General features: G+C 41.6%; 5 protein-coding genes across 5 annotated transcripts; 3 read left to right on the top strand and 2 right to left on the bottom strand.

Annotated features, from left to right (window-relative positions):
* The first annotated feature begins 1,441 nt into the window (after positions 1–1,441).
* On the top strand, positions 1,442–4,218 carry LOC131222467 (IRK-interacting protein-like). The gene is made up of 2 exons (XM_058217536.1): positions 1,442–1,905; positions 2,616–4,218. Exons 1-2 carry the CDS (start codon positions 1,696–1,698, stop codon positions 4,107–4,109), a joined length of 1,704 nt encoding a protein of 567 aa, XP_058073519.1. The 5' UTR covers positions 1,442–1,695; the 3' UTR covers positions 4,110–4,218.
* Positions 4,219–23,523: 19,305 nt separating this feature from the next.
* On the top strand, positions 23,524–33,526 carry LOC131222466 (uncharacterized). Its single transcript, XM_058217535.1, has 5 exons — positions 23,524–24,349; positions 30,164–30,248; positions 30,382–30,551; positions 31,534–31,805; positions 33,110–33,526. The coding sequence occupies exons 1-5, from the start codon at positions 23,974–23,976 to the stop codon at positions 33,284–33,286; spliced, it is 1,080 nt and encodes a 359-aa protein (XP_058073518.1). The 5' UTR covers positions 23,524–23,973; the 3' UTR covers positions 33,287–33,526.
* A 3,399-nt stretch (positions 33,527–36,925) lies between these two features.
* LOC131222465 (polygalacturonase inhibitor 1-like) lies at positions 36,926–38,070 on the bottom strand. The gene has a single exon (XM_058217534.1). It carries the CDS (start codon positions 38,037–38,039, stop codon positions 37,014–37,016), a length of 1,026 nt encoding a protein of 341 aa, XP_058073517.1. The 5' UTR covers positions 38,040–38,070; the 3' UTR covers positions 36,926–37,013.
* A 3,231-nt stretch (positions 38,071–41,301) lies between these two features.
* Positions 41,302–43,631, top strand: LOC131223969 (uncharacterized). Its single transcript, XM_058219564.1, has 3 exons — positions 41,302–41,418; positions 42,237–42,342; positions 43,318–43,631. Exons 1-3 carry the CDS (start codon positions 41,302–41,304, stop codon positions 43,629–43,631), a joined length of 537 nt encoding a protein of 178 aa, XP_058075547.1.
* A 2,080-nt stretch (positions 43,632–45,711) lies between these two features.
* LOC131223968 (polygalacturonase inhibitor-like) lies at positions 45,712–50,504 on the bottom strand. Its single transcript, XM_058219563.1, has 3 exons — positions 49,444–50,504; positions 49,181–49,334; positions 45,712–46,379 (listed from the first exon to the last, which is right to left on the bottom strand). Exons 1-3 carry the CDS (start codon positions 50,464–50,466, stop codon positions 45,772–45,774), a joined length of 1,785 nt encoding a protein of 594 aa, XP_058075546.1. The 5' UTR covers positions 50,467–50,504; the 3' UTR covers positions 45,712–45,771.
* Between the last annotated feature and the right edge of the window lie 6,453 nt (positions 50,505–56,957).

The following is a 56,957-nucleotide window of genomic DNA, read 5'->3' as shown; positions in this document are numbered from 1 at the left end:
GAGAAATGATCCCGTGCTCACCGAGCACTATAACTTATTGCATTCCTAGTTGCATCGATACATGTGGACAGTCAAATCGATTGATCTGGACAGTCCACTAGGTCTGTACTCTTTTCATGGCCCACCGTGAAAAGAGCACACCTCGATTCTATGAGTCCAACCATCTGATCAATAACCAACAAAAAAAGGACGGTCAGGATCATCTTCAGAAAAAAAAAGATGCCCGTCAACAATCTTATCCATTTTCATTAGATCTCGTCACGGATTGACTATAGTTCTGGACAATCACTTTTTATCAGGCGATTCTGACCATCCATCCATGGCTTTGAAAAATTGGTGGCTATAAAAATAAAGTCAACTTATGGACGGTTGGGATCATCCAATTGTTGAAATTTTTGAGGGACATTCCATGAAACTTGTGGAGAAACCAATGGACGGTCCGGATAGATAGATCGGACTGGCCAAGTGTCTTGATGCATCTAGGAGCACTGGATCATTTCTCAATGAGTATATACACCATAACTCTCTCAGCAGTCCTGCTCGGGAAGATGCCCAATGATACAATCTGACCAATTGATGGGCCATGGCCTGAAAAACTGAACCATGTTACTGGCACACTCTACGACAGATGTGGTCCACGAAAATTCTCTGGGCATTTATAACCGTTGAACATGGAGATAATTAGGACATTGAATTATGGTATACCCATGCAAAAGGTGACTCATCAATCCAATTACCTAGCAGGTTAGTTGGTGTGATGGCCCATCAATGGTGGGTTATACCCAAACAATCTCCTTCGTTCGTTTTCTATCTGGGGAATGTTTACTCTTTATGTATCCTATTGTATCTGAAGTTGTGAAAAGTCTCACTTGTCTAGAAGATCCTAGCCGTGCAAAAGGCAGGCCACACCATAAAGGTCATTTGTGGAGAAAACCAGAAAGGTTCACTCATCTAACGGGCTACACCATCAAAATGCATGAATAGCCAATGAACTGACTCAATCAAAAGCTGTGACTCTCCTAATGATTGGATCGTTGTATTTTTGCATCTAATAATTTTAGCTTGTGGTCCACATTTTGCACGGTTCGGATGTTATAGACAAAAGACAGTTTGGCAGAAATAGAAAGGCACATGGAAAACTCACCTAGAAGAATCTACGTTAACATTTCTCTTTTGTTTTTGTTTTATTTTCTTTTTCTTGTCCGAATGTGGACCGTTGCTATATATTTTTAACCATCTGTTTTAATCCCCATTTTCACATATTGGGGATTGTGGCCCATCGGCATCAATGCTGGGGCCATCATCTGGACGGTCAAGATCACAAAACACCTATTCTGATGCTCACAGTACATGGAGGGCATTTTGGTAACTGCGTACAGGTATGAGGTTAACGGAAAAAAGCAGGACCGCCGCTCCATTCTCCCACATGAGTATCTCCTCTTACAAAGAACAAACAAAGACAAGAAAAAAGACAGCTCAAGGACCCAAACGCCATCCTTGAATTTCCCAATCCCAAACATATTCCTCTCTTTTTTTATGGTTCTCCACATTCTCGTTTGGATATGATCACAATCCCTGCAAATCACATTCCAGTATTTGGTACTCCTCAACGCTTCCTTTCAATCTCCTTCCTCTTCCAAAAATCTTGAAATTCAGCTTCTTTTCCTTTTGGGTTCTTCTACTTCTTCACCTTCCATGGCTGCTGAAATCTTTCAGCACGGGCATGAAATCAGCAGGCAAGAAATCCAAGCTGCCGTCGCTAAAGCGGTTGAGCTCAGGGCTATTCATGCTGCTTTGTTGCAAGGGAATAGCCCTGCTAATCTCAGACATCAAAGCTCTCCTTCTCCATCTATTCTGCGCTCTTCTAATCAGTTCTCTGCTCAAGACTACCCTGTTTTTATGCCGGTGAGTCCACGGTCTCCGTGGAGTTTTTCTGTTTCATGTTGGTTATTTAATGAATTTCTGCTGGTGGGTTTTCTTTCTTTTGGTGTTTTCAGCTGTTTGTGTTAGCTTAGGAGCCAATTTCTTCATGGGTTTTGCAGTAAATGAACGTTTCTCGTATGAAATTTCCAGAATCTTCTTTCATTTTCATTTACTGAGGAAAAACTATAAGCAAAAAGCATGTTTAAATCATATCAGAGTTTTTTTTTTCAGTTAATCAATCTCATTCTTCTGGTTAACAGTTGCTTCAGCATTAATTGTAGCATAAGGTTTAGAATGCATTTGACCCAATAAATGCAAGTGAGGCCCACTTTCTGGTGATCCAAATCGTTCATTCAAGGGACCTATTATGGATGGGATATATACAAAATATCTCCTACGTCGTTCATTTGAACCGTGTCGACCGTTGGTTGTATAATTGTCCATTTTCGGATGAATAAGATCAGTCACAGGGGAGATACTAGTTCCTGGCCAATCCCTTGATGTGGTCTTTTGGATCAACAGCTAAGATTACTGAAGGTCAATCGAAAAAATGAACGGCCAGATCTCATGATCAATCATCATATGTACCTGAACAGAGAAACTTCAGCAATTTAGTATAATTTGTAGTAATCACCAGATCAGTTGAAAGATTGTTGATCTAAATGCGGCTTACAGTTGGAGAAATTTCACAGAGTTATGAAGAAGAACCGTTACCTGGGTCCCATCATATTCAACCGGATGATGGAGGATTATCAGAGATGTGGGATGAGGGAGAACTAGAAAGAGGAGAATACGATGACGAAGCAAATCTCTCCGGTCGTAAAACGGCGATTCTATCTTCGAGAAGGAGGTTCTCTTCTTCACTGGTTGGCAGAGAGCAACCACATGTCCTGCCAGTGGAAGATCACAAGCTCAAAACAGGATCATGCGCGAACCATATTACAGTTCTTCAAACATCCCCTGACATGGAGATTCAGAAATCGAGTAGGAGAACAAGGTCAGGAGATTTCTACATTAGTAGCAAGAACCACAAGAATTCTAATACTGTAGTGCCGGTTACAGATTCCCATCCCTCAATCCATGCACACCAGCCAAAGAACAGAGGGCAGATTCTGTCATGGTTGTTCCCTCGGTTGAAGAAGAAGCCCAAGATTCAAACATCACTGAATGTTGTAGAATATGAAGATGCACCTCAGTTTCTTAAGGAATGGGGAATGTTGTCTCTCGAATCGTTGAAGAAAGAGCTTCTTGAGGCCAATGAGAACCGAGATGCCGCGTTGATGGAGGCGTCGGAAATGAGATCTTCACTGGGAGAACTGAAACAGAAGCTGGTTCATCTAGAGACATACTGTGATGAACTGAAGAAGGCCTTGAAGCAGGCGGTGCATGGCAAAGATGCCCAAGTTCCAGAAAGGCCTAATCTATCAAAGAGAGGGAAATCAATTGATGGTGGCAGAGACAGTGCAATGCCTGTCAGCCATGAAGTGATGGTGGAAGGCTTCTTGCAGATAGTTTCGGAAGCGAGATTATCAGTAAAACAGTTCTGCAAGACACTCATCAACCAGGTTGAAGAGACAGACGGTAATCTGTTGGAGAAATTGAATTTGATTCTCCAGCCCCACAATCTGACACTGCATTCCAAACATTCAAAATGGGGACAGTATCACTTGGAAGGTATGATAAACCAGGCTCTCCACCAGGACTTTGAGAACTGCATTTTCCAGAAGAATGGGTCACAGAAGGTTTTGGATCCCCATCAAGACCGCCAGGCGAAATTCTCGGCATTCGTTGCATTGAGAAACCTCAGCTGGAATGAGGTCTTGAGGAAGGGAACCAAATACTACAGTGAAGAATTCAGCCGGTTCTGTGATCAGAAAATGAGCTGCATCATTTCGGCGCTGGATTGGTCAAGACCATGGCCTGAGCAGCTCTTGCAGTCGTTCTTCGTCGCAGCCAAATGCATATGGCTGCTCCATCTGCTTTCATTCTCCTTCAGCCCGCCATTGGCAATCTTGAGGGTCGACGAGAACACAAGCTTCGATCCTGTCTACATGGAGGATATGCTATTCGAGAGGCAGCAGTCTCAGGCCCCAGCCCGGGTTAAGATCATGGTAATGCCGGGATTCTATGTTGAAGATAAGGTGCTGAGGTGCAAGGTTCTTTGCAGGTACAAAAATGCAGGTTAACAGATTATATTATAGTTCGCTTGTGTAATCTTGATTAGAGATGTTTGTAAGCTGTTTCTAACTTTGGTATTCGATTAATGGGCAAATGTGGGCTTTTATGTTTTTCTAATTGGATTTAGTTAGATGAAGATGGGTTGATTTCTTAGATTGGATGTGAGTGTTTTCTCCATGGTGCTCTGTGATTTGGAGCATGATCTGTTTGACTGGCAGATGATGAAGTTGAATTTTCTTCTCTGTTGAAATGTCCTCTTGTCGATCAAACATGGCCCTATTAGTTGCCATGTTTATGCCCATCAATCTTTTGCATTGCTGCTTAATTTGTGATTTGTAGTATGAACGTTAACAGCGTGTTTGGATGTGCTATTGAACTGATTCATATTACTAGTCTAATAAAATATCTAATGCAGTTGAAATAACCAAATTATAGTTTCTTTCACAAGCATATGTACTGAGCTTCTGGCTTCCAAATTACAATTATGTAACTTTCAAGTTGCAGTTTAATGGTTCATTTGGGTATGAGATCCTGCAAAATTCGAATTAAGTCCAATCCCAATTTGGGATTTTGGCAGGCCTGAAGCCCTCCACATAGATTCTCAGCACTATAGTGGTGCTTTCCTCTGCATAATGCAACTAATTGTGTTTATGCAGAGGAAAGAGCCACTTCAGTGTAGCTGTCTATTTTGAAGGATTCCCAACTCAAATGGACCCTAAAGAACTGTCACTGCAATTTGAGTCATACGGATCATTTCCTCTTGATTAAACTGAATGTTTGCAATTCAATTAGCTTGTGCATCCAAACACAGCCTAAGATTGTGTGCTATTGAATAGAGCTCTGATTATTAGTCTAGTAAACAGGAAACAGCCATATTTTCAACCGAATTGCAATTTCCTCAGCATTCGTATTGAGGGGCTGGCTCCAAACTGCAGTGACGCCTTTTTCAAGTACAACTTGTATGTAATTGCTATGAGGGCCACTTCCTCAATCATGATTGTTGATTTTCGCCTCTAGATGTTTGTGATTGAATTGATTTGTGATCCAAACATAGCCTATTAATAGCCGCAAATTGTCACCTGATATGCACAAACTCACTGATGCGAATATCGGATGAAGGCTTAAAAGAGTTGTGTACTTGGACATTCCAGTAAATGATTGCATTACATGTTCCACAGTGCGACAATGCCACCCTCATTTTGCTGGACTAGGCTGTCACAATGACATGGACATACGGACTGACATTTCTTACCAAGTTCGTTTTGCATCTGCTGCGACTTGATATCCCTGCATGAATAGCTCTGTTGGGACCCTCATGCTGAGATGGTAAGATTATTGGAGCCGTCAGTATTTTGAATGATTTACTATGCTACATGGTCCCAATGGATGATACAAACCATCTCTGTTTAGATGAATTTATAACATTGGGTTGCATTAAACTCCAAAAAATCAAAGATCAGATCATCAGTTGAGTGTTATTATTATAACATATGTAATGCTGAGAATATGGACGGTTCAAATCATTGGACTGCCTCAGCATGTAGGCCCCAACACGGAATAATAATAACACTCAGGGTTAGCATTGAGGGACTGATTTTTCAGGACTTTTGAGTGTATGTCTAGTGCCCATACACTCTCTCCCCTTTATATTTGGCCAGGTGTGGATGACCCAAATCACTAATATAGTGGGGCCCACCTTGGAAATGGACAATGAATCCATCCATTTACGTGTCATGTTGAGTATTCAGGAGGTGATGGGAAGGCCACTTTGATTTCCAAGGAGGCTCGGAAGCTTGGATTTAAGGCTCAGCGACTCGGACCGACACATTCAGGCTTCGGACAAATTGCAACTCGGTCGACACAAGTCACTCCATATTTTTTATGCTGACTCATGGTGTTGATTTGGATCGAACTTGATCGAGTCTGAGTCAGCTCAGACGAGTCATCAATCCATGATCGCTAGTCTCTCTACTGGAAGTTCATCATTGAGGTTTTGAGCAGCCAAAGTTCAGCAGACTATGATTGTTTCATGCTTTTTCTTGGTTTGCAATATTCTCAAGCAATGGGCATAAGATAAGATGGTACCATCATTAACCCCCAGTTGGTCCCCTACACATAGACCACTTGCCTCTCTCTCTCTCTCTCTCTCTTCCGGCCTTCCCTGGGATTGAGGACACTCATCAGGTGGGGCCCACCTTGAAACATGCTTATGATTCTATCTGAATCCGAATCGTTTGCTTGCAACAGACTGGTTTTTCTTGTCTCTGCATTGTGATTGCTACATGTCATCACCGACATTATCAGCACTGCTGCATTAAATGTGGTCTACGGTGGGGTGGTCCAATCATATTGCAACAAACAGGTTTCTCCTATGTGCGGCAAGCAGAGGATCTGGATTAGATCTAAAACTATAGCTAGTTTACTCACCCAGCAGCTAGCGCATGCATGTAAGTGGGTCCTATTGTTCAGGACACTTATTAGGTGGGGGACACCTTGAACATACTATAATCTAAAACTATAGCCAGATAGTTTACTGACCTGGTGTCCCATTGCTCAGTGATTCAGATTGTTGAAATTTTGGGTCCAACTCTATATGGGCCGTGCAGTACTAAAATTTAGCAGATGGAATTTTACCGTGCTCTGTGCATTTCAGTAGGCAGCCAACAAAGAAATGCTTGTGGCAGCCTTTTTGGTTCAAACAATAAAGCCCAAGTATTCTACACATGGTATCTTCTAATATGGGGTATTTTGAGCACATGGGTCTGTTGGGATTTTCGAAATGCAGTGCACACCATTTGAAACTAGTGGTTATTACTTTGTGTGTGGTCAGTGGTCACCCCCCGTGAGTCGACTACGATGGGTAAGGATGAAAGGCCTCTACCATCAAGTGTGACGACAAGTGGGCGTGCTTTAACCCTACCCCACGTTGTAGCATGAGTGTGCCATGGAAAAAGGCTCGTAGATTTGTACATATTGGGCAGTTACAATGATGGATCAAGGTGAAGTTTACACACACAAACACGTATGTGTGTGTATACAGACACACACATATATGTATGTGGAGAGAGAGATGCTCTCTTAGAACCCGTTCTCATGGAAACTTTGTGAGAACTTTTAGCACATATAGTTGTAAAATCTGGATGGTCCACTAGACAAGTCAACTAATGAAACCCGCTAGGCTAACTTTTTGGCTTGATCCAAAAATATGATGTGCCATAGCAAAGTGGAAACTCCCAAGCCCCGAATTATTAGATCAAGCCAAGATGTTATTCCAAGGGATTTCATGAGGTGACTGATTTAGTGGACCGTCTGGAATTTGTGCCCACTTGACGTCTCAAAAGTTCTCATAAAGTTCCCATGGAAACTAATTCCCAAAAGAGCATACACACACATGCAGACATATGTATATATGTATATGTATATATATGGGCTGAAGGAGAGGGATTTCATGGTATTATATGTCGACCTCATGTGAGCTTCTCATTAACTCAAGTTGTGTGGGCCCCACCATGGTCCATGTGGGACATTCGCACCGTGCATTTGGTTGGTCTCCTCTAGGTTATGGGATATCCTAAAAATCATCCATATCCAAAACTCAAGTGGATCACACCATCTGAAATTGTGTGAAATCATGCCTAAACATCTAAAAGTATTTAGTGGGGCTCATCTGAGTTTTGGATTCAGTTGAAACTTGGTGTGACCCTTCATCCCAAGTAGGATACACATGATGGATTGGATGTTTGAACCATATCTAACGGGGCCTTATAAACAATCATGAAGGTTTCAATGGAAGGGTGCATCTAATTTATAGTGTGGATGTCCAACACACATCACAAAGGGGCTCACAGAGCTCGGCCTCATGAGAAGTTCCCATAAGGTCAACCTCGTAGAACCTTTTCCACTGCACATGTGTGTATACACGTGTGTGGACGATGGATCCTGGGTGGATCGCGCTTACGTGAACCAATTAGCATTTAAATGTGATAGAAATGGTTATATTTGACTGGAGTCACCATTAGCCAGTTAATCTGATTCCACAGTTGGCTAGACCATGTAGAAACGTTAAGATAGAGAATACGGGGATTCCTTGTCCTAAAATGACTCTTTGATCTGCAATTGACAATCTTGAGTAAGGGACCATGGTTACAGAGAGGGAAGGGGTTAGACACCCACTCTGCCCGTATGAACGCGGTCTCTACTTCACAATATCTCATAAACTGTTGAAGATTAAGATTAGTTCTAACACACTAATGATGCAAAACTATGTGAAATGTTGTGTTAGATGCAACGCCTATGGCAAGTTGTAGCTTGGGTTGGATACATTCGCCTTACTCTCCTACTTACCAAAGCGATGACCAACCATCCCAAGTTTCTGATGGGCAAGATTTGTTTAACCCGGTGAGTTATAAAGCACACGTTTAAATTGATCGGGTGTTGAGTGTTATGTGTGTAAAGATGTGTGTGTGGTGATGTAGTGTTGAATACAATGCCTATGACAAGCTGTAGTTTCAGCCGGATAAATCCCCCTTGACTTTTCCACTTGCCAAAGCATAAACTAATAGATCAAGATTTCCGATGGATAGGATTTGATTATATCAGCAAGCCGCTGAGGATACGCTCATAATTGATTAGATGCACCATGTTATGTGATGCGATGCTATGGGTTTGATAAGCAGGGGGTGGAGAAGGTAATAAATATTACATGATGCTTGTGTAAGATGGCTGAAGCTAGTTAAAAGTTAGACGGTAGGATAGATGGTGGTGTTGTAAGGATTAGATCGAGTGACTTGGGTTGAGGCTTTGATTGTTCAGGCAGCTAAGGTTGGACCAGGATGACTTTTGTTGAACTCTCTCCTATTGCTCTCTCCTCTCCTTGGTGGAGGAATGGAATGGCTAAGGCTAATAGGGTTTCTCCTTGAGTTGGGAAGGCTTGGAAATGGGAAGGAGTAGGTGTGGGATTTTATGAGATGCTTAGGGTGGTTTTGAAATGAAAAGGGGAGGGGTCTACAACACACACACACACATACAAAGACACACATATATACATACACATATTTTAGATCACTGAACAATGGACTTCGGCTCCATTAATACAAACCAAAAAACTAAATATACCATACAATTTATTGGCCAGTGCATAGCATAATGCCTTTAAAGGGATGGTTGGTGATTTAACATTCAATGGATGTTGATGGCCCACCCTGCATGTTGGAGGGCACCACATGATTATTATTTCTTCATTTTATCTTGGCCACTTGTTCCACTTCAACCCTAGTAACCATTCCTTTAAATGTTAGGCTAATTGAGTTCCTCTTGCACATGTCACTTCCCAGGATCGCCACTCATGTCCCCTAGAAAGTCCATGTGCCAAGATGATCATGATTGCGATCATTGAGTTTTGGAGATTATACATACGAGCCACCCTAAGAAACTTATGTTGAACCAATGATTGAAACCATGATCACGTGTACATGAATCTACAACTATGAAAAGATAATTTTCTATCAAGCACATTTCTAAGTCTAATAACTTACGCATGAGTGCTAAAGTGTGAAATTGGACTAAGGCTCAGTCGTGCCAGTACTAAGAAGACCAATTATTCAAGTCATTGCACCATCTCAACCATAGTTCAAAAAGCCAAAAACTCAATTTAACTAGGTGTCTAGCCAAGTAAGGTAGGTTTGAATTAGACTCAATTGAGTCTACTTGGATTAGCTCAATATTATGAATAATGTTATCGCCAGAATCTGGTTGAACAAATGTGATCAATCGCAGAGGCGAGCCCACCAATAGACCTACACAGGAATATGAAGATGTAGACAATGGGGGGAGCCGATGACGACTGTAGACCCTCTGATGCCTAAATCAGGTAGGTAGACTCGGATTAAAAGGCTTGAGCTTGGGTTTTATTTTCTTACCTCTCTTCGATGCAGTGGGCATACTTATAGAGTCCTTTGGCGGTGTCGAGACTTACATTTCCTCATGGGATCTACTAGATTCGTTGGAGGGTCCTTATTTGGATGAGAATCTACCTTTGAAGGTATCGCCGAGCCTACATCGATTGGTGTGTTTATCGAGTAGGATCGTATCGAATCTTTCTTTCTTAGTTCGAGGCGGGAATTCTCTCCGGGTTTTTTGTTTCGCCTTTGGTTGTGGTCAATCTAGTCAGCTCGGGAGATGATTCCCTCCATCGAGCTATGCCCTTAAGTCGCTTAGCTTGGGGTCGACTAAGGGTCCATCTCTTCGTCGGGAGAGTCACTTATTATATCTTCCAAGCTCTGTGCCCTACTATCTCGGCAAGCTCGTCCCGGTACTCTAATCGGATCAAGTTCGAGGCAATTTTTCTTGTGGTCGTTTACGCTTCTCGTGTAGTGGATCAATTCAGTTTTACCCATAACAAATAATTAAAACTAAGTACATCTATATTAAAACTTCACAAGTAAAATAGTTATATTTTGTGTATACATTATAAGTTTATAAGAGGCCTAATAGGAAAATTGCCTATTCATGCAGAGGCCATGGTTGGTTTATCCAAGCCATTAGTTTGGTAACACCATCATGGATGAACTATACTTGAAAATTTTGGTGAACTCTTGCATTTTCATTGTTGGCAGGTAAATACATGGTTGAGAAGTAATGTACCAACATTATGCTTTCAGTGGAGATAAAGACAAAAGATTCAATGGTTGAAATATTTCGATTTGAGAGATTTTTTGGCATGGTCTATCCATGATGGAGTTTATTATTGAGTCCACTAATTTAATGGCCTATATAAAACAACCATAAGTCTTGCATATACCAACATTGACGTGAATGGCCCTGCATGAGCGGACGCCCTCACTTCCTCAACTTTTAACTTTTGGCTTTGTTTTGTTTGTGCGGCTGGAAATATTAGGTGTCAATTTAGATATAGAAACATATTTGACTTGGAGTCACCATTGGCCAAACAAAGTTTAGAATCCACAGCTAGCTAAAAATGATAGAATCGCTTAAGGATTGAAAAATCACAAGATTCCCAACTCAAGTGACTCCTACAGTTGATCTACAAGCATGGCTTCCGAGAAGGGCCTCGATGAAAGAAAATGAAGGGGTTAGACACCTCTTTCTGCTTGTACCACGTGTGGTTTCTCTTTGCCATGATTTAATGGATTTTGAAGAAGGTAAAAGGAAATAAACAATACTTATCCTTACTTCACACTGTTTAAACCCTGTGTAGGCAAATAAATAAATAAAGGAGAACATATATATGAGAGGAAGATTATAGAAATAAGTGACTGCATGTTGTGGGCATTCTTGGATTGTGTGAAGTGGAATGCCAAATGATTTGAAATGTGAGAAGAAAAATGAAAAAGTAGATACTATTTTTCTACAAAAGGGATGGTCGAATGACCCTGATTCCAACCATACTCTTGCCTTTAGTGGCTTATTTGAGAATTCTCCTAAGTCTGGTAGAGTTTCAATGTAGGTGTAGCATATGAATCCTGCACACCCAAACCATGTGAATGTCCCACTAGCGTGTCTTCTCTACCTCACAACACCTCTCTGCCTATTGCTAACTCTTGCTCACCACGCAAAAGCTTGTTGTTTTGAGGTTTATATAAACCTAGACAAACGTCATTGAAGGGCCGCCTGTAGGCTATAGGCTTACTTTTTCATAGTTTCAGCTTTGACGACCAGCTAAAGGGAGTATATAGTAAAATGGCGGCTATTTTAGATAGGTGGCCCTTGAAGGGCCTCTTGTCAATTTTATCATTTTTATGCACATTGACTGCTTTATATAATTTTTTAGGGTTTTGGGAGTAAGGATGAGTGGCCTCAATATGCTCTTTACTGTATCTAGCATTGGACGATCGATTCGATAGTTGTCTTCGGGAGGTGCCAATGATCCTTTCAACTTGACTCCCTTTGATTTTCTTACCCCTGGAGTCTGACAAATGTAGCATGACCAAAACCATGCGCGACTAAAGTTTTCGGGTATTCTAGACAATTGGCCGATATTTAATTTCATTAAGTTGCAGGCTCGCTAATTCGATCTATTAATCATTTTTGGATCATAATGAGGACCATGTTTATCCAATCTGTTTGGATTTTTAAAGCCTTTTAGATTGGTTGGGAGATGGTTTCATTAGAGTGGTGCGCGTTTTAAGTATCCAAAAGGTCTAAACAGTTTGGTCAAGATCAGATTGGTTGGTTTTCTAATATGTAAATCCAGTTTGCCAATCATTCCCATGACTTGCTGAAGATAAATTTTGCCTAACCCATATGATCTTTCAACGGTTTTTAGTCTTTTAGAGATGCTTTTAACTAAAACTTTTCTAAAGATTGAAGGGCAGTTTATTCTCATTTTGATTGGAATGCCTATATAGGGCATGTCAATAAATTCTTTATTTATTATAAATAATAAAGTCTACCTTATAGCTTAAGCTATTGAAAAAGATGTAACAAAGCATCTGGTGTGCCAGTGAAAGGTTACTTTCCTTAGATTACAGGTTCTCACTCCGTGTTTGTCAATTGAATATGCGAGTGAGTTGGATCCCCACTCACGGTTTAGTAGTAGACTGTGTGAGTTTCAACACTGAGGGCATGGGTCGAGTGCATCTACTCTCGATTGATGGATGACTAGATTGAGTCAATAACAAGAGCCAGCTATCCTCAGTTGTGACATACTTTACAACACTTCGGTCATGTGTGCCCATGTCATTTTAGGCCCGAGGACCATAAATCAACCCTAATAACTCCGCTGGGGCATACCACAGGAAATCATGAAAAGGTGACACCTTGATTTTCTGAGTGGGGCTGTAATGCCCCGTACTTTCCTGTACTTGGGTGCTACCAAGTAATCCAAGTTAGTATAAGTACAAACCTAACTTATTCGAACATCTATGATCATTCTACTCTAAATCCACCGTTTATCAGGTCTACAATGTCCGTAGGAAGATCCATCATTTGAAAACACAGATAGGATTATCTGATTTCATATCCAACTCCCAGATCACACCTAAACATTCGTTAGGACCCCAAGGGTTATTGATAATTAAATGTTAGTCAATCCAATCGTTGGATCATTTAAATGCTGAGTAAATCGTGATTTGGTAATTAGAAATTCAAGTGGTGTAGCTCGCTTTAATATAATGAAACCCTAATATTAGGGTATGTAGCTAAACGACGCACAATGAGTAGTCTCACATCTTACGTATAGGCATAATAATAATAATAATAAAATAAATAAATAAACAAAAAGATAAATAAATAACAATGTATAGGTAATAATAATAGCAATAATAGTTAAATATTTACTAATATAAAATCATGAGATGGGTAGTACTGATGAGAGTGGGACCACAACATGACAATATATATATATATATATATATATATATATATATATATATATATATATCCATGTAATAATAATCAAATTAAATTAAATTAAAATTAATGTTATTATTTAGATAGTGACAAGTCTTGAACTTGAAAATGACCCATTAGGACCTTCTGACCGTTGATGGTCAAATTGTGATCGATTCGACCGTCAGATCGATGTATTCGGCACTTAAAGACCATGATTTGGTTAGTATGTCCCGCCTAAACATTAGATCTATCGCATCTCCGGTCAAGATAGCCCAATTGAGCCCTTGAGCATTATGGATAGAGTGGATTCCTCAAAAACATCTTTGTGGGTCCGACAACCATTTTTGTGTGTGCACCAGAGGAAGTGCACTCGAGGTGCATTGGATCACGCCTTGGTCAAATTGGCTTTGACCTGTGGTTTCCCATAAAGAGGAAGGATTCCTCTCCCTTTTTCTTGTTTTTCTGCTAGCGGATGGACATATGTCCGTAGTTTTGATTATGACCCATGAATAGGGGCCCACTTTCGTGATCTGAGCAGTCCATCGCGACAGGAGGCCAAAATTGACAAAAACCACGTTGTTTTTACAAATCCATGCACACGTGCGTGCTCACAGCGACAGGTGCAAGTGGTCAATTGTGCGAGCAGGGGTGTGCTTCTAGCCTCTCCAAAACTGATCCATTGTGATCAAGGTGGGCCACCTTGAGACGATCCAAGCCGTCCATCGTGTTCGGTTGACAAAACCCACCAGAACCACGTGATCCACACTTGTTCATACACGTGTACAGACGCACAAATGGTAGCACGATCAGTGGCGTGCGCTGCCTTTCGAAGCAAGGAACCTCGCTGTTTTCATCGCCAGCTTGGCGATCGCGTGCGTTAGCTTTTGAGCCATCCCATCCCTCCATCTGGGCGTATCTCAGTGATCCTTTCGACGTCAAAAAAAGGCAGGCAACCATCTGTTAGGCGAGATGGCGTGGGAAGCCTTTCCATTTCGGGAAATCGCGCTGGCGCGATCTAAGCTCTCTGCCTGAGCTTCGTAGATGATCTCAGCCATCCACGCTGGGGCAGCAACGACCGTAGCATTTCTCCCGAGAAAATCTTCCCTCTGCGAGAGAAGAAAGCGTGGCGGAATTTCTCGCGAGTCGTTGCACTCGGGTGAAACACGATGAAGTTAGTGGGCCCCATAGTGATCAAGGGACCCATCTGGTCCATCCAGAGGGTTCGAATTGAAGTTTCAGACCGTTGATAGAAATTCACCATGAGAGGCCACTCCATCTTCCTTGTCCAATGAAAGAACCCACCAAGATGATGTGGGCCTCATTCTCCAATCTAAGACACTTGTTTGGTGGGCCATAACGTTAGGAATCCAACCCACGTGAAGGATTGTCCCCATGCAAACTGAAAACAGAGGGTATGGTCGTGCAACCAGGCGAGTTATATGAGATTAACGACGTCTAAACACCAACCCTAGAGCTATAAATGGACCACACTCGCCTCAGGATTTCAGCCGAGATTGCAACAAACATGAGAGAGAGAACGAGTGCTAGCATTGAGCTCGGTGCCGCACTACACCGAGTTGGCTAGTCCAGCTCAATTTGGGTCGAGTTAGGACAAGCACAGAGGCTTTATAGGAAGAAAAGAGAGAAAGAAGGAGAGAAATAGAGGGAAAAAAGGAGAGTGAGAAGGCGTTCGTGCATCCATCTAGCTCCGCCAAGTTTAGCAACTCATGGTGTGACTCGATCGGATTTAACCAGACCCCGTCTGGGTCCACTGGCCGATGTTAGGTTGCTTGTCCGTTCACTAGGTTGGGTTGCAGACAAGTCTCAACCTTGCTGAATACTGGATGGACGTATTTGACAGAAGGAAAGAAGATGAGGAGAAGAAGAATGAGAAGGTGAGGGAGTGAGTTCGAGTTTGGGAACTCGAATCATGACCCGAGTAAGAGGTTCGTGACTCACTGGTGTGATTGCTCGAGTTACTAGGATGAGCTGGCCGAGTTGGGGCCATGGTCAGGGCACGAGTCCGGTCCATTCCAGACCTTGTGAAAGGCCAGGGATAGAAGACGAAGAGTGAGAGTGAGAGAGAGAGAGAGCCATCTCGAGTCAACTCGACTCAGCTGAAACTTGCTGGGTCATGTTGTCCGACTTAAGCAGGTCTGGTTTAGTCTAGTAACCTTGCTGGCATGTCGGTTTGAGTGTGTGTGTGTGTGTGTGTGTGTGTGTGTGTGTGTGTGTGTGTGTATACACACAAAAGAGAGAGAGAGGAGAGAAGAAAAGAGAAAGGAAAAGAGAGGAGTGTGGAGGGGAGGTATTGCCAAGTTAGTTCAAGAGGTGAGGCTCACCTCCAAATCACATTTAATTGCATCAAGGCAAGCTGCTGAGTCAAGTAATGTAAGTTAACTTTTCTCCCCAAAATAGATTGCTTCGAGCATTAATATCATTACTATTTCTATGATAATTGCAATTATTAAGCATGATTAACTATTAGAAGATTATCCGTGCTAATATTAGTTATTATAAATAAAAAATTTATAGTTATTAAATATTAGCATTTCACTTATCATTCTTAAATATTATCATTGATAGTAGATTGTACTAATTGATATCATCATAATGATTATTATTACTACGCTAGCTAATATTAATTGTAACATTAATGTTAATAAATATTTTATAACTATTAAATTAACATTATAATTAATTAAACACCAATTAGAGTTCAACCTTAAAAATTTAGTCTAAACTTAAACTCTAGGATGAAGTCATAGACCTAAGTGACCTAAATTATAAGTCAACACTTTAAACAAAAATAGTAAGTTAAGTTTGAATCTAATGGTACAATTTTGTAATTCATGGTAGGATCCAGGTCTAAGGGCGTGTGCACTTTCTAATGACATTAGTTGACAATTCGACACATCAGGTGATGATTTCTTCCCCTTAAGCTTTTCATTTTACTATATATTAGCTTAAGTGATAGTTTTTATTTCAGTTGATAATTGATATCTTTATCTTATAATTACATGTGCTAGTTGTTGGAGTTGAATGTTAGATTACATGCTCAATATTTATTCTTCATATTTTCTCATGCTTGTAGATTACCTGTAGATTGCTTATTGAACTTAAACTGGTATATCAATCAGTGAGAAACTCCACTTATAAATGTACACCCATACTTGGATGTAACTTGATTGATTGTGTCTATAATGGGCCCTCGATCTAGTGGTTACTTTGAATGATGTGAATATTGAAGTGGGCCTACCATCCATGGGTTATTGTGTTTGTGTGGCTTTTGAGGATGGTCTTTTTATCGCATCGATTTGATATTTGCCTTATGCGGCTTCGATTTGATATTTTCCCTATATGATTTCGATTTGTTATTCGCCCTATGTGGCTTCGACTTAGTATTTGCCCTATGTAGCTTGATGATTTACTTCTACATAATCATGTGATGGTAAGTTCCATATGTTGAATAATGATTGACCACTAGTCAATGGGCTTCCATTAAACATCCTAAGGTGGTAGTATCATAAGTTGGGGATGGTGGTATGAGACCTATGCCCGAGCTGTCGGCCTACGCTACGTGATAAGCTCCCCGTAGTGACCTTTGAGCTAGATTAAACTGACTGGTTATAGATGAAATAATAAAGGATGAGCTAATCATGCATTCATATCATATGGGCGATGACGGGTGGTTAATTCTGGATGCTGTAGCACGTGCCTATAGGATTTAATTATGGTATCGTTTCGCTAGTTTCCAAACCACCGACTATCGGCCCACTTTCGGTGAGCTTGGTACTACGTGTGTTCGATATACTTTCGCTGGTGATTGGTTACATGCATGAGTTTTTCCTAAAAGCCAACTAGATGAGCATCCTCAGTTGATGTGCACTCACGCATTCATGCATTTAATAAGATTGCATCGTGTATTATTTTGAATGCTTTTTGTTTATAACTATGCTTACCTAATATGACAGTGTATAATCTTGAGGAGAATTCACACTGAGCTGGTCACTTATTTATCAAATATATAAACGTATAGGTAGCACAGGTGGCCTAAATGATATTCATGATCAAATTGATGAGGTGCAGGGTATGATTGTCAGGGATGCTAGGTTGTATTTACCAAAGGAAGCTGCGTGATTTTGCAGCTTAAGTTTATATGCATTTTATTATTTCTCATGTGCAAATGTATAATTCTTATAATTGTTAATATGGAGACATTGATTTGTATAAGTTATTTGGGCAACCGCTTGTATAATTTGAATGTATATGCAAATTCCTTTATGTTTGATTTATCCATCTTTCGCTAAACTGCTCACTTTGAAGAAGAAAATAAGAAAAGAAATATATATACGTGGACTTTGGTTATCTTTAAAGGTTAATACTAGGGTTTTTGAAAATCGAGTCATATACTCGGGTTTCAAAAACTCGGGGTGCTACAGGACTCCACCTTGTTGTTTATATATCGTAAGTGGACGAAGGGTCAACTCAAAACCAAGCCTTTCAAGACTCAAATGGTGTTGGATTTTTATGAAAACCCGGTATGGGTTATTGGGTTCAAGCAGACCAATGGTGTGGATTACTGCTTTATGAGTCGCACTTGCCAATACTGAAAACTTGCATGTGTAGATTCGGGTCTGCATTGGAAGCAGATTGTGTCCCGAGTAAACTCTGTGAGGTTCACCATGATTTTTGTATTTTATCTGCTCCGTCCATCCATTTTACTGGATAATTTTAGGGCTTCTTACAAAAATGAAATATATACCAACTTCAAATGAACCACACCACAAAAAACAGTGTGAATTGAACGTTAACTGTTGAAAAATTCTTGCCGGCCACAGAAATTTTGGATCAAGCTCATATTTGTGTTTTTCCTTAATCCATGTCCGTATGATCTTATGAACAGGTTGGATGACAAATAAACATCACTGTGGGGCCTGGAAAGGTTTCAACGGTGGAAGTCATTATTCTCACTATTTCCTGTGGTATGATCCACTTGAGCTTTGTATATGCTTCAATTTTGTGATAAAGCCCTTAAATGATATGGAAAAATGGATGGACGGCGTGGATAAACCACGTACATTCACAGTGGGCCCAACTGAGTTTACTAAGTACGATAAGAGACTGGTACGCAATTCGATTTCGTCCGCTATAATATCCACGTTGGGATGACAAGGCAGTTAGTCAGCTAGTCTATAATCTCGCGTTCCTTATCTTTTGGAAAACGCTAATGTACCTTGAGCGAGGTACCCACCGGGGTTATTTCTTTAACTTGGTATAGAGATTTAACATATGTTTAATCTACGCCGTCCATCATATACATCATTATTTTTTGTCGTCAATTCCAAAATTCAGACCGATTCAACACTCATGTGGGCCACCGCAAAAAAAAAATTTACAAAAAACCTCTAAATTTACGTGATACGGCCCACTTGGGTTTCTGAATACTGTAATATTTGGGTAATTCTTTCATCCAACGAGAAACATCAGTTGAATGGATTGGATGGCATTTATACATCATCTTGGACCTTACATAAAACCAATGGTGGGCATTCCATCTCATTTGTTTCGCATGTTGTGGCCTAACTGAAATTTGGATGATCATGGATTTTGGGTTCAATGGTTAAGATGAGACAGAATATCCAATGGACAGGGTGGATCTCATGAACTGTCACCCACGTGGCTTTCGGTTTGCAAAAGTAATCCAAATAGGGAGTAGGTACCTAGGGCGTGGTTCCCTATCGCGGTTCCTATCTTTTTCAATGCCGTGTGGCCCGTTGGCTGTTGTCAGCACCGCATGCCACATTCAAGATCGATGGGCCCAATGTGATTCCTGTATAAAATCCACTCCGTCCATCAGGTGAGCCCCTTGATTTTAGGCCTCAAGGACAAATTTCAGTGAGCTCTACAAATTATATGGGCCACACCACGTGGAAGAACTGATAGAAATGCCAACCATATGTCGCGTGTGGAGTGCACCATGCGGTGTTTATTCCATCCAATCAGTTCATCAGGTGGACCTAATGGGAATGAGCTACATTGAATGAACTTAGAAGTTTTTGTACGTGACTTTAGTTATTCACCGACAGGACGCTTAATCAGGATGGCCCACTTGAGTTTTTATTTTTTGGGCTAATTTTTGGGGTATACGGTATATCAATGAGAGAGCTCACCTAATGGACGGAATAGATGTCACTTAGAAAACACGGTGGACCCTGCGGAACTCGGGTGTTTTAACCGTTGCATACAACAGTGTTGTAAAGCATTTGAGTTTTGGATCTGCCAGATTACTCCAGTCCTAACTACCATACGTGATCTTGCGAAACTGATGGACGGAGTGGATTTATCACGAGCATCTCTGTGGGCCCCGCAGTCACAGGCAATCCGTGTTCCTTTCTTTCAGTCTTAATGGCCCAAAACGGACGCGGATTTTGTATCAAGGAGCTCACCGCGCCATACCGTGTGTGGATACTCTGTGGGGCGATCATGGTGTATGTGTTTTATCCACGCCGTCCGTTTTTCCGGATTATTTTTGGGAATGATTCCCAAGTCAGAAGTATATCCAAAGCTAAGGTAGACGGCACCCAAGGAAACAGTGTAGATTTAAACCCTACGAATGAAAATTTACTGGGGCTATATGAGTTTTGGATCTAAGCTAATAATTTTCTTTTCCTTTCATTCAGGTTTGTATGACATTATGAATTAGTTGGATGACAAATTAACGTTACTGTGGGCCCTAGAAACTTTTCAACGGTGGAGGTTACCATCCCCACTCTTTTCCCTGTTGTAGTACACTTGAACTCTTGATATAATTCTAATTTTAGGCTCATGCCCTAAAATGAGCTTGAAAGGAGGATGGGCGGCTTGGATATAAAACATATTCATTACAATCGGCCCCACGTGGTACACACACCACGCTATAGCGCGGTGAACTCCTCAACCCACAATCCGCGTCCGCCCACAACAACGGGATTTCGGTCCGACATGCTAGATCAGCAGCACGTGTATCTCCACCATTCGCTTTCGAGACTACCACGTTTGGGACGCGGATTTCCTGCGAAAGCCCTTCTCCGGAAGTTTCCGGCGCTCGAAACCCAGGTGGGGCCCTCTGTGATGTTTGTGAGAAATCCTCATCGTCCATCCATTGGGCGAGTTCATTTTAAGACATGTCAAAAATGAACATAAAGTGATAATTGAACGTCCACAGGGCCACAAAAATTATGAATCATGCTAATATTTATGTTTTCGGTTAAACATCACCATCAAACCCAATATTTTTCATTACTAGAATTTCCCTAACAACATTTCTCATTTGGTATGGTCCACTTCAACTTTGTAAATGGTTTATTTTCCAGGTAATGTCCTAAAATGCACTCATAAAATGGATTGGATCCTTACTCTTGCTTGGGTGGTAGACTCTCAGTACTTTCAACACTCAGTCAAGAGTTCGAGTATCTATAAGTGGTGAAATTCCTCTAGCATGAGTGTGTGTGTGCGTAAAAGAAATAACTCACAAAACCGATGAATGGAGAAGATTCTCACAAACATCACAGTGGACCCCACCAGGCTTGTCCCCACGTTTGCGGGTCGTGGGTTTCCTCCTCACAAGGATGATTAGAGAAATATATTCTGTCTATTCATTTCGCGAGATCATATTAGGTACGTTCGATCAAAATTTAGGTGGATCCAAATCTGAATTAGCTAATCTCAAATGAGCCACTGGACAGGAAGCCATGGGGATTCAGTGAGCACCATTGGAACATTCTAATGCCCATCAAAGTTTTCTATCAGTCTATTTATTTTATTTTATTTTTCTGTTTTCACTTCATCTCAAAAGTAATAATCTAATAAAGAGGTTGAATGACATATAAGAAAATTTCAACCTTAGGCATTTCTTTCAAAATTTCCCTCTCATGTGACTAACTTGAATTTTGTATATCATTAATTTTTGGTCACATAAGATAAGCTAGCAAAACGAATGGACGGACAGGATTTCTAACAAACTTCCCGGTGGATTCCACCTTGCGAAGGAACTTCCTGTCAACGGCTTTCGGTGGAAATACGCGTCCACCCGCTTCCACGCTTGCGGGAGCGGATTGGGTGAGACACCGGATCCACCGAGGTGGGTGAGACATTAGACTGTGGAGCTCACAGTCATGTATGTTACTTAAATCCACACCGTCCAACTATTTTGAAATATCATTTTGGCACATGATATAAAAAATGAACCTGACTCAAATGTTAGGTGGACCACACCAGAGTAAACAATAATGATTGAATATACACTATTAAAAACTTCATGGATTCCAACGGAGTGTTTATTTGCCATCCTAACCTGTTGATAAGGTCACAAACACCTGGATAAAGCGACCAATAAATATCATCTTGATCTAAAGTTTTTGTGGCCCACAACAAGTTTTTAAAGGTCCATCAGCCCTGTTTCTTGTACTATGGTCCATTTGGAATTCGGAACCGTTTCATTTTCGATCATGTTCTAAAATGAGCTATTAGATATGTATGTAATTAAATACATTACAGTGGCCCCACAGTCAGGGTCCACCCACCTCTGTGAATCCGGGGTCTCATCTAATCCCCTCCCCATGTTTGCTTGCTATCAGCGGATTCTGTGGTCCCCATTGGTTGTGTGGTGATGTGTTGAGCGCCTCGGGCCCAACGTCATGTATGTGTTTTATATCATGCCGTCCATCTTTTTTGTTCCCTCATTTCATGTGACAAACCTACTAGTTCAGAAGATCCTAAGCTGAAGTGCACCGAATCAATGGAAACAACGGGGATAGTGACACCCACTGTAATGTTTATTTGTTATCAATCTGTTGATAAGGTCACTCGGAATGGGATGAAGGGAAAACTCAAATATCAGCTTGGTTTAAAAATTAAGTGGTCCACCCAATAAGTTTTTAATGGGGGGAGTTCAATCACCACCATTTCCTACGGTGTGGTCACTTGAGCTTCTGATCTTCTTTATTTTTTGGCTCATGCCCTAAATTGAGAAGTCAAAACGGATGGACGACGTGGATATATGAATTATATATTAAGTTGGGCCCCACGGCGCCCAACACATCAACAAACCACCACTCGGGTGGTGTTGGCAATACCACCTGATCCGAGTCCGCCCCAAAGATGATCCTGACCGTTGTGGAGTGGATTGTGAGCAATATGACAATTTCTTTTTCAATGGTCAGCATTCACTCTCGCACGTCAAGCCATCATATGGGCCCCGAAGGAGGGAGCATAGTCGTGAGCCTGAATCCCACGGATACTATAAAAAAAAATGGACGGCGTCATTTGAACGTCTGTACGGTCCCATTCGATGGACGGCTAGGATCAACGATCACCCTTTACCGAAAATTAAGGTATGGCTTCGGAAGCCCATCGATCTAACTTTGGGGATCACGCCACCAGGGAGAAATAGGTGGCCCGTAAATTCTACGGTTAAGATGCGTGTTTGGTCGCGATTTAGGTTCGTCTCGTTTTCCACGAAAGTGCTCCTTATCCAGACCATGTGGCCTCTCAAATCGTTGAAAGCCTAAAAGAGCGAACCGTATGAGGTGGCAGTTGTGGGCCCACACTATGCCACCGCACCACCAACCACCAAGCGGTTTCTATTCTCTGTGGGGAAAAATATCATACGCGACCTACGTAGTTGAGTTGTATATACGATCTTTCTATTCCAACAATTGGGACCCATGATTTAGCAATCCATGCCGTTGATCTGTTGCACCCCGCATTTAGATGAAATACAGAGAAGGTTCATTCTCGATAGGAAAATCTCGTACTTTTAAATTCTGATCTAAAGATAGACAACTAGGAAGAGAAACAAAACAATGCTCCGCAGTCAAATGAAAAAGGCACCAAGATCGGTTCTGAGGCGTTGAAATCTGAGATATTTTGAGAATTTGGTCCATCTACGGTGGTAAGAAATAGACCAGTGGTTGGGATTACCAAACCATGGGCCCACTAGAAGGAATTAAAAACCCGCGGATAATGTGGTGTCGTGTGTAATTATGTAATTTCCTCTCTTTAAGTTTCAGATCGCCCATTGATTTTTACGCTTTTGTTTGGGCTTTCTCTTCTCCGTCTTCTTACCAACCTCTTTCGATTCTTTCGCATTCATCTCTCTTGATTTTTAGTCTTTTTTCTTGGCTTTTTAATCAGATTTCTGGGATTTATTGGCCGGGGTTTTCTTCTAGATCTTTTCCAATGGGTTTTGGGATTTTAAGCTTTGGATGAGATTGGTATCGGGAATTTCTGACTTGGGGCCTCTTGATTTGTGGGAATTTTTGTGAATAATAACTGTGTTTTTCTTCTGTCAGTTGAACTAAAAAAATACCCTATTCATATGATTTTCGGTGTTTGAGATTGTGAGTTTTTTCTTTATAGAGTTTCCGACTGTGAACTTTCAATATTTTTTCCGATCTCAATTGGATCGGAGCGGTATTTTTTTTTTTTTTCTAGGATTTTTTGGGCGTTTGAGTTTGCAGGCTTTCTTTTTCCCCAACAATGGTTACGGTAAATCTAGGCGTCCTGCATTACGTTTTGGATCATATCTATGGCGCGTGCATGCATCGGACGAAACTAAGTACGCCCTTTTTCTCGCGGGGATGGGGAGGTAGCAAGCTCGATATGTTGGAGAACATGATCAAGCAGCTTTTACCTGAAGCTGTCAGCGAGAACTGGCCCCCCAATTTAGTTCAGCCCGTTTGGCGGACGGTTTGGGAGACGAGGACTGCTTGCCTCCGGGAGGGTGTTTTCAGGACTCCATGTGATGAGAAGCTGATTGACGCATTGCCTCCTGAAAGCTACAATGCGAGGGTCGCTTTCCTTATGCCGAAGTCTGTTCCGCCTCAGAAGATGGCTTGCGTAGTTCACCTCGCAGGTAACTGATCTTCCTATGTTAGTTTTCAGGGACTGAATTTAAATTGCTTATCTTGGTGTTTTTTTTTTCTTGTTGAATTGAATTGGATTTTGGGTTGAATTAACTTGAATTGTAATTGCAAGTCTTCTTCATTGCTGGTATTATGGAATGGATTGCATATGTTGAGAGTAACAATCACTTAGATTTTTACTGAAATCTGATTAAAAGCAAGCAGATTGAAAGCATGTTTTTAGTCTCTATGATATTAGATGGATCTCAATCTCATGTTACATGTAAACCGAAATTCGCAAACTACTCAGTCACCTTATCAAGGGAGTTGATAGATTTGGGATATCGTGTTATCTCATCATTGATCTTTTTGTAATTCTGTCTGAAAATTACTGGTTAATGTGTTGGATTTCTAGGCAATATTGTAGCATGAGATTTCGTCGATTGAGATCTCGGGTTCCAGCCCAGCTCACCTAATATCATAGGTCCTCATATTAGCAGCCCTTGTAGGTCCAGTGCGTTTAATTTTGAGATGAAGGATCTTGAAGAAGGTGAATTTCATCCTAGCCAGACCGTTTTATGAAGTTTTCGAGAATATCATAGGCCTTGAATATTGAGAAGATCTTGGAACGATTCACAATGCATAATCCAAGCCAAGTGAGATAAGATGTGTCCCGGATTTGAGGTTGTGGGGAAAGCTGTCTTTTGTTCTTTTTGCTAGTGTAGGCATGTTTTTGTTGCGGTGTGGGCTTTTGAGTTGATATCACAGGCAACTACCCAGGTTGGACGCATTGCTGATCGGTTATGAGAATATTCCATTATCCCAGAGGAAAGGACTTCATGCGGTGCTGTCAAGGTGCACTGACCTAAGGATGCTAACATATTTTGATGCCTTGTGGAGATGATTAGGATGCCTCTAGTTTTGTATTTATATTGAATGAAAGTGCCATCACATGGTCCAACAAGAAACGATCTTGTACCATCCTCTACCATGGAACCATATATAGTGCAATGTGCTAGCATCTGAGAGAGTGTGTGGATCATGATATTTTTAGAGCCTTGGATGATTCTTTAGTTCTAAAGGTCTTCTCGTTATAAGGATTGATGTGTTGGCTAAAAATCTTGTTAAGGATATTAGACACCACAAGAAGTTAAAGCACATTGAGATATAACATCATTGTGTCAATGATCAGGTGAGAGATGGGAAGATTGTGCCCAACCACATTCCTAATAAAGAGATGCTGGTTGATCTCATGATAAAGCCGGTTGTAAGAGATTTACTTGAGGCATATGTCAGGTAGATGGGGCTCATGAGAGTGTGGTTGGTTCCTGTAAGGCTTCCGATTATGCCCCTCACCAGTTATGTTGGTAGAGGTCCCATGATGAAGTATCTGAGATTTGCTGAGAGTGGGTGCTGAAGATGACTAACATTGTGGCCTGAGGACTCACTGTTTTAGATTGTCCCTTTACTGTTTAAGTCTTCACGTTAATTTTAATATCCATGTGCAAGTTTAATGGTGCATCATAAGCTTGAGATGGTTTGATTTGGATCATAAGCTTGAGTTGGTTCCCCTTTTCTTTTCGCAGGCTGGCCGATCTTCCCCACATGCACGGGAATGGATCACCTGCGACATGTAGACAAGGGGCATGTTCAGGTTGCACATGTAGGGTGGTGTTACCACTGTCTGTAGTATTATAGGAGATAAGGAAGCACGAAGCAAGGCATGACCACCTCAAGTCATAGATGTAGATTTATTGTTTGCTTCTTGACATGAGATCCAAGAAATGTTTAGGTGAGATTTTTGCTTGTTAGCATTTATTGCCTTGTACCACTGCCACACATGGTGGACAATGTTGGTGATGGGGATATTCAACCATTTAGAGTATACCAGAGGAGGAGGAGATCGGCCCAGCTTTCATTTTGGCTTGATGACTTGTACATGGGCTTGGGTGGGCCGCACCAAGGCCTTGAAAACCCCATATGCATGATCGTGCATCTTTGAAGGCCCTACACCAGGAAGATGCATGTGGGCTGCTTAGTTGATGAGTCTTGACTGTTGGATCGCAAAGACACGGCGATCAGACTGTTGGATTGTGTTGATCCTTTGATTGGATAGTTGGATCATTGTGATCTTTGATCACTTTGATCATGAGTGTTTGGATTAGCATAATTTATGTTTTTGTTGATTGTTAATAGATTAGGATTAACATATTTATGTTTTATGGCATTATAGGACGTGTGTGACATTTTTACTTAAGTGAGGGGCATTATTATAGAAACACATTATTGAGGCTATAAAGGGGGGGACGTCCAACCCTAGCCATTTGATTTTGGAATAAAAAACTCTTTTGCTTACAAAAAAAGCATCTTCTCTCATATGAAGTGAGAATCCCTTGTGAAAAGAGGCTATTTTGGTGTGAATCCAAGGGTGTGAAGCTCATTATCTTATTCTTCTACAATCGATGTATTTTCTTCTACTTTTTCTTTCTCCATTTCTCTCAATCCTTCTTTATTTCTCTCTACCTCTTCTTTTCCTTTTTTTTTTTCTCAACCAAATCCATCCCCATCACATCCAAAACCACCTAAACCTAGCGCATTGAAGCTGTACGACCATATAGACCAAAACCCTAGACCATACGTCCGTACGGGTGTTACCGTACAACCAGTCCTCTCTCTCTTTCCCTCTTAATCCTTGCTCGTTTTTCCCTTTAAGATCCCTAGCCCTAAGCCTAAAACCCTAACCCAATACTCTAGCTCTCAAACACTTTCTCCACAAACCATAATTCTCCCTAGCCCTAATCCCAAATTCCCAAATTTCCTAACCCTAGAATTGCGCCAAATCTGCCAATTGAATTAGGACCATGCCTATGCTAATGTGAGAGTTCCAATATCTCATTGGGCCTTAGGTTTTCATGCTTACATGATTCATGCTTGTGTGGGATTGTGAATTTAATGCAAATATGAATTTTATTGTCTCTTTGGTACTCCTTTAATCATGGTCGGATAGCATGTTATCATATTTGATTTACTTTGACTAATCTGTTAATAATCTCCTGCATCCAAATAGTTAGATCACACGTCCTACATCAGTTGGATGATTGGAAATGGGACTCTAAAAGTTAAATGACATTCACTATGATAGTGGGAGTTACTGACTACTGAGATGAATTGGTTGTTGATGTGTTTTAGAGGAAACCTATGTTTCCTAATAACATAATGGCTTGGATAGAGTCGGGTTATAGAATTCATTGAGATGAGTAGTGCTCAACATGTTTTAGACTGGACCTACACACTGTAGACCCAACGGATGCCTAATAATGTTTACTTTGCTGCATAGATGAGCGACACCACTCAGAGAGTTAAGCTCTGCTTGATGACCCTTTACCTATTGGTGCTTCATTCGATTTAATCAATATATTGTGCTAGTGGCTGGTCCAGTACCCTTGTGCCTTAATGTAACACCTTCCCTTAAAGTAGGCTGAGATTAGGTGTTGCTACTTTGGCGTACAGTAGAAAGGTCATACATGATTCACTGTGGATGTATTGCTAGGAAAGCGGCTTAGTTGATTTTGAATTGTGAATTTGCATGGGGAAGATCACTTGGTAGCGACGCTAGGTTTCTAGAGCCGAGATTAAGCACTTTGAGACTAATTCGCCATGGCATTATCGAGGTTTTATGAGAAATGTTATGTTTACAAACTGTATTTCACAGATTATAAATGTTTTAATACACATTTTCAGAAGTGTCCATCAATGCTTTACAAGTATGATGTTTTTGAACTCGACGAGTGCATAAGTACATATAATAGGGCCGAGCAACTCGAGATTGAGGGTTGTCTTGTCCCGGTGTGGTCACGTGGGTCTAGGACAGGCCTTGGAGAACTTCGGAGGTTGCTAGTGTGGTGGTCATTTGGCGTATAAGCACTTGTGCACAGAGACATTGGAGTTGTAGCTGGTCCTACTCTCTGGACGTCACTAATCTTTCATGGTCTTGATGAATTTTGTTTAGATGAGCACTGAGATGGCTGTTTTCCTTCCCATGTTAAAGGGTTGAGAGACAATCCCTAGGTGGGGCCCACTGGGTATGGGAGCCCATCTGGGTCCCCACCTACCCCACTTTCTCTCTCTCTCTATGTGCTTTCTCTATTCCTCCTCTATCTTCACATGTAACTACACTTAACCCCACTCATATATCTCTCATCTTCTCCCTTTCCCAACATTGTTGATAACAATGGGAAAAGAGGGAGGAGGAGAGAAGAAGAGAAGAAAGAAAAGTGAGGCAAAGAAAAGAGAAGGAAAAAGGAGAAAGAAAAGACGAAGATAAGAGAAGAAAACAAGGAAAAGAAAAGAAAGAAAATAGAGGAGAAAAAAAGAAGGAAGAAGAAGATAGGGAAATCGAGGTGGGGCCTGTTTTGCATGGCTAGATTGTAACTAGAGATTGTTGGTTGCCATCTATAGCTATCGGATCCGGAGAGCAAAGAGGCTTATCCAACTAAATGTGTGGGTGATTTGAGTGGGCCACCGGTATTCTTCTTTCAGCTTCCCATTTTGGTCCATTTTGTAGTTGCGTCGCTCGATGCTTAAAGATGTTCATCTACCCATCCAAATGTACAATCCATGGCCCAGCATAACGGTCGCTTAGATGATTTTACCCCTCTTAACTGAAATCTGATTATAAACATGCATATTGAAAGCATGTTTCTAGTCTCATGATATTTGCATACAAGCCTAATCATATGCTTACATTGGAGACATCATTTGAATGAATATTATTTTAAAAAACATGCACCACTCATTGCCTGATGATATGGGAAACTTGGGAAGTTGCGTGAAAGTAGATTAGATTAACTGTTGTATACCCTCCTTAAATGAACCTTTAGATTTGGATTTACTTTGATCCTGTGCCACCCCACAATCTTCTACGCAATTCCCGGTAATGTGGCAATTATGAGCTACAAACCCACAACTCGTCTTACCTGTCTTGAAAATGAGACTGAAACTTGCAGTCAGTCATTTCTTGGAAAATCTTGGCGTGAAGTAAAATGATGTTGTTGCTGCGGGATCCCTCCTGGCCGCGATTTAGCAAGATGTTGTGTTGCCAAAAAAGCCACACTAAGCTTTACTGAGCACCCAGTGTAAATAGTGATGGGAAAAGTGCAGCCTACAATGACATGTTTTGTATGTTTTATAGATTCGCATCTGCAAGTCTGTATGCTTTGTGGATTTGCATGCGCATGTGAAATGTAATGCCAAATGAATCACTCCCTTAAGTCTTAATTGATGATTTGACGTCATGTAAAAACAGAAATGTATCAAGGCATGATTGTTTACAATGACTAAAAAAAGGACTTGGGTTCAATCCAAGAAGAAGAAGAAGAAAATCCAAGATCCATTTCTTCGACGGAAGTTCTTCAATGGACTTAGGTTCAGGTGGTGTAATCTGTTTTTGTCAAATACATTTCGCTTATGAACTTCTGAAACAAGATCCTCAGAGAAATCCAAGATCCATTTCTTCGATGGAAGTTCTTCAACGGACTTAGGAACATGTCATTTATTTGGTTAGGTTAACCACTAAGATCCCTGTCCAAAATAAGGTGGTGCTGTAAATTTCAATTGTTCTCCTTTTTCTATTGGCACTTATGAATCATGATTACTGTATCGAAAAACAAGATTGAAGTTAAAGAGGTGCCTCTTTTAGTGTGCCCCAAGTAACACATTTTTTTGTCTCTGCTAAAAATCTATATCCTCCTTTGGCATTTCTGTCTTGGTTATCATCTGATAATTTTTGTAGGCCCAAATGGTATGAGATGTCAGAATTTTTGTAGGCACTGGGGATCATACATTTGAGAGAAGGTTGCGTCTCGGTGGGCCGCTATTGAAGGAAAACATTGCGACCATGGTACTTGAGAGGTGAGCCATCCTTTTATTGCTGCTCTGAAACTAGGAGGAAGCTTTTCCTCCTGCGACTTTTGACATTGCCTGTTTATCAGATTTGAAAACTGTGCTGGTGACTTGATAAATTATTACGTGTTGATTCGAGCAGCCCTTTCTATGGACGGCGACGTCCTAGACTGCAGCATGGTGCAAAGCTCCTCTGTGTCAGTGACTTGCTATTGTTAGGAAGAGTCACGATTGAGGAAGCTCGAAGTCTTTTATACTGGTTGGAGGCTGAGGCTGGCTTTGGGAAGATGGGTGTCTGTGGGCTCAGCATGGGTAAGAAATTGCTGTCTTTGCAGCTTGGGTTTTTGCACTGTATCAATAGCATATGAACATGCCATCTGTAATTATTGAACATTTATTCATCTTTTGGAAGCATAGCAAGGGCCCTTTATTTTGAACCTCTTATTTCTGCAGAGATGGTAGAAAAGATCATATCAGGATCAAGATAGGAAGTTAGAAATGCATCCAAATTTTCTTGGGGCGTGCTCTGGTGTTGTCGGTACCACTGTAAGCTATGGTGGTATTGGACAGAAGTGGGGCCCACAGATGTATTCAGGACATACAACCTGCCCAAAAACCTGTTGGATCCAAAACTCAAAACTCAGGTGGGCCACCCCACAGGAAGCATCTTGAGAGTGGACGCCTACTGTTGATCTGAATAGGGTACCCTCCCTGCAGTCTATTCGCAATTGAGGCCATTCAGACCCACCATCTGGCCTGGATGAAGGGTCATGCCAAAAATCAGGCTGTTCTGTGACTCAGGAGGAGCCTGGTGAAAATCAAGGGTGGGTGTTCCCCACCCATCTTGTTCCCTGTGCTGTGGTCCTTGATTTTTGATAACTGGGGGTAACATGACCTCACACATCTGATAGACATGTTGGATGTCCTGCATACATCACGTGGATCCCCCACCGGTACCATTGGAGTGCACCTCAATTTTCTGTGGGAGCTGGTTTTGCAGTACCTAGTTTTCATAAATGCACCCTTTTTGTCTTTCAACAGAGTGCATGTCCATCTTTCTAATGTGTCTAGAAACCGGTGTTGAGTATAAAAAATAGAGGGCGTAAACGTCATTTCTCTTTATTGTTTTCCCGTGAAAAGAATGGACAACATCTGACCTAATAAAGCTTTGTGAAAGTTGAGTTAATTTCGATGTTTGGTTGCGTCTTGAATTTTCTGTATTATCTTGAGTTTTTTTTTTTTTCCATATCTTTCATTGTTCGTTTAATTATTTTGTACTACTGACGTTTTTTAGGGGGAGTGCATGCTGCAATGGTTGGATCACTGCACCCAACGCCAGTTGCCACGCTGCCATTCCTCTCTCCACACTCTGCAGTTGTGGTCTTCTGTGAAGGGATTTTGAAGCACGGGACTGCCTGGGAGGCACTGAGAGAAGATGCAGCACAGAAAGCTGCAATGACGCTTGAGCAAGTGCGAGAACGCATGCGGTCTGTACTGTCACTGACTGATGTCACTCGCTTTCCACTTCCGAAGAATCCTGAGGCTGTTATTTTCGTTGCCGCTACTGTAAGCCCCATATCCTTACCCCCCCTGGTTTCCAGCTATTAAACAACACCTATTTTGCAGCTGTTTGTAGAATACAAGTGTAGTAGCATGCCTAGGGCACTATCCCACTCTGGAATCTTGCAATCTTAGATGATTCAGGTTATAAAATAGCTTATATTCCATTTCTTTTGTTGCCAGCTTATGCCACTACTGGTACCTATGCTTGATTGTTCTCGTGTCCATCAGAATTTCCAAAATATTAAAATTGCGTTTCTTATACCTTGTTTCGAAAATATTATGTTGCTATCTCAATACTAAGATTTTCTCTAACTGTTTGGTCAATATCATCTCCATATTTCCATATATTCATTTTATTTATCCTCTCCCTGTGTGTTTTTTATTTGAAGAAACCCACCATCTCCTTTTCTATCAGTGTTTCTTTGTTTTCCTCCATTACCAAAATGATCTGCCATCACTACGTGCAAGCTGTTTAGCAATGGTGAAATTTTCCAGTCTCCAGCAAGCAAGAAAGTCTTTGGTGGGTGACCATTAATGTTGCCTAAGTCTGACAAAATGAAAGTTGGGCCTTTCAGTCATCAACATATCAGATTTTGGGTATTCGTTTTTTTTTTATGGGCCTGAAATGTCAGATTGTTAGGATTCATGAGGAAAAAAGCTATATGGCCAAAGTTCAACGCCAGCCACCAACCTGACAGTATCCTCCTTTATCCGGGCTTGGCAATGGCAATGAGATGATGTGGTTATAATTGCTATATTTCCATGGCAGAATAGGATTCGTGTAGCCGACCCCAAGTAGTTATAATGCTTAGATGCTGACGGAAAATATTTAAATGGGCGCTCCTGGTAACTAAAAGCATTAACATGTGAGTCAATGAGTAATGACCATGTGCTAGGGCTTGTTTGGAAGTTGCTATACTTTCATGGAGCAGAATGGCATTAGGAACTGCTTTGATGGGCTTTCTCCATTCTGCCCAATGCTGACCAGGGTTTCTGCACTTTCCAAACGGAAGTGAAAATTTCAATTTAGAGTGGGGCCGTTTTGAATAGGGCGTGATTGTTGTTTGTACCCTTCACTAAATAGCTCCTTACATTTCAAGGAGTACACTCAAGGAGCATGGCATCTGATTGTAGAAGTATGTTCATCACATCCACTACACACATGGGCAATTTGTGTTATTACCTGCCCTAAAGAAAGTAATGACTTGCTCTCTAGTTCCATTTTGATCACTTGAGTGAATGTTGTAACTCTTCTCATAAACTTCTGATTTGATAAGATCTTTCTATGCATCGTTTTGCAATTTCAGGATGATGGGTACATTCCTAAGCACTCAGTGATGGAGCTCCAAAGAGCTTGGCCAGGTTCAGAAGTGAGATGGGTGATGGGTGGGCATGTCTCATCTTTCCTCCTACACAATGACGAGTTCCGTAGGGCGATTGTTGACGCACTCGACAGATTACAGTGGAAGGGTTCTTCATTGTGACTGCCACGTTTCGATGATTCTTTGATGTGGGTAATGTTTTCTTATCCAATTCATTGCACCTCTAACATGTACCCGAGCTAATCCTCTCACACCCCATCCTATTGGCTTGTGTTTTTAGTAGAAACTTTCCTGATTAAAGGGGGAAAATGTATATTTTAATGGTCAGGGGCATGTGTCATTAGAAAACATAATAAAATGCTTTGTGGGATACGATTCTTGATCCCTGGTGAAATTCTCTCATCTTTTGGGGTGCATCTTGATGCTCTAGTCTCGTAAAGTGGAAACATCATTAGCTGTCGTCATTTCCTCTTGATTAAATCGAATGTTCATGATCCAATTTTCTCTTGCGCATCCAAAGGCAGCCTTATGGTGTGTTTTGATGTATTTTGTATGCCAGAGGTGGGATGGATGTTGTGGCTGAATGGATGGTTGTCTTTTTCTCCGCTTGTTGGAAAATTTTCTGCCTCCTTCCATATGGAAACAATCTGTACCTGAAAAGTAATGGGTATATGGATTTGGCGAGGAAAGCATCCCTACAAACTGGCTTTCTAGGAAGACCACCATCTTCTTTGATCGAGAACTAATTACTTATTTCTTATCCAGTGTGTGCACACAGGGCTTAATAGAGACATTGGGTCCTTAATCATGCTTCAGTGTTAGACTCACATGAGTTTCAACATGAGGTCATGGGTTGAGTACCCATTGTGGTGTGAGCGTGCGGATCTAAGGGGAAAAAAAGGGGTTAGATAGAGACATGGGCTCAGTCTCATCCAACTGTGCTTGACTTGGAACTTTTATTATTTATTGTGATTTTCTTCCATTTTTTAAAGCCATTCTTTGCTTCCAAATCCTGCATCTAGGTTATTGAAGTCTATGGATATGTTTCATGAGCCACCTCCCACAAATTTATTAATTTAAAAAGATTATTTTACTAAAAAAAAATATTACTTTATTGAAAGAAGTATTCAGCATTTCAGCACAATGGATTGATATTTATTGCATTGTTAGGTCACACGTCTCTGATGTTCAATTGCAAAACCTATGGCCATGGAAGGTTGACCCTTTCTTTTTTTTGGGTTAGCTTGTTAGTACACAAGCATGTCAGTACACACACTCCATGTTAGCCACCCCGGCTAGGGATCAATACCAAGACCTCAAGTGTTGAAACGAGGTATCTCCACTCAAGTCTGCCAATTGAGCTATGGATCTGGGTGTTGGAAGGTTGACCCTTAAACACGTACAATCTAGCCAATCGGTGGAGCCCACTTGTCCGCTCTCATTGCCATCTTCTAACACCATGGAGTGGAGATGAGAATTTACCTCATTGTGTGGTTTCACCATGGCCATTGAAATCTAGGTTCAAAATTCTCTCCGATATATAAAATCATGTGGAGGCATGGGATTGTGATTCAATAGAAAAGGTAGTTTCTATTTAAAAGTAGTTGCTGTCTGGAGCCGATATGTCATATGGGACGGATCTGTAAGAACATAATGCTGTAAAAATCATATCATCGAACATTAGGTGGGCTACACCAAAGACAACAATGGACAATCACCCCCCAAAAACTTCAATTTCATGTGAGACGTACATGATGGTTGTAACAGCCAGATCTTTAGGGTGTCCCGATTTTACGGTGGGCCAAACGAACTGGAGGATCGGTAGCCATGCACACGTCACAGTGGGCCCCCATAACTTGTAGATGAGTTTTTGCAGCTAGCTGCATGTGGGGCCACCTTGTGTTTGATGTTATCCAATCCATTCCGCAGCGTCTTCCCTCAATGAAAATAGGATGCAGGCAGAATCAGAGCGATCCAACCATTAGGTGGGCTACACCATAAAGATCAAGGGACAGCCACCAAAAACCTTTAGATCCACGTGAGACTCACTTGATGATGGGATTGGCCAGATTCTTAGGCATCCTTTGGATGCTTGTAATTTTTCCTAAGTTGTAAACACATTATACTTTAAAAGAGTTTCAGATCTATTACAGTAGGGCTTTGGTGGCCAACCTTTTAAAATCTGCAAATCACGCGAGGACTTGATTTCTTTTTACAGCTCTAAGAGAGTATTAAAGCATGCACATACGAAATGGATTGGATGACTACCACTCATTACAGTCCCCAAATGCAATTTAGAAGTTTTTAATGGTGGGCGTCCCATCCTTCTCTCATGTGGTCCATTTGATAATGGATGAGCTGTTTTTTTAGGGCCACATGAGAGCATCAAGGGAAGTACACGATGGATAGATTGGATGTACCATACACATTACGGCGGGCTCCACATCTCATAAGTATATATTAACCATCATGTTCTAACGTGTATAATGTTTTTTAATCAATAAAAAATTTACCTGTGACATGAAACATGAATTTTATTAGGTTTCAGAATTTATAGCTTTATAGTATATGCAAACACATGCATCCGAACAGCCCTTAATCAGATTACCTATAATCCTTTTACAACTTCAAGACTTTACAGGCGTCCAAACAACCCTTAGGACCCTTAGGGCGGATTGGGCACTAACCCCATCACGACCAAGACAGAGACATGGGGTCTATTGGGCCTACCGTGATGTATTTGTTTTATTGAAGTTGTTCATCCATTTTGAAAGATCATTTTAGAGAATGCGCAATAAAAAGGAAACAAATCTAAGTGGTGGATCATACCATAGGAAACAGTGGGGATTGAATTCTTACCTCTGTAAACATCTCTAGGGCAACATAAATTTAGGATAAAGCTGATATTTATGTTGTCCCTTCATGTAGGTCTAAGTGACCTTATGAACAGGTTCAATGGCAACTAAACATAGGTTTCAATGGTGGAGGTCATTGTCATTACTGCTTCCTGTGGTGTGATCCACTCCAGGCTTCCATCTGCTTCCTTTTTGGGCTCATGCCCTAAAATGATCTTTCAAAATGAATGTATAGCTAATAAAACACAAATATGACGGTGGGGGCCACACAGAGCTCCTACCAGCACCGTCCGTCTCTAGGTCCTAGTGAAGGCAGTACCCAATCCACGCCCAATTATTAGGGAGTCCGATTTTCATCGTGGAACAAGGCTGCTGGAGGATGGAATGTCGTACATACAACACGGTGGGTCCATAGCGTGTGAGACGTTCTCTTTCCACCTGATTCGGCTAATAAATTGCAATCGAGTTCCATAGTGTATCCAAACACATCCTGATCTCGGAAATTGCTATGGAAACGAGCCTTAAGAGAGGCAACTGGCTGTGTCCTGGAGTACCTGTACAATGCTAATCAATCGGGTCTTGCTGGGCCTGGGTCTCGTCTTTATTTCCCCCACCCAGACACGATCGGGTTTGAGCAGCCTTCGGATCTTTGCATCTAGGCATGAGTAACGACCCATTGTTAACATAGTTTGGCTCATCTAATGGATGAATTAGATCACACAAACATGCCATTTTGAGTCATGCATATCACATAAATGGGCAGGCACCTGTGTCTGGAGCTCATTTGGTGATCCTCAAATATTAGAGGGTTGGATGCTACATGAGTTGCTAGGTGGACCCTAACTCGCGGTGGAACACCAAAGTCTGTGGGGTTCACCATGTTTTAAGTGTAAAATTCACTCTGCTAATCAAATTCTATAGTAGATGTCAGGTCTCAAGTCAATACTCAAATAGAACATGCTACTCATTGCCTCAAAATTCCAGATATTTATTCATTTGCTACAAGTTTTACACGCTTAGACCCCACATGGACATCATATGCCATCAGTTTTACACGCTTGGAGTGGGGGCCCACATAGACAACGGTTGTGGAAGAAAGACGAGTAATCGAATTTCTCGGCCCGGTATTTCAGCTTCCACCCCTGCGGGATCTCCCCACACATGCGGTTGTAGCTCACGTTCAAGAACTGCAGGTAAATGGCGTCCGTTATCTGCGACGGAATGTTTCCCCGAATCTTGTTATGCGAGATGTCCAGAACGTTCAGCGTGCCGGGCGGGAATCCCGATCTCGAGAAATCGAATTCAAGCATATTTCGCGAGATATCGATCTGCTGCGTCTTCTTCGACGCGTTAAACAGCATCGAAGCGTCGCCCACGAGATTATTGCGCGAGAAATCGATCCGCATGAAATCCATGTTACCGAGAGATGCCGGTATATCACCCGAAAGCCCGTTGTGCGAGAATTTGAGATCCGGTACGGTCCCCGTGAAATGACCGAAAGCTTCTGGTATCGAACCGGTCAGCCGGTTACGGTCGAGCCGGATCTCGAGTATCTTGGGGAGATTCGCGAGGGTGGGCGGAATCGACCCGGAGAGTTTGTTGAAGGAGAGGTCGAGAAATTCGAGATTTCGGAGATTGGCGAGAAATGCGGGGACTGGACCAGAGATATTGGTCCAGCTGAGCTGGAGGCTGACGAGGTTGGTGAGATTTGCGATGGACGGTGGGATTTCCCCAATGAGGTTGGGAAGCTTCTTGAGGCGGAGGGTTTGGAGGTGGGTGAGGCGTGCGACGGCGTCGGGGATGCGCCCTGCGACCTCGCCGTACGTTATCGTGAGGCCAGTGACGACGTTGGTCTTCTCGTCGCAATCGACGACGTACCAGTTACAGCAGTCCGTCTCGGGCGTCCAGGATAGCAGGACGTTGGGGTTGGAGAAGCTATTTTTGAAATCGAGGAGGGCATTTTTGTCTTTTGGGCTGCAGCGTTGGACAGCGAGAGAAGAGGCGGGAACAAGGAAGAGGAGGGAGAAGATGAAGAGGAGGAGACGATGGGCAAAATCCATGGCGGGAATTTTCTTTTCTGGTAAAATAAGATGCACTGAAGGTAGTTTTATATAGGGTTGGGGAGTTGGTTTGATACTCGGAAGACCTTGGTGGATGATGCGCAGGCACTCGATAATGTACACATCGCACATCTTTAAATAAATCGAACTGACAAAATTTTCGGAACTTAAGTCATCATCACCGATATTCACATTGGTTGAGCTATCCTAGCCTCTGATTAGTGGGAATTTGTTTGTTTGTTTCGGAATTTTAGATTTTTTATTTTAACCGTTTGTTAAGTGCATTTCGATGACAGAGTTAGGAAATCAGAACGGTTTATTTTTCAGTGAGGCCATATACATCTGCTTCCAGGACTTCGATTGTTTAATTTAAGTTAAGCACATTCCACGTGTTCAGTTTCTTAGTGACTGCGTTTGAACCACCATGCTTTTCCAGAGTATCAAAGTTTTACCGATGGCATGGTTGACAGGTAAGATATTTTGGAAAGTCTCCAGTCAACACTTTTGCTTTCTGCTATTTTGGTATGGATCTTACTGCCTTTTTTAAGTTGTGGTGTCTCATCAGCAATACGAATGGCAGTCAAAATAGTCAATCTAAACCGTTGAAATCGTAGAGAAAGATGTGGATAAGTTGGTCTGAAATTTATATTGATTAAATAATCGTAAATGTGCAATGACAGCTGCTGAATGGACGGTTGAGAATAAAAAAACAGTAGTCCAAGTCACAGGTTCAACAAGTGAAAGCAGTTGGTCCAAGATAGGTTGATTTTTTTGGCTTTCAGCCTTAGTATCATCTGTAGCGTGGCCCACCATTTGGATAGTGGGGATTAGATACAAGTGCATGTGACATGCGCGATGACGGAAGATCTAGAATACTGTCTTGCACTTAAAATAACGACGAACGAGAATGGTTATCCTCAGAAACAAGAAATGACTCGAGCGCAGTGGGGAGTTTTTTGATACACTGGCAGTAAATCACGCTTGATACGCACGCACCCAGAAATTGGACAATTAGAGGACGTTAACGTAACTTAGACGGACTAAAATAATGCACATGCTGTCTCTTAGTTACCGTCTCAAAATCAGATTGGCTGAACAATTCCAACGTCTGGTTCATAGAAAATAAATTATTGAAATAGGATGGTTGAATATTTTTCATTTTTAACCATAGAATCATTGCCCACCAATCCGATGGTTAGATGATCGAATAATTTTAATTTTTGGTTCATGCTAAATATGAACTGAGACCCATGATTTTGACAATTTAATTTGAATTGCTTATATTCCAAGTATGCAAATTTTAAGTAATTTCTAAGTGGCTGCGTATCAGCTATCATACTCTGCCAGAGCTTCAAAGTTTTTCGTTTATCTTCTGTCGGATCCGTGCACATGCATGTGGGACCATTCAATCGATTTGCCACGTCTCGTTTGGGCAATCCTCAACGAGGAATTACACGATTCTCCACCCCAGTGCATACAGAGTATCCTCTTACCGTCTCTTTGTATGAGTAGGCGTATTGTGTGATAATCCAGACTCTTGATCCGATGGGCCACACCATGGATTCAACCGTGTCCAGAAAAAAAAAAAAATCTCAGATGGGAAGAGTCTATACATCCAATTAATCCATTTGCAAGCCACGTATCAAAATATGGAAGGTTAGGATTGTCCCACCCGGACAATATCTTGGACATGATGCATGCACACGAGGGACATCCAATCAATGATCTTGACCGATCATTCAGAGGCCCATTTTTACAAAGTAGAAGGGTCAGATGCATATCCTCGGGTCAAATATGACACCGCTGGAATGAAACCGTTAGATAATGAAATTGCGTGCCAAAGCTAATCCTCCTCTCTTCACACATGCCAACATGGCACTAGAGTGCAAGATCCAAGCTGTTCATTTGGTGGGCTCCGCTATATATGGACGGTGGCTCATTAAAATCGGCCATTCTGATCATCCATTGGAGGAGTGTACGAAAAATGGGTAGGGGATCACACGTGTGCTACATTGTCCACAACGGTGGAAATCATTATTCCACACTGTTTCATGTTTAATGGTCCACTTGAGCTTTGGATTTACTTAAATTTTAGGATCAACCCTTAAAATTAGCAGTAAAAATGGATGGACGGTGTGGATAAACCACATAAATTCACAGTGGGCCCAACTGAGTTTACTCAGTACGATAAAAGCCTACTGAGTAACTCAGTACGCAATCCGATTTCCAGATGCATATCCTCGGGTCATCAAATATGGCACCGCTGGAATGAAACTGTTAGATAATGAAATTGCGTGCCTAAGCTAATCCTCCTCTCTTCACACATGCCAACATGGCACTAGAGTGCAAGATCCAAGCCGTTCATTTGGTGGGCTCCGCTGTATATGGACGGTGGCTCATTAAAATCGGCCATTCTGATCATCCATTGGAGGAGTGTACGAAAAATGGGTAGGGGATCACACGTGTGCTACATTGTCCAATTAGAAAAAGGAGAAATTTTCCTACGTAAATTTCACTTTTAACTGATTAGTCTTTATAAACCTCCGATACTTTGCTTCCCATTTTTAAACTTCTAAGCTTTTTTCCAGATGGAAGTACCCTTACTATCCCACAAACTTAATTTCCTGAAATCATTTGAAATCGTCTCCTCCATTCGTATTTCTTCATGAAATTGTCTTCTCTTTTTGTTCTTTTTTTTCAAATAGTCTTCTCATTTTTCTTTATGGAATCTACACTTCGTTTTCTTCATCATTCGAAACTCATTACATTGAAGGAATTAAGAGATAGAAAAGAAAGAAAATGATGCATTCATACAAGAAGTCACACATTGCAGGTATAATTGGAGAAATTCTCATCTATAAACCTTAAATATTAAATTATGATTATAAGTATTTGATCAATTTTCACCTAATACTCGGTTAATTTTCATGAGTACTCGGTGATTTTTCACCCTATACTCGGTCATTTGTTAGTACTCGGTCAATTTTCAATGAGAAGATAGACATGGTCAACATTTAAAATCCATAGTCAACCACGAATTGCTAGACAAACGTTCGAGGATGGAGAGGGACCCACGGTCAACCGTGAAAACCATCAAAATGCACGGTCAACCTTGGAACGTTTAGAGTTACGGTTGACAGTGAAAACGCATGGTCGACTTTAGAAGAATTGAGCGGTAGGTACATGGTCGACACCAAAATGTCAAGGAGTCACGGTTGACAGTGACAATCCACAATTGATTGTAAAAGCCTACGCATTTATGATGGTTGCTAACTGTATCAGCTGCGGTGGTGAAATTTTACCTGAATTTACGACATTTGAGAACCGTCGCAAAACGTACTCAGTGCATTTACAAGGACCAAAAACCGTCTCAACACCTGTAATCGGTGAATCAACCGTGCACGATCATGTTTCACATAATCGGTGAATTTACAATGGTTGAAAACTGTCTCAACACCTGTACTCGTTGATTTTCAGCTGCAATGATACAAAGTGAGCTTACGACAGCCGAAAACTGTCTCATCACCTGTAGGTGAATTTATGATAGTAAAAAACCATCTCAAAACCTGTACGGTGAATTTTTACATGCTTGATGAATTTACGACAGCAGAAAACCGTCTAAATCCCTATACTGGAATTTTCACACGGAGTTTAAAATGGCCGAAACAGTCAAAATTTGTAATCGGTCAATTTATGAGGGTCGATAACCATCTAAAAACCTGTACTTGGTGAATTCTCCAGTATTTCAATCTGTATTCGAAGAAATTACGGGGGTCGAAAACTGTCTCAATATCTGTAATCAGTCAATTTCGACGGTCAAAAGCTGTCTTAATACCTATCAAGATGAAATTACAACATCTAAAAACCGTCTCAAGACCAGCACCATGTGAACATTCGAAAACCGTCTCAAGACTGATACTCGATGAATTCTGCTGTTCACGGCCATTTTTCACACAGAGTGGATTTATGATGGTCGAAAGCCATCTCAATACGTGCTCTCTAATTCACCTACTCTGTGAATGTACGACGGTTAAAAACCGTCGCAACTACTGTATTTGGTCAACTCGCACGTCCTCGGTGAATTTACAATGGTCGAAGACTGTCTCAACACCTGCACTCACCAATTTTCACGTAGTTGGTGAATTTTGTCGGTTGAGAACTATCTCAACACTTGTAATGTGAATTTCCACATGTAAGAAATTGAGGAAGCTGAAAGTCACGATTGAGGAAGCTCGAAGTCTTTTATACTGGTCGGAGGCTGAGGCTGGCTTTGGGAAGATGGGTGTCTGTGGTCTCAGCATGGGTAAGAAATTTCTATCTTTGCAGCTTGGGTTTTTGCACTTTATCAATAGGATATGAACACGCCATCTGTAATTATTGAACGTTTCTTTAACTTTTGGAAGCATAGCAAGGGCCCTTTATTTTGAACCTCTTATTTCAGCAGAGATGGTAGAAAAGATCATACCAGGATCAAGATAGGAAGTTAGAAATGCATCCAAAATTTCTTGGGGCGTGCTCTGGTGGTGTCGGTACCACTGTAAGCTATGGTGGTATCGGACAGAAGTGGGGCCCACAGTTGTATTCAGGACATACAACCTGCCCAAAAACCTGTTGGATCCAAAACTCAAAACTCAGGTGGGCCACCCCACAGGAAACAAGTTGAGAGTGGACGCCTACTGTTGATCTGAATAGGGTGCCCTCCCTGCAGTGTATTCACAATTGAGGCCATTCAGACCCACCAGCTGGCCTGGATGAAGGGTCATGCCAAAAATCAGTCTGTTCTGTGACTCAGGTGGACCCTGGTGAAAATCAAGGGTGGGTGTTCCCCACTCATATTGTTCCCTGCGCTGTGGTCCTTGATTTTTGATAACTAGGGGTAACATGAGCTCACACATCTGATGGACATGTAGGATGTCCTGCATACATCACGTGGGTCCCCCATTTGCCCAGTACCATTGGAGTGCACCTCAATTAATTTCTCTGGGAGCTGGTTTTGCAGTACCTAGTTTTCATAAATGCACCCTTTTTGTCTTCCAACAGTGCATGTCCATCTTTCTAATGTGTCTAGAAACTGGTGTTGAGTATAAAAAATACAGGGTGTAAACATCATTTCTCTTTATTGTTTTCCCGTCAAAAGAAGGGACAATATCTGACTTAATAAAGCTTTGTGAAAGTTGAGTTAATTTTGATGTTTGGTTGCGTCTTGAATTCTCTGTATTATCTCGAGTTGTTTTTTTTTTTTTTGGTTCAATTGTTTTGTACTCTTGATGTTTTTTAGGGGGAGTGCATGCTGCAATGGTTGGATCACTGCACCCAACGCCAGTTGCCACGCTGCCATTCCACTCTCTGCACTCTGCAGTTGTGGCCTTCTGTGAAGGGATTTTGAAGCACGGGACTGCCTGGGAGGCACTGAGAGAAGATGCAGCACAGAAAGCTGCAATGATGCTCGAGCAAGTGCGAGAACGCATGCAGTCTGCACTGTCACTGACTGATGTCACTCGCATTCCATTTCTAAAGAATCCTGAGGCTGTTATTTTCGTTGCCGCTACTGTAAGCCCCATATCTGTTTCCCCGCTGGTTTCCAGCTATTAAACAACACCTATTTTGTAGCTGTTTGTAGAATACAAGTGTAGTTGCATGCCTAGGGCACTGTCCCACTTTGGATTCTTGCAATCTTAGATGATTCAGGTTATAAAATAGCTTATATTCCATTTCTTTTGTTGCCAGCTAATGCCACTACTGGTACCTATGCTTGATTGTTCTCATGTCCATCAGAATTTCCAAAATATTAAAATGAGGGTTTTTATGGCTTATTTTGAAAATATTATGTTGCTATCTCGATACTAAGAGTTTCTCTTACTGCTTGGTCAATATCATCTCCATATTTCCATTTATTCATATTATTTATCCCCTCTCTCTTTCTCTGGTTTTTTGTTTTGAAGAAACGCACCATCTCCTTTTCTATCAGTGTTTCTTTGTTTTCTTTCATTACCAAAATGATCTACCATCACTATGCACGAGTAAGCAATGGTGAAATTTTCCAGTCTCCAGCAAGCAAAAAAGTCTTTGGTGGGTGACCATGAATGTTGCCAAAGTCTGACCAAATGAAAGTTGGGTCTTTCAGTCATCAACATATCAGATTATGGTATTCATTTTATTTTTTTTGATGGGCCTGAAATGTCAGATTGTTAGGATTCATGAGAAAAAAAGCTATATGGCCAAAGTTCGACGCCAGCTGCCAACCTGACAGTATCCTCCTTTATCCGGGCTTGGCAATGGCAATGAGATGGTGTGGTTATAATTGCTATATTTCCATGGCAGAATAGGATTCGTGTAGCTGACCCCAAGTAGTTATAATGCTTAGATGCTGACGGTATATATATAAAGAAAACGTAATTGCTGCCTGGAGCCGATATGTCATATGGGACGGATCTGTAAGAACAGAATGCCGTAAAAATCATACCATCCAATATTAGGTGGGCTTCACCAAAGAAAACAATGGACAATCACCCCCAAAATCTTCAATTTCATATGAGACGTACATGATGGTTGGACCAGCCACATCTTTAAGGTTTCCCGATTTTACGGTGGGCCAAACATGCTGGAGGATCGGTTGCCACACACGCCTCACAGTGGACCCCATACGCAAGTACTTGTAGATGAGTTCTTGCAACTAGCTGTATGTGGGGCCATCGTGTGTTTTATGTAATCCAATCCGTTCAGCAGCGTCGTCCCTCCATGAAAATAGGATGCAGGTAGAATCAGACTGATCCAACTATTAGGTGGGCCACACCATAAAGATCAAGGGACAGCCACCCCAAAACCTTTAGATCCACTTGAGACTCACTTGATGTATGGGTCTTATCCACACCGTCCATCCATTGTATCATTTTAGGAAATAGGCCCAACAATGAGACAGATCCAAGACTAAAGTGAACTACACAATGGTGCTTGACAGTGTGTTTTTTTTTTAAAAAAAAAACACACGTACTCACACCCCCCACACACCTAGTATGCAATCACATCACAATAAAATTTCACCACAATGGGTAATCGAACCCATGATCTCTCGTCTAAACTCTCGTGAGTCTGCCACCGAGGTATGAGTAAGGACCGCCTGTTGACATAGTTGGGCTCATCTAATGAATGAATTAGATCACACACATGCCATTTTGAGTCATGCATGTGGCATGAATGGGCGGGCATGTCTGTCTGAGCTCATTTCCGCAACAGACTATCCTCGCATTTTTAGGCCAAATATTAGAGGGTTGGATGTTACATGCGCTTAAGATGCCGGAAGTTATTTGCTTGGTGGAGTCTAACTTGCGTTCGAACCTGAGGAACAGCCATGTCTGTGGGGTTCACCATTTTTAGGTTGGATGAGTTGTTGGATACGTATTTGATGGATGGGGTGGATCTCATCAAAGTTCCACCCATGTGGTTTTTGGTTTGCCAAAGTAACCTGGTTAGTACCTAGTTGGGCCGTTGGTAAAAATTCGACTTTCAAAGATGAGCCGGACACGGACAAGTTAAAATCAGATCGGGTCCACTAGATACCGGCAGGCTCATGAAATCGTTGACAATCCTGAGTTAGTGAACATATAGGTAGCTTTTGTGCTTTTGCTTTCTTTGTCAATGCAAATGATAGAACAGAACACACCACTCATTGCCTCAAAATTCCAGGTAGTTATTCATTTGCTACCAGTTTACACGCTTGGACCCCACATGGACATCATATGCCATCAGTTTTACACGCTTGGAGCGGGGGCCCACATAGACAACGGTTGTGGAAGAAAGACGAGTAATCGAATTCCTCGGCCCGATATTTCAGCTTCCACCCCTGTGGGATCTCCCCGCACATGCGGTTGTAGCTCACGTTCAAGAACTGCAGGAAAATGGCGTCCGTTATCTGCGACGGAATATTCCCCCGAATCTTGTTGTGCGAGATGTCCGGAGCGATCAGCGTGGCGGGCGGGAATCCCGTTCTCGAGAAATCGAATTCAAGCATATTTCGCGAGATATGGATCTGCTGCGTCTTCTTCGACGCGTTAAACAACATCGAAGCGTCGCCCACGAGATTATTGCGCGAGAAATCGATCACCGTGAAATCCATGTTACCGAGAGATGCCGGTATCTCACCGGAAAGCCGGTTGTGCGACAATATGAGATTCGGTACGGTCCCCGTGAAATGACCGAAAGATTCTGGTATCGAACCGGTCAGCCGGTTACGGTCGAGCTGGATAGCGAGTATCTTGGGGAGATTCGCGAGGGTGGGCGGAATCGACCCGGAGAGTTTGTTGAAGGAGAGGTCGAGAAATTCGAGATGTGCATCTTGATGCTCTAGTCTCGTAAAGTGGAAACATCATTAGCTATTGTCATTTCCTCTCGATTAAATCGAATGTTCATGATCCGATTTTCTCTTGTGCGTCCAAAGGCAGCCTTATGGTGTGTTTTGAGGTATTTTGTGTGCCAGAGGTGGGATGGATGTTGTTGCTGAATGGATGGTTGCCTATTTCTCCATTTATTGGAAGATTTTCTGCCTCCTTCCATATGGAAACAATCTGTACCTGAAAAGTAATGGGTATATATATGGATTTGGGCAGGAAAGCATCCCTAAAAACTGGCTTTCTAGGAAGACCATCCACGGTTTTGATAGAGAACTAATTACTTATTTCTGACCCAGTGTGTGCACACAGGGCTTGATAGAGACATTGGGTCCTTACTCATGCTTCAGAGGTAGACTCACATGAGTTTCAACACGAGGTCATGGGTTGAGTACCCATTGCGGTGAAATCCCACTATGGTGTGAGTGTACGGATTTAAGGGAAAAAAAGGGCTAGATAGAGGCATAGGCTACTAAGCGCTCGACCTCACGGGTCCGTCCCATGAGGTCGAGCTGTGTGGGCCCCACCGTGATGCGTTTCAAACATCTACCTCATCAGTCAGATGCACCATTCCATCGTGGGCCTGAGTCTCAAAAATCAAGTCAATCCGTGACTTTTGTGGGCCACACCACATACAGAAGTGGAGAGGGGCCGTGCACCATTAAAACATTCATAATCATCTTTTGGGCCTACCAAGATGTGATTTGAAAATCTAGCCCATCCATTATGTGTGTCCCACTTGGATGAGGGTTCAGACCAAGTTTAAGACGCATGCAAATTTCATGTGGGCCCCACCAAGTGCTGTTATATGTTTTAACGGTGTCTTCACATGATTTTATATGGTATGGCCCACCTGGGTTCCGTATATGGATGATTTTTGGTATATCCCGTAATTTAAAGGGGACCCATCAAATACACGGTGTTGATGGTCGATACGCATCACGGTGGGTCCCACACAGCTCGACCTCACGGGAGCTTATCGTGAGGTCGAGCGCATAGTACCTTTTCCCTATATATATAATTCCCTATATATATAAAGAAAACGTAATTGCTGCCTGGAGCCGATATGTCATATGGGACGGATCTGTAAGAACAGAATGCCGTGAAAATCATACCATCCAACATTAGGTGGGCTTCACCAAAGAAAACAATGGACAATCACCCCCAAAATCTTTAATTTCATATGAGACGTACATGATGGTTGGACCAGCCAGATCTTTAAGGTTTCCCGATTTTACGGTGGGCCAAACATGCTGGAAGATCGGTTGCCATACACGCCTTACAGTGGACCCCATACGCAAGTACTTGTAGATGAGCTCTTGCAACTAGCTGTATGTGGGGCCATCGTGTGTTTTATGTAATCCAATCCGTTCAGCAGCGTCTTCCCTCAATGAAAATAGGATGCAGGTAGAATCAGACTGATCCAACCATTAGGTGGGCCACACCATAAAGATCGAGGGACAACCGCCCAAAAACCTTTAGATCCATTTGAGACTCACTTGACTTATCCACACCGTCCATCCATTGTATCATTTTAGGGAATAGGCCCAACAATGAGACAGATCCAAGACTAAAGTGAACTACACAATGGTGATTGACATAGAGTGTTTTTTTTTTTTAAATTTAATTTTTAAACACATGTACTCACACCCCCCACACACCTAGCATGCAATCACACCACAATAAAATTTCACTACGATGGGTAATCGAACCCATGATCTCTCGTCTAAACTCTCGTGAGTCTGCCACCGAGGTATGAGTAAGGACCCCTGTTGACATAGCCGCTCATCTAATGAATGAATTAGATTGCACACACATGCCATTTTGAGTCATGCATGTGGCATAAATGGGCAGGCATGTGTGTCTGAGCTCATTTCCGCAACAGACGATCCTCGCATTTTAAGGCCAAATATTAGAGGGTTGGATGTTACATGCGCTTAAGATGCCGGAAGTTATTTGCTTGGTGGATTCTAACTTGTGTTCGAGCCTGAGGAACACCCAAGTCTGTGGGTTCACCATGTTTCAAGTGTAAAATTCACTCTGCTAATTAAATTCTATAATCGATATTGGGTCTCAGGTCAATACTCAAATAAATCCACAACTTAGATAAGCCACACCACATAACTTTTTGAGGTAACTTTACATCGTGTGTGTGTGTGTGTGTGTGTATATATATATATATATATATATATATATATATATTGGGCTGATCTTTCGTATGTACGGTTCAAATAATAAGTCTCCACGGTTGGTTGGGATTGAGTTTTATATGTATGCAGAGAAGAGGGGAAATTACTGCAGGCAACCTCACATTAAAAGAATTAATGGAAGTGGATTGAATCCAAGACATCCATCGTGTTATTACTTTTCAACACCATAGTAAGTCTTGTACAAAGGTAATGGTGAGTGTTCCTTACACCCAGATCGATAGCTCAACTGGCAGACTGAGTGGAGATACCTTGTTTCAGCACTTGAGGTCTTGGCATGGATCCCTTGTGGGGGTGGCTAACATGGAGTGTGTGTACTGACATGGGTGTGTACTAACAAGCTAACCCAAAAATAAAAAAATAAAAAAATAAAAAAATGGTGAGTGTTCCTTCTCCATTATTTCATATAGTGTGGTCTACTTGAGTTTTGAATGATCATGATTTTTAGGTTAGATGAGTAGAACGGGGCATCGTATTTGATGGATGGGGTGGATCTCATCAAAGTTCCACCCATGTGGTTTTTGGTTTGCCAAAGTAACCTGGTTAGTACCTTGTTGGGCTGTTGGTAAAAATTCGACTTTCAAAGATGAGCCGGACACAGAGAAGTTAAAATCAGATCGGGTCCACAAGATACCGGCAGGCTCATGAAATCGTTGACAATCCTGAGTTAGTGAACAAATAGGTAGCTTTCCTGCTTTTGCTTTCTTTGTCAATGCAAATGATAGAACAGAACACACCACTCATTGCCTCAAAATTCCAGGTAGTTATTCATTTGCTACTAGTTTTACACGCTTGGACCCCACATGGACATCATATGCCATCAGTTTGACACGCTTGGAGCGGGGGCCCACATAGACAACGGTTGTGGAAGAAAGACGAGTAATCGAATTCCTCGGCCCGATATTTCAGCTTCCACCCCTGTGGGATCTCCCCGCACATGCGGTTGTAGCTCACGTTCAAGAACTGCAGGAAAATGGCGTCCGTTATCTGCGACGGAATATTCCCCCGAATCTTGTTGTGCGAGATGTCCGGAGCGATCAGCGTGGCGGGCGGGAATCCCGTTCTCGAGAAATCGAATTCAAGCATATTTCGCGAGATATGGATCTGCTGCGTCTTCTTCGACGCGTTAAACAACATCGAAGCGTCGCCCACGAGATTATTGCGCGAGAAATCGATCACCGTGAAATCCATGTTACCGAGAGATGCCGGTATCTCACCGGAAAGCCGGTTGTGCGACAATATGAGATTCGGTACGGTCCCCGTGAAATGACCGAAAGATTCTGGTATCGAACCGGTCAGCCGGTTACGGTCGAGCTGGATAGCGAGTATCTTGGGGAGATTCGCGAGGGTGGGCGGAATCGACCCGGAGAGTTTGTTGTAGGAGAGGTCGAGAAATAAGAGATTTCGGAGATTGGCGAGAAATGCGGGGACTGGACCAGAGATATTGGTCCAGCTGAGCTGGAGGCTGACGAGGTGGGTGAGGTTTGCGATGGACGGTGGGATTTCCCCAATGAGGTTGGGGAGCTTCTTGAGGCGGAGGATTCGGAGGTGGGTGAGGCGTGCGACGGCGTCGGGGATGCGCCCTGCGATCTCGCCGTACGTTATTGTGAGGCCAGTGACGACGTTGGTCTTCTCGTCGCAATCGACAACGTACCAGTCACAGCAGTCCGTCTCGGGCGTCCAGGATTGCAGGACGTTGTGGTTGGAGAAGCTATTTTTGAAATCGAGGAGGGAACTTTTGTCTTTTGGGCTGCAGCGTTGGACGGCGAGAGAAGAGGCGGGAGGAAGGAAGAGGAGGGAGAAGCTGAAGAGCAGGAGATGATGGGCAAAATCCATGGCGTGGAATTTCTTTTCTGTAAAACAAGATGCACCAAAGGCAGTTTCAGGCCCGTAACTTTTCTCTCAACCTGTGGCATTCTTACGAGAGAGAGGCGAAAATCTTACAGGCGCTTGACTCGTTTTTTAAGTTACCTGTTATCTTTGATACATATAACGGCTGAAATTTTGAAATGAAAACTATTGGGAAGAATCGCGCATACATTGAAGAAGCATTCCTCTCTCAAGTCTCCTTCTCCCTCTCTCACTCTACTTCTCCCTCTCTCATCGAGCTTCTGCAAGGTAGGAAACCCCTTCTCTCTCTTTTTCATTTCTTTCATCCTATTTTTTTTTATTTTGCTTTTGCGTTGACGGACGCAGCTTGGTGAGGTGGCTTGGATAATGGCTGATGATCTGTGAGGCCCACCATATTGTATTTGTTTTATCCATGCTGTCCATCCATTCTTTTGAATCGTTTTAAGGCTTGATTCTAAAAACGAGGGATATCTAAATCTCAGGTGGACCACACCACTGAAAACAATAATGATTAAAAGTCCACCATTTAAAAACTACTAGGGCTCACTGTAATGTTTGTTTCACATCCAAGCTGTTGATTAGGTCATAAAGACCTAGATGAAGGGAACAAATCAAATATCAGTTTGATCGTAAACATTGGTGGCCCACCAAAAGTTTTTACTAGTGGGTTTGCAATCAACATTGCTTCCAGTGATGTGGTCCACCCAAAATTTGATGTACCTTATTTTTGGGCTAATGACTTAAAATGATATAGAATAATGGATAGATGGTGTGGATGAAACAAATACATCATAGTGGGCCCACATAACACGTCATATAGCCTTCATGGCTTACTAATAGTGATAGCATCATTTAAAAAATTTGCAAATCAAGTCACGGTTGGTTCATGGTAATACTTGTTGTATTTGGTTAGTCTCCTTTGTTAATGAAATTGTTACCCTGAGATTTGCTAATCCCACACATGCAATCATACATGCCAACCTGTCATGTATGGGAGAACCAGGCCATGCATCAAGCGGGATGTATTGGCCCAAACATAGGTCATTTTGCTTGGCAGATGGATTGTTTCGGTGGTCCACATTTAGTGTATAAGTTGGCCTTCTGATAATTGGACCGTTCTAATTTTATGGGCTAGTCATCAGACACAATGGACCCATTTGATGGTCAGCTAAGATGTCAAACACACATGTAGCTCAAGTTTTTTGTCCATATTATTAGCATTTTAAAAACATGGGCTCACTTTTATGGTCCACTTGTTAATTAGTTTAGCCTAGAATCGGTCAAAGTATTCATTTACATGGGCTTAATAAAATGAAATAATTTTATCTCATCTTTTTTTATGTGCCAATCTAATTTTTCAACGATTCCCTATTTTAACTTTATCTAATGTGAATATCCAACTTATCACCTATAATAAAATTACAGGTTATCCAAATACAAAAATAAAATTACCTGTAAATAAGTTATAACTTACATCTAAACAAAATTACCTAAGTTACATGTAACTTTCTTACCACTTAAAAGTTTTGGGGAGTTGGTTTGATACTCGAAAGTCCTTGGTGGATGATACTTAGGCACTCAATAATGTACACGTGGCACATCTTTAAATAAAATTGAACTGACTGTTTTTTCGGAACTTAAGTCATCATGTCCAATATTCACGTTGGTTGACCTATCCTACTCTCTGATTAGTAGGAATTAGTTTGTTTGATCCGGAATTTTAGATTTTTATTTTAACCGTTTGTTAAAGTGCATTTCAATCACAGAGTTAGGAAATCAGAGCGGTTTATTTTTTGAGTGGGGCCATATACATCTGGTTCTAGGACTTGATTGTTAATTTAAGTTAAGAATATTCGACGTGTTCGGTTTCTTAGTGCCAGCGTGTGAACCATCATACTCCCAGAGTATCGAAGTTTAACCGATCGTCATTGTTGACCTGTAAGATACTTTTGAAAGTCTCCAGTCAACACTTTTGCTTTCTGCTATTTTGGTATGGATAGTGCTGCCTTGTTTAAGTTGTGGCGTCTCATCTGCAGTACCCATGGCAGTCCAAATAGTCAATCTAAACCGTTGAAATCATAGGGAAAGGTGTGGATAAGTTTGCCTTAAGTTTATATTGATCAAAGAATCGTAAACGTGCAATGAGAGCTGCTGAATGGACGGTTGAGAATAAAAAAACAGAGGTCCGAGTCACGGGTTCAACAAGGGAAAGCAGTTGGTCCAAGATAGCTTGAATTTTTTGGCTTTCAGCCTAAGTATCATCTGTAGCATGGCCCACAATTTGGATAGTGGGGATTAGATACAAGCGCACGTGACATGCTCCGTGACGGAAGCTAGACCACTTGCTAATTTTTTCTATAAAAAGTGGGGAGTTATTAGATGCTCTGGCCGTGTATCACGCTTGATACGCGGGCACCCAGAAATTAGGCAAGTAGAGGATGTTAACTTAACTTAGACCGACTAAATTAAGACACCTTCTGTCTCTAGATTGGGTGAACCTCTGATTCGTAGAAAATAAATTATTGAAATAGGATGGTTGGATATTTTTCATTTTTAACCATAGAATCAATTCCCACCAATCCGATAGTTAGATGATCAAATAATTTTAATTTTTGGTTCATGATAAATATAAACTGGACCCATGATTTTGACAATTAAATGTGAATTTCTTATATTCCAAATGTGCAATTTTTAAGTAATTTCTAAGTGCTTGCGTATCATCCATCATACTCTGCCAGAGCTTCAAAGTTTTTCGTTTATCTTCTGTCGGATCCGTGCACATGCATGTGGGACCATTCAATCCACTTGCCACGTCTCGTTTGGGCAATCCTCAATGAAGAAAATTACACGATCCTCCACCCCAGTGCATACAGACTACAGAGTATCCTCTTACCATCGCTTTGTATAAGTAGGCGTATTGTGTGATAATCTAGACTGTTGATCTGATTGCCCCCACCATGGATTCAAGCGTGTCCAGAAAATAAAAATAAAAAATTCTCAGATGGAAAGAGCCTAGACATCCAATTAATCCATTTGCAAGCCACAGATCAAAAGATCGAAGATTAGGATTGTACCACCCGGACAATATCTTGGGCATGATACATCCACCACGAGGGACATCCAATCAATGATCTAGACGGCGGATACAAAGGAACATTTTTACAAAGTAAAGGGTCAGATGCATATCCTCGGGGCACTGTGTAATGAAACTGTTAAGATAATGAAAATGCGTGCCTAAGCTAATCCTCCTCTCTTCACACATGCCAACATGGCACTAGAGTACAAGATCCAAGCCGTTCATTTGGTGGGCTCTGTTGTATATGGACGGTGGCTCAAGAAAACCGGCCATTCTGATCATCAATTTGAGGAGGGTACGAAAAAGGGATAGGGGATCACACGTGTTCTACATTGTATGGTTAGTAAAAATCTACTCGCACAAGCAGCCAAATCTTGGCCATGACACGTAAAAGAATGATATGTTTTAAATTTTTATTTTTTATTTTTGTAGATGGATGCTTATAAATTCTGCTTCCCCACCAAAAATATACCATCAATCAGACCATTAATCAGCCGAACTTCAAGGCTATGGCCCATCTAAAAGGTGATCTGGCAATTGGACGGTCTATATATTGATGGGCACGTGCATCAGTTGTGCAGAATGCACGTCCCATCAATATGGATGCTTTTAAATTGAGCAATGCACACTTGCTGTCCATGACATAACCGCGCCGATCGCCCAATATTGTGGACCATTCAATCGATGGGTCACCCCTTGGAAGGCCATAGCTGCTGGAAATTCAGCAATTGCCTAAAATCTGAAAAAGAAATTTAGGATCCCCATGTCATTTGTAAGACATGAGGAACCTCATGATAGATCGGATGATGGTGGGGTCAGATCATACCCTTAATCTGGAAATACTAAATTTCTGCCTGCTGGATTTGAGTATGTCACGATAGTAGTTCATCAATCGTTTTTTTTTCTTTTTTTCCTTGGCTGTTTGGTTAGATGTATTTATATGCATTTTTGTGTAAGACCTCTCAAACTAACAATAAAAATAGATAATTGTAGACGGACATTTGAAAGTGAGGCGATCCCCGGTGAAATAACACCTTTTTAGAAGAGAAAACTTCATGAGCCCCACCATGATATATGTGTTACATCTATGCCATCTGCTCTTTCGTATGGATTATTTTATGCAATGGGCCCAACAACGACCTGGATTCGAAGCTCAAGTGGACCACGCTTCATAAAACAGTGGAGATTGAAGACTAACAATTTAAATGTTGTTCCTGTGGTGTGGTTTACTTGATCTTTGGATTTACCTCAGTCATACTGCATCCCTTCCCTTGGAAAATCTTGTGGTAAGTAATTAATACTAAAATGAGTATATTACACTACAAATGGCATGAATGACATGGTTTCAAACAAATTATTTAAGTTTTTGTTAGAAAATATTTTGAAAAATTGAAATTATTTTTTTTAGCACCAAGTTGACCATACTGTCCATGCACTCCTATGATGATTTTAGTTGGTAACCCTGAGCATTTCATCCCCCAATACTTCAAATAAAAATGCCACACACATTTACTTATAAATCACAATTTTTTTATTTTTTATTTTCCATCCTTTCCAACGTAAGATTAAAGAAAACTATGCGTTTTAGCAGAAAAATAAAATTTTCAAATATTTTAATTTCTTAAAGTTAAAATTTCAATAATTTTGCTCACCCATGCAAGTAACTTCAAAAAAATTGGGTCCTTGCTCTTGCTCTAGTGGTGGACTCTTAGGAGTTTCAACACTTGGCCAAAGGTTCAAGCACATATAGATGATGAAATTCCACCAAGGCCTGAGTCTGCGGTGGCGTGTGTGCGTGTTAAAATAAAATTAAAATTAAAAAAAAAAAATAGCAACTCCAAAGTCACACAAATCGTTGTTTGTCTTGTTGTCGGAGCATAATGCCTTGTACATTATGGCCCACCTAAACCCGATTAGATCCGATTCTTAACAAAGTCCACGAGGTAAGATCCAAACCAGACCCGATATCTTAATAGGTCCAGTAAAAAGACTGGATCCGTTGGGAGCAGCATGTCTGAATAGCCAAGGATAGACCATGCGTATTAGCCTAACGGTGTTAAACATGCATGAGATTGGACTTAGTTTTAGGAAGCGGATTGCATAAGCTACCGAGTACGCTCTATGGAGCCCACAGTCATTTATGTTTTTTATCCACACCATCCATCCGTTTTGACGGATCATTTAGTGGACGAGCCCAAAGTTGACACATATCCAAAGCTCAACTGGACTACACCACAGAAACAGTGTGAATTGAATACCTACCGTTGAAAACTTATTGGGGGCCACAGAAGTTTTCGATCAAGCTGATATATGTGTTTTCCCTTCATCCATGTCCTCGTGACCTTATGAACAGGTTGGATGACAAATAAACATCACTTTGGGCCGTAGGAAGGTTTCAACGGTGGAGATATTATTACCACTGTTTCTTGTGGTGTGGTCCACTTAAGCTTTGGATATTATTCAATTTTAGAATCATCCCCTAAAATGATCTGTACAAACGGATGTACGGCATGGTAAGACACATGGATCCATGGTGGGCCCCACAGAGATTAATCAGTACGCAATCCGCTTGCATTGTTTTGTGCATGTGCATCGCAGCTATTATTCGTTTCACATGCTATGATTTTACTCGTCCTCGTCTTTTTGGAATATTGACATCCAAATACAAGGTATTGGTTTCATAGAATTGTAGAATTTGCCATCCAAACAACAACTGAGGAAGTCTTTCTCTGCAATATGACTTCCTAGGATTTCAACTTCTTCTATTGTAACCAGTCTTCCGAGCATAGGGACTCAAGAATAGTCCAGGAATTTGATCTGGACTGTCCATTAAATCCAGCCTGCAGTCCAGAAAGCTTCCATGCAAAAAGTACAGCAGCTGGACTAATTCTAACCATCCGATTAGTAGCTTATCAAATGGATGGTCAAAATTGATTGATGGAAAATGGGTCCAATCAACCATATATCCACCCATTCTGTGTAGCTATCATGGGTTGCTTCTACCTCCCAAGATCAATTTGATCAGACCATCCTAAACATCCGTTAACGTCTTTGAAAAACAAACAGCCGCAAAAAAAAAAAGGCCAATTTTTGGATGGATAGGATTGTAGGATCAGTACTGATTGTTTCATGGTGGCCCATGTTTGTAGAGGACTTATAGACTGTCCAGATTGATCGGTTGGATAGTCCCTATGCTTGCAGGAGCAGTGGATCATTTCTCGTTACCGGTTAATCGGATCCTTTATCGGCTCCTGCAGTTATTCGCAAGCAGCAGTTTTTACCATTGTGATTTGCTAGAATACATACGTTAGGATAGGTTGGGGCTTTAGCCTTTTCGACTGAGTTTATCTTTCAATGATCCAAACCATTCATATGATGGGCCTCACCTTGGATGGGACAG

The sequence above is a fragment of the Magnolia sinica genome, chromosome 13 (assembly GCF_029962835.1).
Source record: "Magnolia sinica isolate HGM2019 chromosome 13, MsV1, whole genome shotgun sequence".
NCBI classification, from domain to species: domain Eukaryota; kingdom Viridiplantae; phylum Streptophyta; class Magnoliopsida; order Magnoliales; family Magnoliaceae; genus Magnolia; species Magnolia sinica.
Note: the sequence above shows the minus strand (reverse complement) of the source record. Positions and strands in the feature narration are given on the sequence as shown.

What these genes read in the sequence shown, in the direction of transcription:
- LOC131222467 (XM_058217536.1), top strand. Translation starts at nt 1,696, where the DNA reads ATGGCTGCTGAAATCTTTCAGCACGGGCATGAAATCAGCAGGCAAGAA. An exon ending in ACTACCCTGTTTTTATGCCG is followed by an intron (nt 1,906 to 2,615) that starts GTGAGTCCACGG and finishes GAAATTTCACAG; the next exon opens with AGTTATGAAGAAGAACCGTT.
- LOC131222466 (XM_058217535.1), top strand. Translation starts at nt 23,974, where the DNA reads ATGGTTACGGTAAATCTAGGCGTCCTGCATTACGTTTTGGATCATATC. An exon ending in TTGCGTAGTTCACCTCGCAG is followed by an intron (nt 24,350 to 30,163) that starts GTAACTGATCTT and finishes GAATTTTTGTAG; the next exon opens with GCACTGGGGATCATACATTT. An exon ending in TGTCTGTGGGCTCAGCATGG is followed by an intron (nt 30,552 to 31,533) that starts GTAAGAAATTGC and finishes GACGTTTTTTAG; the next exon opens with GGGGAGTGCATGCTGCAATG.
- LOC131223968 (XM_058219563.1), bottom strand. Translation starts at nt 50,466, where the DNA reads ATGGATTTTGCCCATCATCTCCTGCTCTTCAGCTTCTCCCTCCTCTTC. An exon ending in CGTGTCAAACTGATGGCATA is followed by an intron (nt 49,335 to 49,443) that starts TGATGTCCATGT and finishes GCATTGACAAAG; the next exon opens with AAAGCAAAAGCAGGAAAGCT. An exon ending in TTTACCAACAGCCCAACAAG is followed by an intron (nt 46,380 to 49,180) that starts GTACTAACCAGG and finishes TTACGAGACTAG; the next exon opens with AGCATCAAGATGCACATCTC.
- LOC131222465 (XM_058217534.1), bottom strand. Translation starts at nt 38,039, where the DNA reads ATGGATTTTGCCCATCGTCTCCTCCTCTTCATCTTCTCCCTCCTCTTC.
- LOC131223969 (XM_058219564.1), top strand. Translation starts at nt 41,302, where the DNA reads ATGGTTGCTAACTGTATCAGCTGCGGTGGTGAAATTTTACCTGAATTT. An exon ending in CAAAAACCGTCTCAACACCT is followed by an intron (nt 41,419 to 42,236) that starts GTAATCGGTGAA and finishes TCCACATGTAAG; the next exon opens with AAATTGAGGAAGCTGAAAGT. An exon ending in TGTCTGTGGTCTCAGCATGG is followed by an intron (nt 42,343 to 43,317) that starts GTAAGAAATTTC and finishes GATGTTTTTTAG; the next exon opens with GGGGAGTGCATGCTGCAATG.